Source organism: Juglans microcarpa x Juglans regia, chromosome 1S (assembly GCF_004785595.1).
Source record: "Juglans microcarpa x Juglans regia isolate MS1-56 chromosome 1S, Jm3101_v1.0, whole genome shotgun sequence".
NCBI classification, from domain to species: Eukaryota; Viridiplantae; Streptophyta; class Magnoliopsida; order Fagales; family Juglandaceae; genus Juglans; species Juglans microcarpa x Juglans regia.
The window spans coordinates 21,930,460-22,002,548 of NC_054595.1; the positions used below are offsets into that span (position 1 = coordinate 21,930,460).

Genomic DNA, 72,089 nt, shown 5'->3' on the forward strand with positions numbered 1-72,089 from the left:
TACTTCTCCTTCTGCCAACCAGATACAGTCTATTTTCAAACCATCTTCGACATCTAATTTATCTGGTATTCCCTTTTGGTTATCCACTTACACACACAAATCACTGCAACCCAGTGACACGATCATTGATACAGAGGCAACAGACCATATGGTTTGTTGCACCTCTTTTCTCACTACCATCGCAACACATGTTTCTTACTATGTCAAAGTACCCAATGGGAACCAGGTTCTTCTGACACACACTGGTCATGTTCAACTCACACAATCCATCCTACTCAGAGATGTTCTATGTGTTCCATCTTTCCATTTTAACCTTCTTTCAGCAATAAAACTTGCTAACTCAATCACTTGTTTCCTGGTTTTCTTCTCTAATTACTGTTTTATCAAGGACCTTTCAACTTGGACAACGATTGGGAAGGGTGAAGTGAGACATGGCTTATATCATTTACTAAGGACTGCAGTTTCCCCCTTATCTCTACCTATTGCTCTCTTGAATTTCTCTCATGCTAATGTTCCTATTTCAGCTTCTGTTATACACAATGTTACTATTTCTGACCTTTGGCATTCTCGCCTAGGTCATCTTTCACTTTCTCGTTTATTTTTAATTACAGATCCTATTGTTAAGCACAATATTTCCTCTATTAATGAAAATCCTTGCTGCATTTGTCTTCTTACCAAGCTTCATCGACTCCCTTTTCCTGACAACATTCATAAAACTGTTAGACCTTTTGAATTAATACACTGTGATCTCTGGGGACCATGTTCCACTGCTGCATATGATGTATCTAAATACTTTCTCATCATAGTAGATGACTTCACAAGAACCACATGGCTATATTTGCTTCAAAATAAAAATGAAACTAGAAAATGCCTTAAGGCTTTCTCAAATCTGATTGACCCACAATTTAATCTCAAGAAGTGACAATGGAAGTGAATTTCACATGAAAGAGTTTTTTAACACTAAGGGCATCATTCATAAAGATCTTGTGTTGAAACCCCTCAACAAAAAGGAATAGTCGAATGAAAACACCAACACTTACTTAATGTTGCTCGGGCTTTAAAATTTCAAGCTGGACTTCCCTTAGAATTTTGGAATGACTGTGTGTTAATTGCCACTTACATCATTAATAGGATTCCTAGTCCTATATTGACAATAAAACTCCTTTTGAGCTTCTTTTTATATCAAAACCCACTTATGCTCACATGTGAATTTTTGGATCTCTATGTTTTGCAACTACCCTCATCCATGGTAGAAAGAAATTTGATCCCCGAGGTTGCAAGTGCATTTTTCTCGAATATCCTTTTGGCATTAAAGGATATAAACTCCTTGACCTCACTACAAACACCACCTTTGTTTCTCGGGATGTCCAATTCCATGAATCAATTTTTCCATTTCATTCCTCCCATTCCAGCTCTTCACATACTGACCATCCTAATTTTGTGTTCACTAAACCTCTACCAAATATTCTTGACTTCCTTTCCTTTAATTTTCAAACCAACCCCACATCTCCACCTGCTTCTAATTTCCCTTCTATTCATGTTGTCACCAATACTCCCTCTCCTCCTTCTAACCCTTCTCCATCTATCCAACCTACATCTCAACCCCCATACATTCCTCTCATTCGCAGGTCAACTAGAAGAGGGCACCTCAGTACTTACTTGACTTTCACTATCAACAGGCCTCACTTCCAGCTACAACCCAATCTTTGGCCAAGACACCTCCAACAGCTGCAGGTACAGCTTGTTCTCTGCATAATTTTTTATCTTATCAGAATTTTGCCCCTTCTTTCCGTGCATTCTCCTCTTCTATCTCCACTTCTTTTGAACCGACCACTTACAAACAAGCAGTAAAAGACCCTGGTTGGTGTTAGGCAATGGACACTGAATTACAAGCTTTAGAACAGAACAAACCTTGGCTTATCACTGACCTTCCTCCAGGTAAAGAAGTTGTTGCTTGTAAATATGTGTACAAAATCAAATATAATTCTGATGGCACCATTGAGAGGTTAAAAGCCAGGGTTGTAGCAAAGGGTTTTACACAGCAGGAAGGGATTGACTACACAGAGACATTTTCTCCAGTTGTAAAGTTTGTAACAGTTCGGGTTTTACTCTCCCTAGCAGCAGTACATGGTTGGCTTCTTCACCAGTTTGACGTCAACAACGCTTTCCTACATGGGGATTTATCTGAAGAAATTTATATGCACAAACCACCTGGTTATACAAAAGGAGGCCCTCACCAAGTTTGCAAGCTACTTAAGAGTATCTATGGCCTTAAGCAGGCCTCTAGACAATGGTTCTCTAAATTCTCTACATCTCTCATTGAATTTGGTTTTGAACAATCCAAAGTCGACCATAGTCTTTTCACCAAACTTGATGGAGACTCTTTTCTTGCTTTACTAGTCTATGTAGATGATATCATCGTAGCTAGTAACTCTCAAGTTTACATTGATTCTCTTAAATCTTTTCTGAACCACAAGCTCAAGATCAAAGATCTTGGTTGTTTACGCTACTTTCTTGGCTTGGAAGTTGCTTGATCTTCCCAAGGTATTCATTTATGCCAACGAAAGTACGCTTTGGACATTTTAGCTGATTCAGGTACCCCTGGCAGCAAGCCTATTAAATTGCCTTTAGAGCAGAATTTCAAAATCAGCAAGGAATCTAGTGCACTTATTTCAGATCCTAGTATTTATTGTCGACTCATTGGTCGTTTGTTATACCTTACTCTTACAAGACCTGACATTTGCTATGTTGTCCAACTTTTAAGCCAATTTATGGATCGACCTACTGATACACACTTAGCCACTGCCTATAAAGTTCTCAGGTATATCAAATCTGCCCCTGGACAAGGCTTCCTCCTCTCCTCCACATCACAATTGCAGCTAAAGGCTTATTGTGATTCTGATTGGGCATCTTGTCCCGATACCCGTCGATCTGTTACTGGCTATTGTATTTTCCTTGGCCACTCACTTGTCTCTTGGAAGTCTAAAAAGCAATCTGTGGTATCTCGTTCCTCAGCTGAAGCTGAGTATTGGTCAATGGCAGCCACCTGTTTAGAGCTCACATGGCTGCGATATCTCCTTCATAATCTATAAATCTCACATCCTCAAGCTGCCTTTCTCTACTGTGACAATCAAGCAGCCCTCCACATCGTTGCTAACCCTGTTTTCCACGAGTGCACCAAGCATATCGAGCTCGATTGTCACTTGATCCGAGACAAAATCCAAGAGGGCAACATTACAACAGCCCATGTTGCCACACAGTCACGACTAGCCGACATATTTACAAAAGCCTTGCCCTCTTACCTCCTCTACTCTCATTTATCCAAGATGGGAATAGTTAACCTCTATTCTCCATCTTGCGAGGGGCTATTACAGAATAAAGATGCAACCAATTTACAAGCTACAAGTCGTATACCACCTGGTGCAACTACAAGTCGCACAGCACCACTTCCACATGCAAGACGACATGATGAAAAAGGATGATCTCTTTATTTTGTCTTTATCTGCATTACTCATTGTTTTATTCTTTTTGTATTATTCATTTTATTATCTGGCAGTTATATTTAGTAGGAGAAATCTGTTAGTTTGTTAGAGATGGCAGTATATAGCAGGCCCTCCCCACTACATTGTATCTACGTCTTCTCAATAAATCTGAGTGTGGAATATTCATCTTCTCCATGCATTGTGCTCCTTGATTCTCTGGTTCTTTTTCTCAGTTTTACCTTTACTTACACAGAACGCCAGTAATAATATCTAGAATATTGCCAAAAGTGATGGTTAGAAAACGTGTGTTTCTCTTTCTCTCTGCATGTGTCACACAGAGAGAGGGAGAGAGAGAGAGAGAGTATTTACATGTACCCATGTCTTCACAGTCGAAAAGGCTAGCCAGACCATTTCGGCTGCCGACCGGAGCAATGATTAATGTTCATGTTTGCTCAATGCCTTGTGAGAGTAGTAGTGCAACTGCAGATTATGATCAGGATTCTTCTAGGATTTATTTCACACTTCCTGGCCACCATTTATTTATTTTATATACATGCTCGATCGCTATCTTAATTTTGGTACATCCGCTGAATAAATTATAAATATTAATTGTCTTATCTTAATTTAATAATTATGCAGCTTGAATTTCTACTAGTAAGTACACAACAGATCGAGAAAATCTAGAGCAGAGTACACCGAGAAAGGGACAAGGAAAAACATTAAAAGAATACCATCATCTTCTAACAAATATAGGATTAATGCCAACGTCTGCCAAGTGGTTTGATCATCATAAGTTTCTTCTTAAATATATATTTGCCGTGCCGATACAACATTGCTATTTTTATTCATTCATTTACACTACAATTAGGCAGCTTCTAATTTAAATTAATCAGGATACGCATGCATGCAGCTCATCATCATGATGTTAAGAAAAGACAACACTGCCAGCTTACCTCTTTTTTCAAAGAAAATTCTTTTACTACTACCATTGTTCTATTACTATAGAGAAATCCAAGTACTGCCCTAAAAAATTTCCAGATTTATATATATATATATATATATATATATATATATATATATATATATATATATATATTAGAGATGTGGATGTGGCACTCTAGAAGCTTGTATCAACCAATTGCTTAATTTGTTTGGGTATTCAATATTTTATTATTACTTTCCATCTACTTTTTATTATTATTCACTACTATTCAATATTTAATCATTAATTTTTATCACTTTTTCATTATTATTCACATATTATCTGATGTCAATTCACTACCAAAACATAAACTTAAGGCAATTAATGCTCCACCGACTCAAAGAATTAGCTGAAAGCAGAGAGACCATGCCAATCGCCCATGGGTTCACTTCGATCGGGCAGGCAATGGGATAAGTGTGAGCAAGCTAAGCAATGAGCTATTTGGTCACAAGACCTTCATTAAACCAAATGGTTCAGACTTCTCCCCCAACCATCCAATATCAACTTCTTCGGTTTTTAATTAAAAAATGATATTTATAGTTTTAGAGTGTGCTATTGTAAAATGTTGTGCAAAACACACACATTAACGATGACAAATAAATTAAAAGCAACACAATCTAGAACACGACGCACAATATACGTGGTTCGGCAAATTGCCTACGTCCACAGAGCTGTAAAAATCTTATTAACCAGAGGAGATTACAATCAATCAATCACAACTCACACTCTCTAAGGCTTTTTGCTCTCTCACACAATATACACTCACTAGAAAATTGTTCTCTCTCAAAATATGCTTAAGGCGGTCTAAGACATGTCTAATATGATATATTTATAGCAAACGATGCTGGAAACCCTAATTGGCAAAATTTGCGTTCTTCACTTGAGCGCGCCTCGAGAGAATGGCCAAATCAACATTGTGTCAAGCGGGGTGTCGAGCGAACACTAGGGTTTATGTCTCATTTGAGCAGGACTCAAGCGAACTCTCGGACTTGCCTCCGTTCGAGCTCACTGTCGAGCAGTCTTGAGCGAACTCTCTGACTTGCCTCTGCTCGAGTGGTGTGGACCAGAGTCCACAGTACTCAACAATTCTCCCACTTGGAGAATCGTACACCCACTGTACCGCCCTCTGCCTCAAACATGATATCCTCCACATGCCAGCCACTGTTTCCAGCCAAGCCCTATCATCTCTGTAGCTCACAACTCCTGTGTTCAAGCTAGAAGACGTACTGAAGTCAAATCCAATTTTAGTCTTCCACATACATTGTTCTTAGTCAGCACATCCACTAGGCAGCTCACAACTCCCACTGCACTAGGAGTATCCGGTCTCAAACTGATTTTGGCAACCTTAGCCAACTTTCCCAGGCTTTCATGAGGAACAACAAAGCTGACTCCCTTTGGGTTCCTCACATGTTTCGCACGATCAAGTCTGTCTTTTTGCACTCTTGTATTTCCATGCACATCACTGGATCCTGATGTTAAATACAAAGAGTTAGATCTCTTACCATGTGCTAAGACCATCGCACCCTTAGTGATCTTCCATGCTCCTCTAGAGAATGCTACTGTAAAATCGTTGTCATCAAGCTGTCCCACAGAGATCAGGTTTTTCTTCAGACTTGAAATATGTCTAACTTGTTGTAAAGTCCACACGCTCCTGTTTGGAAGTGTGATGTGCACATCATCCACTCTCACTATATCCAGTGCCTCTCCATCAGCCGCATACATCTTCCCAAAATCACCAACAATATAATTCTGCATGATTTCTCGATGTGAGGTGCTATGGAACAAAGACCCTGAATCTAACACCCAATCATCATTCAAACTGTACACTGCAAGAAGTAAGGCATCATGAATTTCTTCTGCCACTACGTTTAGAGCATCATCCTGCTGCCCAGATCTCTTCTTGCTCTTCCATCCGCTCTTGGAGTTTAACCTGTCATGTCCTATGCCCTTATTGTCAACAATCAGGGCCGATCCAGAACCCTAGGACTCACTCGAGTCTTTCCTACATACCTCTTCAGCAAATACCATGTCACATATGTCGTTGTAGTTCAGTTTAGTTTTGCCGGCTAAACTACTCACAACCATCCTTAAGGCCTCTCAACTATTTGTAATGATGCCAACAGAATCAACGCTCTGATCTCATCATCAAACTCAATCTCTACAGAAGACAGTTGGTTTGTGATCGTATTGAATTCATTCAAGTGTTGGGCTACAAACATACATTCTAACATCTTGAAATTGAATAATTTCTTCATTAAGTACACTTTATTGTTCACAAACAACTTTTCACACATACTTGACAAAGTCACCATGAGATCTACTGTGGTTCTCTCCTTACTGACATTGTGTGCCACTATCCTGGACAAGGTCTGCCGAACAAGCCCTAGAACCAGTTGATCTAACAATGTCCACTCAGCATCATCCATACTCTCCGGCTTCTTTCCCAATAGTGGAAGATGGAGCCTCTTCCCATAGAGATAGTCCTCGATCTGCATCTTCTAGTATCCAAAATCAGTGCCGTCGAACTACTCGATCCCAGGTGCGATCATTTTATCTCCAGCCATCATTCTCCTTCAGATCCGACATTGGCTCTTGATACCAGTTGTTGTAAAATGTTGTGCAAAACACACACACCAACGATGGCAAATAAAGTAAAAGCAACACAATCTAAAACACGATGCACAATATACATGGTTCGACAAATTGCCTACATCCACAGAGCTGCAGAAATCTTATCAACTATAAAAGATTACAATCAATCAATCTCAACTCACACTCCTAGGACTTTTTGCTCTCTCACATAATATACACTCACTAGAATATTGTTCTCTCTCAAAATATGCTTAAGGTCCTGCAAGACATATGATATATTTATAGCAAACGGCGTTGGAAACCCTAATTGGCAAAATCTGCGTTCTTCGCTAGAGCGGCCTATCGAGCACACCTCGAGCGAACGGCCAAATCAACATTGGCTCAAGCGGGTGTCAAGCGAACACTAAAATTTGTGTCTCGCTCGAGCTCACTGTCGAGCAAGACTTAAGCGAACATTCAGACTTGCCTCCTCTCAAGCTCACTATCAAGCAGTCTTGAGCGAACTCTCTGACTTGTCTCCGCTCGAGCGGTGTGGACCAGACTCCACAGTACTCAACATGTGCAAGTTTTGTGCACTTTTTCTGAAAAATGTTGAGTTCACCATTAAAAAATAATTTTTTTATATAGATACTAGATTTATCTATTTTTTTCAAAAGAAGTATGTGGGGCTTGCACACCTTAATTAGGACTGTATCTAATATTACTTTGTTTTTAATTCTTTTACTTATAATTAATTTAGCGGAAAGATTCACTATCCACGTCACTAATACAAAAATTGATTTATAATTAAAAAATATTTAAAAATTTAAAATTTTTTATAACATTGACTTGGAAAACAAATTTAAACTGAGTACCACATGATGTCATAAATATCAAGAATTGATAGAAAATAATGAACTCAATCACCTACACATTACTCCTAACAATATCGGAGCAAACAAATGTTATAAATTTTTGAGACATGAAATAAATAATTACAATCCCACTACGTACAGGCGTACGAATGCGAAGTCCCTGTGCACCGTGTTGACGTGGCGCATTTTATTAAAAAAGAACAAAAAAGTTGAAGAGGGAAAATGGTGACCGTATAGGATTCCTAAATTCCAAAGAAAATGAAGAAGACACTTGGCTCGCAATCTCAGTCTCCCCAAGAACTAGATAGTCTCTTCTCTCACCTAAGTAAGCTCATTTCTTTCTTGGTAAAGGTTGCCGATTATTTCTTTATTATTTCCTTGCTTTTGGTGAAGCCTCCCAAATGTGTTATGTACCATATGTGATTGCATTCTTACTTGTTAACTCCTCTAGAAGTGGAGCTCCCATGCAGACTCCTTGTTTAAGCGTTATCATTATCATCATCATCATTGCACTGTGCTTAATTTGCGTATTGATATAGTGCTGCTCAATAATCATTTAATCAATTAGAATTTTATTATTTTCCAAAATTAAATCAAAGATTAATAAATATTACCACATTTTGGTGATGATAATTAAGGTAGGATATTTAACATTTTCCCCTTTCAAATGGCTTTGTGGTGCAGTTTTTGACAAAACGTATTTTAGAGGACATCTTTGTTTATAAAATGTGAAAAAAAATGTGAGACTCTAGAGGTGGCCATCGGGCCTCTACTAAAACTAAAAACACTACACTTTAAAGATTATTGTAGCTAAATATATATGTATGTGTGTGAGTGTGGGGGACTTCAAGTCAAAGATCCAATACCAAAATGTCAAAAAAATAATAAGCTAGGGGCCCGCTTTGGAGAGTGGGGAGCAAAGCGTGGGAGTGGGTGGAGAAAGCAATTGAAAGGGTTTAGGAAGTGGGTTCAAGTTTCTTGGATACCAAAAATCAGATTTTTGAAGTTGTTGGATGTATTTGACTCCCAACTTTGGAAGCTCATAATAATGTTAGCGCATTCTACTTTATGTTGTATCTGACATTTTTTTTTCTCTTATATAGCTTGAAATACTGTCAAACTTTTTTTCTATATATATTTTAGATTGACTATCTTTTTCAAATGTAATTGAGATGATTTTTTTTCTTAAGAGACATGACAGTAGATATTTCACACATTTTAGTATATATTTTAGCTTCTATTTGGAATTGTGAAGATGAAAAAAGAGAAAGAAGATGCATCCTCCATAACAACTCATCTCACTAATCTATCAACCTAGGTATTCTATACAACACACACAATTGACGTGTGTTTATTATATATGTAGTCGCTGCCGATCTGGGTTGATTAACATTATGCTCCTATATGTTAGGACGGGTCAAGACCACTTTATCCAGACTTTTCAAACTACATGCCAAGTTACTACAGTCCAATGCCTCCTGCGTGGTTACCACCTTTTGTGCCTCCTCCAAGTGCCAACCCACACCCATGTAACTTTACTTTTGCTGCCACGTCAAGTACTGCTGCTTTGAGTAGTTCTGCGACCTTTTATAGTTTTGTTATACCAAAGATGAGACATCCTCCAATTGCATACCCATATCCATGGAGTTACTAGGAAATTGTTGGATGGTAAAGTAGTTCATGTGCTTTAATTTTATGAACTTAAATATTTGGTCTAATTATTTATTTTTAATTTTTAATTTTTTGAAAATTGCAACAACACCCATGACACTGTACTTCCTTTGCTATGTCAAGCACTGCTGCCTTGAGTAGTTCTACTACTTTGTATAGTTCCGCCATACCAATGATGGGACCTCCTCCAACTGCATACCCATATCTACTGAGCAACTAGGTAATCGTTGGATGGTAAAGTAGTTCATGTGTTTTAATTTTATGAAGTTGAATATTTGGTCTAATTATTTATTTTTAAATTTTTGTTTTTGAAAAACTGCAGCAACACCCATACTCTACTTTTGCTGCAATGGATACTTCTGCTGCCATGTCTACTTCCTCTCCCATCTGTAGATGGCCAAAATGGAAGTATTTCTTTCTCTGTCATAAAAATGACAGGCAGGCATGCAGCGTGTCTGCCTGCCATCACAATGCTGGAAAGTTTAGAATCTAATTCCATAAACCTGTAATTTATTGGCAATCCAAAAACCTGTAATTTTTTGACAATCCATAAATCTGCAATTTATTGGAAAGTTCATTTCACGCAGATACATACTGTGTTAAAAAGAAGTGGCACATTAAAGCACAAGAAAGTCTCCTGACTGAAGATCACTAATCGCAAATAAAGTCTCCAGTAACAACAACAAAGTCTCGACTTACAAACTCTAAGTTCCTATCAAACATAAAAACAAAGTCGTCTTCACTTCGTGCGTATCAAATACAATTAAATAACTATGGATATTAGAAAATAGGCACGAAGAAGTGTGCATGCATTCTGCATGTCGGCTTCTTGACTACAACGCTAGGCTTGATCGTTGTGGAGTGCCAACTCCCTCTTCCCAATCTCTTCTTCTCTCTTTTGAAGTTCTTCCTCCCTCCTTAATGACATTGTAAATCTGGGAATGAAGCCGAGATAAACTGCCTTAAGAATGTGCTATTGTATACAAAGCTAAGAAGGAATGATGTAGCTCTGTCACGTAGCTCCTACAGGTCCTACTAACTATAACATATTTTTCTAGGAGCACACCGAGATAAACCACTTGCAGAGCATTATATAAAAAAGAATTTAGCTTTCTTCACCAATCACAAAAAACAATTGTTACAATACCCTACATTCTTGTAACATAAATTGAAATAGTTGCTCCTCAAATTTGGAGAAAACATGAAGCTATAAGCACTCATAAGTAAATAAATAAAAATAAGAGAACAAAATAATTAGCATTTTTTGGCTCCGCCCAGCTCACAGTTGGGTCATTATCACCTAACTTAAATTATGGGTTCATCATCTTTTTCCTTGAATACTCAGCACATGCATGATTATAATAGTCAACAAAAGTAAAGACTTTGTTATTACTGGTGTTTTTTATATCATGTGACAGAGTTTAATAACATCAGCACATGATGCTTGTAACACAAATAAATTCAAACCTCAGGCTGTTTTTAAACATAATGCTTTCCAAAGCAAGCAGAATTCAGATAATAAACAAACAACAAGAAACAAAAATTAAAAAATAAATTAAAAAGAAAACAGATAACACCAACAATTAATGAAAATTACCATAATTACTCATAACTACTACATACTGACCTTAACCAGTTCCACAACAGTAACTCTGGATCCAATCTCAGTGACAACTTTCCTCAGATCCTCCTCTCCCCAGCTTCTAGGAGCATTACTTCAACATACGTAAGTACTAGCAAACGGCCATAATAAGATGTTTGCACCAAAAAACAAAACAAAACAACAAACAATAAAAAGGGTTTAAGAAAGACTTTACTTAATATTTTAACAACCAATTATAATTGAAATTAAGTTCAAAATCCAACTTTTCACCAAGTCATTCATTGCCATCTCATTTTTATCCACTCTACTAAATGATTTCTACTTTGCAGTACTGACTCCCCAAATCAAACCATCAAGTATTCTTCATACATGCATATCAAATATTGCTTGTGTATCCCGTGCACAAAAACATTTAACCAAGCAAGCATCTTATAATGCCTGTGTACTGGGGCTATAAGTTTTTCTATGATTCAACAAAATTTGAGTTTTACTCATTAATAAAACAAACACAAACGCACTCCATAACAGAACAAAAATGAAAACATAGGGTTTCATTGCAAATCCGAAATGTAAATCATGGAGAACATATGGTACTAGAGGCCCCGGCCATTGCGATGGAGCATGGTCTTATTATTTTGGTTGATATCAATAAAAATATTTGTCTAATATCTCCATTTCCTTTCAGTGAGAAGGAAACCCATGGAAAAAATCCTCAAACACAACAAAATCTATGCAAAAATGGACTGAGATGGAGTAGCGAGTTACCTAGGATGAAATCAGAATCGACGCGTTGCGGAAGCTCCCGCACCTTGCAGAAGATTCAGCACGTCTATGCACCGTCGGGTTTCGTATTGTAGACCAACTGAGACAGCAATGAATTTTGTATTGCAAACCAGGAGAAGGAGAAATTGAAGGGGAGAAGGGAAATCGCGTATCTAGCATAGGAAGAAGAAGTTCAAAATGTACCATTTTATTTTTTCTAAATAGTACGTTTTGAATCCACGTATGAAGTAGTGTACAGGGAGCTCCAGATGACGCTGCATCCAGACTTTTTCAAATAATTAAAATGGGTACGGAAATCAGGTAAAAAAAAAAGTTACGGAAATGATAACCACAGGTAGAAGTAGTAATGGGCGAAATATTAATCAATGATATTGATTAGTTATCGAACTCGGGCATATATCTGAGCTTGGGCTGCTTTCTTTTAAGTGGGCTCATATTGATCACCTGGGTGGCCCAAGTTAATTGAAATGACTACATCCATGTTTCAACTGCAATTATCGTTCGACAGAGAAACTGTGTTTCCAATGCAAGTGCCCGCATCTTGACTGTTTTGGAATAACAATTATGTTGTCAGCGAACAGATTTGGATCCCTCATGGAGTATATAGTCTGAGAGATATAGACTGATCATATACATATGAAATAGAATTTATAAAATTTATAATTATCCTAATGGATTTTTCAAGCAGCATCAAATGTTTAATAAATGTTATAAGATCCACTTAATGTATTTATCTATCTTCTATTCTAAACTATTAATTAGAATTCTAAAAAATTTAAATTTTTCTTGAATGACTGATATTTTTATTTTATTCACATAATGATGTACTACTAAAAAATTATTTTATATTAACATTTTAAATAATATGATATCCAATAACAGAAGAGAAATAATATATATATATATATATTTTCATACTTTTTCATGGCAGGATCCACTTTTTTATAAAGGACTTACGTGAAATTTGTACATTTAAAATTTTAATACTAATAGATAAATTGAAGTACTACGTACGCTAGACTCTAGTCCCAGATCACTAATCGTAAAATGTGGCATCTGCTGAACAATTATTTATATTGTCCTCTTAACGACAATCTTCATATATATACTCATTTGGACACCATACAATTTATTAATGATCGTTTTATTTATTTATTATTATTTTTTTATATAAACGTTTCCAATGAGTGAACTGTGAATACGAAAAAGCCACCTACCCATTTGTCTCCAGTTCACAAAGATCAGGCATCACATACATGCATGATGCATGCATGTCGGCTACTAATTTGACAAGAACTTTTCTTGTCGTTAACTAAATCCAATAACATCACGTTCAGATATTTGATGGCCGTCAAAATCAATCTAATGGTAGGATCGGGCTTGCTTCAGTACTACGTACGAACATTTTCTTGATTGTGAAGAGTAATATAGATATCACTTTGCACTTTGCAGGACAAATTTAGAGATCACAAAAAGACCCAGCTACCCTGCCCTATGCAGTACGTATATATATGCCTAGCTACGACTATTAAAATCCATCTTGCATTTTTGCCCTGTCGACGGACGTTTCACTTGCAATAGTAGTACTTGAGAAGCAATTAGGAAGATCAATAAGCTGAGAGGATTATATATATATATAAAAGGTGCGAGGTAAGTTAGAAAGAAAAGAGGAAGAAAGTTATTAAAAGGGATCGAAAGAGAGATGAGAACTCAGAAGACAGTCCATGAAATTAATAAAGGGAAAGATATTTCTCAAAAATTCTCATTCATCAAATCTGTAAACTTTGGATCAGTACATGTGGCCCTTATTATATATATGCATGTATCTCTATCTATAGAGTACTAGAAATAAAATCCTATTAGAAAACTAAAGTGTAATGCTAATTAATTCTTGCACATTTCATAAGCTTGCATGGTTATGTAAATACTGGAAGGTTATAATTAATTTGGATGGTATAATTGTTGTTCAATTTGGATAAATATAGACAATTTGTCTTTTCATATCTCTCCGAGTTATGAAAAGAGTTTTAGTTTGAAATTAAATTGTAGGAAATTCTGGTCCAGTACTTCAGAGAGAGAGAGATATATATATATATATATATATATATATATATTTACGAACTCAATGATATTAAGTCGGCTCGGGTTGACACATGATCGTTGTATCAAATAAATAAACATGAAGCTACAATAATGCAAGCCAATTAGTCACGTTATTAATTGCAAAAAAGAAATAAAATCCATTATTGTAGAGAAGTTGTACTACCTGATGACTGATGTTTGATACCACGTACGTGTAAAAGAGAACACAAGCATGCATTACCGCGTAGTTCTTTAAAAAATATTGTGCATTTCATATCCAATTTATTATCCCGTTGACCTTTTGACATGGATTAGCATGATACATTTGTCAAGGAATTAACTAATTTCCTTGATCCACTGATCTTATTTCTAATTGAGTGCTTACACTGTATAAGTCTGTAATGGGTGTTTCAGTGTATTACACATATCATGATAATTATGTCGACGTCGCTGAATAGGATTGGCTAGTCATGCATGCATAATTTCCTAGTGACATTAGTCAGATTTTGAACATAATATATATTGGTTGAGCTTTTGAAATCATGGACTGATGCAAAGCTAGCTTTTGCATTTTTTATTCAATGAATCTGAGAGCAGAAGTACATGATGGCCGATTGCTTTGTACAAGTTGGGTTAGGTTTTGAGAAGGTTGCCACCACCAAAAAGAATGGTCAAAAGAACTAGATCTGTTACACCCATTATTTCTCATTCCTGATCATGATTTGCTTTATTATTTCAGTGGTATTGTCTTTTTCATGTTTTTTATCCTCCTCCAAAAATAATACTGAGTGGATCTTGGCCGTGTTTCCATGTTAACCATAGCAGATTAGTGCACTTCAACGTTTCCCACTAAAATCTGACTGATGTTTAGTGCACTTCCGAGATGTTGTTTGCGAAGGAATGGAGGACTAGGACTGTGTGTTGTTACGCACCGATGCCGTCATGCATCCACAGGATGGAGAACTTCGTGTAATTTGTACGTACAAGCTGGATCGAGACAATTAATATTGTGGTTCAGAAAAGATCACATATATTATATATATATATATATATATATATATGTATTGAACAAAGAGAAATGCATTCCTAGTCCTCCATTCCTTCGCAAGCAACATCATCTCGGAAGAATTTCCATTCATCTCTATTTCTCATGACTTTATCTCGAAACGACAATTGATGAGATCTACCTGAATCTTATAAATCAATCCTTGATCAATTTATGTTGGTATATATTGCTTTTCAAATCTTACTTGCCCAAAAGAAGAAAGAAATAACTGCACTCTTAATTAACAATGAGATGTTTAGATAGTGAGTTGAATTGAGTTGAGATGAGATAAGATGAGAGTTGAAAGTTGAAAGTTGAATCAAATATTATTAGAATAAAATATTTTAATATTATTTTGTTTTGAAATTTGAAAAAACTGAATTAATATTTATTATATTTTGTTTGAACGTTTGAGAAAATTGTTATGATTAGATAAGATGAATTAAGATTGTTTTTTAATCCAAACAAGGCCTAAGACAAGCCAGATACTTGGTAACGTGACACCATCACATTAATTGGTTGGTTATAAAATGACTAATAAAATAATTATATGACTATATATAATTATTCATCATGTAACGCGCGTCCGCACAATAGCTTGGGATCACTTCGATCTCAACTTGTGCACTAGTCAAACTAGGGTTTTAGCAAGACCAAGTTAAATGAAGTATAGTTTAAATAATATATATATAGGCCGTACTGGCATGGTTGTCTTTTGTTACTTATAGGGAGTACTAGATCACATGCATTAATCCAAGTTTTTGTTCATGTGAAATCGTTATTCGTAGAATTTTCAGATATTAGCCAGTCGTGATCTTCGTGCAACATATAACACATGATCGATCAGCTTTGTCCTGAACATGAAGTGGAATTCAATTGACATGAATGTAGATATGCAATTAATTTAATTTGGTATTAAATTCTTCATCATATTTGGTACAAGATAACTAAAAATGCGCGCTAATGATCCATCTAATTATATATCCGACGCACTAGGTTCACGTGCTACGTAGCACCAGGTTCAAGCACTGCTACCAGGACGTGCATTATTATTCAAAGACTGACAAAATTAAGTAGACTGAGCTGGTTTGGATACTGAGATGAGATAATTTTAGATAAATTGAATAAAATATTATTATAATATTATTTTTTTAATATTATTATTGCTTTAAAATTTGAAAAAATTGAATTATTTATTATATTTTATGTAGAAATTTAAAAAAATTGTAATGATAAGATGATAAAATAAGATGAGATGAAACTATCTCTAAATCCAAACATAGCCTAATCTGCCATATATATGTGTTCGTGGGATTTGGTTGTCAGCCAGAGAGGGAGAGGCGGAGTTGATATCCAAAACGATGATGCATTACACGTACCATGAGTGATTCACTTTTTTTTTTTCTCCAAATCATGAATAGTACCGAACCAAGGATTAAATTAATAAAACCCCAAAAATTTAGAGGAATAATTAATAATAGTGAAAAGAACAAAGAATATATATATATAGTTGTAATTGTGAGTGTGTAAGTATTGTGTAATTACTTTAAAAAAAATAAATAAATATAGAATCTACATAAAAAATAATTAATTTTTTAATATTAAATATTACTTTTTTTTAAAATAACTGCATAACACTTATACACTCTATAATTATACGTAGTATTATTTATATATATATATACACATCTCCTTAAAGGGGAATAAAAAAGAAAGAAAAAAAAATGGAGACAAAAGTAATTAATTTAGTGGTAGATGGATCATATAAAATTTTTAGGTCACATTAGTGGCACATTAATTAACATGGAAAAGTTACCTGCAGAACGGCCTAGCTAGCTAGCTTCTCATGATGCTTACACATGAAAATGTGCACTGATCGGATCTTAACCCTCCTTCGGTGGAAACTGAACGCTTCTGACCATTATATATAGGAAAGATGCACATAGAAAATGAACTAATTATGCAGGTTTAATCACAAATAGTAGCATTTGTGGGGCCGGGGGCTCGCTTGTCTTAGTGGGGGAACACAAAAAGGGCAGATCCAATATTCCAACGCGCGTCATCATGCACACTCAGAAATATAAAGTGCATTGCATGTTGGATAAATTTGCTCCATCCACTTCCATTATGATCAGCAAATCGCACTAAAACCAGTGTTTCTGTCCCTTCCTCTGTAGGAAACAACTTTCCTACAGTCCCTGCTGATCATCGATCGTCTACATCAGCCCGTAATTAATTAAGAGTCTATACACGACGCTTGCATCCACGCACCGAAATACTGGCATTAATATTTTTTTACATGTGAGAGATGGGTATTTGCAGCATATATATATAATAAAATCCTGATAATGCTTAATTAATCAGCTATCAACACTTTATCTAATAAACTACGCGTGGCTGCCACTATATATGCAAACTTTATTATAAATGGACCATGCATGCTAATTTGTATCATTTGTACAAGCTAAACATATATGGAAGGTCGTACGTAATATATATATATAATATTGATTGCAGTACCGATGTTCATGAGGGCGGGGGAAAAAAAGAAGAAAACAGAAGAAAAAATTGCACGTTTTCAATAAAGATGCAAAGAAGTTTGTGGTTCCCACTTGTCTCAAGCTGGCTAGCCATGCATAATCACCTGGTGCAAAACCCGCGCGTCGTAGATCCTAAAGAACACGAATGTGATCATATACATACTCGGCCCATGTATGGCAAAGTGATTAGATAAATTAAACCCATGAGTACTCTCACAAAATATGATGTGTCTGGCCGAGAGCTGCGGCCTGCTGTGGCTTGTGGAAGATGAGCTAGCGATCGAACACTACTGCAGCACAGCAGTAATGTGGGCACCAAGCTAGCTTCCATGCAAATTAGTTTCTGATATAAACTGGTTTAAGCTAGCTGATGTTAATTTGTACGTAAGAGCTTTTCCCTATAGTACTGAAGCATCATGATCTCTTTATATATTTAATTTGGAATATTCCATATATACTGAAGCATTATCCCTCTGCTTGGATCTCCACTGACAAAGTAAATTAAGAAAGAAGAATATTATAGCTGGATTCAATCTAGAATATGCTTCCAGTGGTACCATTCCCATCATCAGAAACGTAAGTGGTGGCTCCATTTTTTCTGAATCAATTACATTTATATAAATTAGTATAAACTTTTCTTACAGGCGCAATTAATTATTTGTTTTTAATTACCAATTATGTGATCTTGACAATCAAATTAACGATAACAAAACGCATGCTTCAAGTACTACTCGATATGTACGTATTTCCTAGCTATATATATATATATATATATATATATATATATTATATATAGACACACACACACATACATACATACACATATTCGTTTGCAGAAGTTTTCATATTATTTTGAGCGTTGGGGCTACATTAATTAAGTACTGGTAATAACATCCTGATCAGTCTTTCTAATGACTTTAATTTTCATATTATTTTCCTTTGAATAATTCTATTCGATCGAAGGTATTTACAATATATGATATAATTTGATTTAGAAGATAAATTTTAAAATTTGAGAATCTTACATATCAAATTATGTCGTGTACACAGATGGTGTGTGGTGTAAGACTTTCAAATAACACTAGTACTATTTTTCTTTATATATGTTCTAAATATTTACTTAAAAAAATCACCTTGCCTAAAAACGATTGAGCATGATCATATATGCAGCTAGCTAGCACATAGATATATATATATATATATATATATATATATATATGATTTTGCTGGTCTGGTCATTGGTTTGGTTGCTTGATGTTTGTCTCTTTAGTCGAAGATTTTTAAAAGTGCTAGTTCTATTCTTCATTTAAAAAAAAAAAGAACTTATTTACCCTCTTGATCTAATTAAGCAATTTAAGCTCGGTGATCATCATCACCACCAGCTAGAAATGCATGTCCTTCCATTGTGTATTTTAGAATGTATAAATTAATCTATATGAATTCAAATTAATCTAATGCAATTGATTTTGTGGGAGTTCAGTGGAATATGGTCCCATATATAAATATATATATATATATTTATGAGAAATAATATTTACAATCTTAGAGTATGAGCCCAGCCAGGGGCGAACCTACATTAATTGATGGATATACCCTCCCCCCAAAAAAAAAAAATTAAAAACTTGTTTTAGTATATGGTTTTTTAAAGGTGCCCTAATATAAAGATAATGTCCCCCCAAAACATTTTCAAAAATCCTACTTAGTACTTAGTTGTCTAGGTTTCTTTTAGTTTTTCAACAATTTTTCATACTCACACTTATTTTTTTGTCATTAATAAAATCTCACATTCTCATTTTTTTTCACATCTCATAAAAGGCAAGAAAATATCTCATAAATCTACAACCTCATTTTTCTTATTTATTTACACTTTTATTTTCAAGTCTTCCACTTGCTAATTTATTAATTTGGATTAGTTTTGTTAATAAGTACATATGTGCTACATCGAATTAACAATTAGGAGTGAAAGCAAAGATAAAACCACATAACTAATTTTTATCGTTTGTTTCAACAAGTCCCACATACCTATTTTTATCTTAATTTTTATCATTCATTTAAGTCCAATGAAGCTCAAGTGGGAGGTTTAGATTGGTGGTTTGAATAATTTAGTTGCCCCTATATAACTACCTTATATAATTAATATTAAATGTTGGTGACACATGACTTTAGTACTTTAAATGTTGGTTACTGTTCACCCATAGTACATACGATACACTTTGCTAATCACACCCCCCCACACACCAAATTTTAATTCCCTCCTGAGCCCCACACACTTCATTTAAAAAAAGTGAATAAATATTAGATCTAAAAAATAATTTTTTAATAGTCGACTGTACTATTTTTAAAAAAGAGCGGAGCTTGCACACCGTAAGACTTTACCTAGCCGCACACACACACACATATATATATATATATATATATATATATAATATAATCTCTAGCTAGCTTAAGTGTGATCCAACCTAGCAGACATTATTTATATATATATACACACACGCGGACTGCTGTCAACGAGACTCTATGGGGTTAGAATCATTTGCGTATCACGTGAGACGCCACTGCCGCTTTTGAGCAAAGTCCACGTACTTAAATGCTTATTTGACAATTAATTAAACATGAGAATTAGCTACTTTGTACGACGTAGAACTGTTGGGAATTAATTATAACTACGTACAGACGACATAATATATAGTTCTTTTTATAATAATTATTCGAGGAATAATTAATTGCTTTATTAAGATCATGTAATTAATGTAAGCATTTTAATTAATTAGAAACATTGACCTATATATATATAATCCTTTATATATATGTACTTAATTAATTGGTTGTTTGTCGAGTTATTGCAGTCTCATGAGCTTCACTGCGAAAAATACAAAACTAGTTATTAATGTATCTCTACCCTGTTTTCTATTTTTCTGAGGAAAAAAATTTAATGAGCTCTACAACATTTATGGCCTTTTCCCACGGGTCAAAGTTGTCGAATTAGGTACATACCACCTTGGTGGGAAAAATTTTTTACTCACTCAATTCTTCCGTGGGAGCTTGATGGCATAAAATTGGTGAGATAAGGTACTATTTGTTCCCACTAAAGTACTAACTCATCTAAAATACTCATTTTTCCCCACCACATCACTTGCGGAGAAACGCCATGGATTTCGTGGGAAATGAGCAATGAAATCGGAAGATTAATGGTGAGAAATTAATGCAACATTTTCCATGAACAAGCTTGGTGGAATTTTGTTCTAAAAAGACCAAAGAAAAGTTTTATTATAATTCTTCTTCTTTTTTAAAAAATAAAAAAAGGATGGGAATCAAACTTTTGTATTAGTTAAGAATTAAGTTGTGGGTTGGAGTCTTCTTCTTCCTTTATGATCCGACAATAAATGAGCGGTACTGATCTCTTGCATGCATCCACGGACAAACAAACATGAATCAGGAATAATTAAGTATATGGACGTTCACGCTAATTCCATTCCGAGAGAGAATACAAAATCAAGGAAAAAAGATTGTAGGGACAATTTGGTTTTTACTTCAGCATTTAAAATTTAGGTTTTAAAACCCCTAAATCCATATAGATTCATGTTTGGATCATATATATATATATATATATATATATATAGATTGTAGGGACAATTTGGTTTTTACTTCAGGATTTAAAATTTAGGTTTTAAAACCCCTAAATCCATATAGATTCATGTTTGGATCATATATATATATATATATATATATTAAGATTTAGATTTGGATTTGCAGTACCAAATTAAGACAAATAAATTTTTAAACTTTTCAAAATTTTGGGGTTTGAAATCTAAATTTAAATTCAAATCTTAAATTTAAATTCCTTTCTCCAAACGCAATATGTACTTCCAAACGCAATATATTAATATTATATATACTTGAAAGGGAAATTAGAAAATATAAAAGTACTACACCATTAATATTTACAATATTGAAAGTATATAATTAGTGTATATAAGAAATATTCTTAGGATGAATGTTGCAATGAATTCGGGAAATATGTAAGCTAGCTCTTTTAATTAATCAGATCAAAAGAGTACTAAGTATTGATTTATTCTCTAACTATAAGATACAAGATCATTTTTATATATACGAATATAGTATTATGCTCTGAAGAAAAATTATGAGGATAATTTATATCGTTATCATAAACACATACGAGAGACATAGCAAAAACGAAAAGGTGAAAAAAAAAAAAAAAAAAAAAAAGAAGCTTTTTCTTCAATGGTCAAAGACTCAAATGACAATTGATCATAATATCCCCCTAACTTATAATATATCATGTTATTCAAAATAAAGTATATATGATATGCCTTATGTTCGTTTATGATTTGCATTTATTCAAATATGAAATTTTTGTCAATAGCAAGCTAGACTAGAATTTGCAAGAATGGTTTGAGCAGCTAGCCACAAAGCTGGATTAATAATAGTGAATCTGTTTATTTACATGAAAGAAATGAGATATCTCGTGCATGTTCATTCTTTCTTTTTTGTTTTTTATTTTTTGTTCCTGTAATGTACACTATTTTTTTTTTTTATCAATTTTTAATCTTATCTATTCATTTTTTAACGGTATGTATCAACTAAAATCTTAATAGGATGTAAGTCATACTCATCATATGTATGTATCGAGGGGATATAGGTATCGTCAATCAATATAGATAAATGTTTTAGGTACAAATTAGAGATTTCATAAAAATAAATTCATGAACTGATATGATTTGATGTAGTACGTTAGATTGTAAATCTATTTTTATTATAAAATATATCTAATATATTATATGAAATCATGTCAGTTTATAAATATATTTTTATAAGATCTTTATAATATTTCTCATCAATATAGTCAATAGTGCTGTAAAAGAAATAGAATTTGGTACCACCTACCCTTTTTATAACTTTCTAAATTCACATATGAAAGGCTCCACAAAATGACTAGCATCCACTTTATTTTTAATTATTTTTAATAAAAATGGTCACAAACCTTTTAAAAAACACTTAAAAAGAAAATGATAAAAAAAATAAAAAATTTCACAAATGGGTAGTAAGAAGGTGATAAGCCTACACTATCCTTCTTAATAACCATGCATCACCATCTCTGGTTAAAAAGAAAAAACCAGTAACGTAAAGAAATTGAAATTTTCCACGTCTTAGTGGCAGAATATGTATTTCATTTTTTTTCTCCACGGCTCTCCCTCTGCCTATCTCTCATCTATATATGTAAACCTCTTAATTACATTCTTACCTCTTAAGCTCTTCTTTTATACTTCACAGCTCGATCTTCCTCCTCCGTACACCTGCGGATCAAGAACAGAAAAATGGTGAAGTTCTCAAAAGAGCTCGAAGCTCAACTTATACCTGAATGGAGTGATGCTTTTGTGAAGTACCGGGAGTTGAAGAAACAAATAAAGAAGATCAAGCTTTCTAGATTACCCAAACAACCCCAAGACATGATGGGCGGCGATTTTGGTCTGTCCATTTTCGACCCCGTTCGATTCTTCGCCATGAAAATCTGTAACAAGTTCCGCAATCCCGGTAACGAAACGGATATAATTCAGGTACATTACGCATGCACACAAACATGTAAAGCCATATGTATGCATGTATTTTTGTGTAAAAAACTATTTAAAATCGTTCCAATTGATCTTGAATGATAACGTGAATCCCTGGATTCCGAAAAACTTTTTTTTTTTTTTTTTTTTTTTGGAGTTTTTCACGGTAGTTTCTGAACTTAATTAGTTATTCTGATTTTTCCGGTGAGTGTCAACAGTTTCCGGCGAGACATAATAATTATAAGGCATACGAAACTTGAAAACTTATTTAGTTATACTTGTATATTTATTTTCGTACCCGCAACTAATTTGTGTGGTTCTGACTTTTGTCTGATTGTATATTCGGAATACTATTTTAAGAAAGTTAAGTGACGTCATTTTCAGGCTGATCAAGAATTCACTGAGCTTTTCCGATACACTGATAGCTAGCTAAGCTGATTCTCCGATACCACCCGGCCTTGAACTTTGGGTTTCTGGGATTTCGTTAATTGATCCTTGTCCTCTTGGCTTATTTACTAGCTAGCTAGCTACAGCTAGGACTGATCTCTCACTGTTGAGAAGATTAATTTTCGAGAAGGAAAATAATTTATACATAACATAACATGATTTTTTACGATATTTTATACAATTATATTTTAGAAGAAGAATATTTTTATCAAATATCTTATAAAAATAATATTATTTTATAAAAATATTCTTATTTTATAATATTATTATATAATGTGTTATGTAATGTATTATATATATATCATTACTCTTAAAACCGTCGTGAGTGCATGTAAATTAATAAGCTTAATTGATTGATGCATGTAGAAGTGTTTGTCGAATACTGGAACACCAAAATAAATAGTAAATATATATATATATATATATATATATATATATATATATATATATTGCAATGAGATCGATCGGTAGATGCAGGATGCATATTTTTAGAACCTTTTTTGGTGTCTTCTGCTTTTTTTTTTGGAGAGTATGTCATTCTGTCACGAAAGCAAAAGAAACGGTTGCAGGCACATACAATCATATCACGAAACAATCGTGAGTATATATAACTACGTACGTACGCGTAGCGAAAAAGAGACAAATTAATTGAAACAAAGAAAAAGACATCATCATCATCATGTACAGTGCAGGAATCAAGAAACTTGTCCCATGTATATCATCCACTTTCTGTTGCAGGTCAGGAGTAAAAGCATGGAGGAAGGTGAAGATGACCAGGTGTATCAAACCGAGCTTTCCCAGCTGTTTTCCCAAGAAGATGAGGTATTAATGCTTCATGTATAATATTGCCACATATATGGATTTTATTTATTTACTGCTTTTAATTATTTCTTTTTCTTGTTTTTTTTTTTCCCTTTTTTGAGGCAAATTATTAATTGTTTCAATTTTCATGCATTTTAGTCATAATTTTATTAATGGGTGATTGCTGCATGGATGTTACTTATTAGGTTAGAATATTTTTTGAGAAATTGGATGAAGAACTTAATGAGGTCAACCAATTTTACAAGAAGAAAGAGAGTGACATTGTTGAGAGAGCAGAGATTTTAAACAAGCAGCTGGAGATTTTGCTCGAGCTTAAGCAAGTTCTCAACCACCGTATCATGAGGAAGAACTCTACGTCGAGTCCAAGCCTCGGAAGTTCCCCTTTTTCTTGGTCATCTCCGATCCGGCCTTCCAACTATTCCGGTGTGTTTTTTTCTTTTTCAAATTTTTTTTTTTTTTTTTTGTATTACAATATATACTGATCATAGTATATATAAAGGAGATAATTATTCAATATCGAATCTTGCTACTCATGTATAACATCTCAAATATAACACCTATATATATATATATATATATATATATATATATATAACATGACCGACATGACAAATATTGACATATATATCACATGAATTATAATTACAAATAATTAGGCCTTGTTTGGTTATATAAACCATGATGTCATCTCTTTATTACAATTTTTTCAAACTTTCACATAAAATATAATAAACAATTCAATTTTTTTAAATATCAAAATAAAAAAAAATTAAATTATATTTTAACAATATTTTATTTAATTTTTATCTCATCTCATCTATATAACCAAACGAGAACTTAAGACTGAGTACTACTGTTAACATATGTTTTATATACGCCGTGTTGCACCTTGCTAATTAAGCTATATATATATATTACTTCAACATGATCTGTTGACTTTTGTGGAAAATTATGGCACAGCATATGGAGGGATGTGATTGGTCTTAACATAATGAGCAGCTACTGTATGTTTTCCCGGCGGCCGGAAATTCTTTCGTCAAAACATTACTTCTTCGCCGCTTGTAGTCGAAAGAATTTCTCTGTAAAGTCCAAGTTTAAATACGGAACAATGTCATGCGCACGCTGACACGTTGCATGTCAAATACATGACTTAAATCTATCCAAAAAAACGTGATTAATTTAGAGGGCATACGAAATGATAAAATCACAGGAAACACGTACGTACGTACAACCTTGTGTTTTTTACTCACTTTTTTTTTTTTTCCCCATGATTTGACCAACTTTGCTGTCATGTATATATGGTGGTGAATTATGCAGAAAGCTCGATTGAATTAGTTGAAAGCCCAACAGATCAGGCATCGGAGACAGAGGATGTAATAATTCCATTAGAAAGGGATCATGTGGATTTTGCTAACTCCGCCGGAGCAAGGCCGACAAAAACAAAGAAATTAGGGAAGCGGCCTTATAATAAGATGGGCATGAAGATTGATATTCCGGCTGCAACCCCAACACGTACGATCGTGGCCTTTACCTCGCTTCTGTGGGAAGATTTGGTTAAGAATCCCAAGAAAGAAGGTGGTCTTGGTGAATCCATTAATCGAAAGAAAGTTCAGTGTGCTGAGAAGATGATTCGAGGAGCCTTTGTGGAGCTCTACAGGGGCCTTGGCCTGCTCAAAACTTTCAGGTTTTTGTTTTGTTTTGTTTTTTATTTTTATTTTTTTGCTACTGCTTTTGTCGTATCATTGATCGATGAGAAAATTAGTACGTTGTTTTTTTATCAACTTAAATTTTGTTATTTTATACCAATTAATTTAAAATTTATCGTATGATCAGTACCTATATATGATTGGATATGACAAAATCTAAGAAGGATTTTTCAAAGTTATATATATATATATGCAAATTATGTATGCCTGCTTCACTACAAGAAATTTTTTTTTTTTTCCAGTTATTTTCTATAAAAATGACTATTTTTTATTAAAATAGTCTATTTTCATCGCAACTAATCATTATCATCACAAATACTCGTTTTTCTTATAATGCTTAGTATTGGCGCTGGAGCTAATTAATGGTTAATATTCGGATTACATGATCATGTAATATGGCACTTCCAAATTAAAGGCCAATTAAGAAAGGTACCTGCATGTAATAGAATAAGGTTGGTGTTGCTAATAATGCGCTTGTACCTGCATGTAACAAAAGGCAAGCGCAGATAATTCGAATTCGTCTAGTCTTGATCAATAATTAATTAGCTAGCTAGCTCCATCAACTTAATTTTAAACGATATGTAGCCTTATTAAGTGACTTTACCAGATATTGATGAATAATTAATTAATTGTGGGTTAGCTGTGACTTTATTTATTTATTTATTTTTAACGTCCGCTATTTCTCTAAAATAATTACGCATGTTCTAATTATGTAATTAACCATTTTTGGCAGCTCACTAAACATGGTAGCATTTACAAAGATACTCAAGAAATTTGACAAGGTACGTACGGCCTCATGTGGTTTGTGCGTGTGTGTGTATATACTGTATTGGAACACATGATCACTTTAGCAAATTAGAGAAGTCCTGCTAATAGATACAAACAGATTATACAAAAATAAATTTATAAATTGACATGACTTCATGTGATCCGTTAAATTTACTTTATAATAAAAGTAACTGATGTATTATATATATCAAACAACATCAGTTTGTAAATTTATTTTGTATAATCTTTTTGTGGTTAAACTAAATATATATATATATATATATATATATACACAAGAAAGGGATTGACAAAAGTAATTGTTAAGATACTTTAGTGAGTGGTCCTTTACATTTACCGTAAGTAAGGGGTACTGTTGATCTAGATATGATGATCTGCTTTTAGTTGGAATTTTTAGTTTCACATTCAATGGCATTAAATGTGATCGTTTTTATATAAAATTAAAGGAGATGGGAATATTAAACCTTTCAAGGAATTAACACACACACACACATTATATATAATCTCTTATGCCATGCATGCCTTGGGTAAGTACTGGTTTAATTTGGGGAAAATGATGTCTAAGCACTTCACATGAAGAGTGTGAGACTCCTGAAAATTATTTCTTCCTACACCCCACCTACTAATTTTCCTGACCATCCATGAGTCATCATGTCCACATTGCCTAAATGGAATTATTGGAGCACCTTTATAACTTTGCTCGATCTATCGGCCTTTTCTTTAATTTATCATACCCCAAAAGCTATTAAAAATTATGATCTTTACATGACCATATGGCATGGGCATATCCAAATAGTGTTGTAAACATTATATAGTCATTCATGAACAATTCGGATTCAATTCGAGTTTGGTTCGTTAAATTATAAGGACTTGAGCAAAATTTTAAGTTAATTAATTAAACAAACTAAAATTTTAAAAGTGATCAGCCCAAGTACTCTTACGTACAACTTCATATTCATTATTATTATTATTTTATAGAATTACTTATATCATTACAATAAGAATATCTTAAATACATTAAAAGATAAGGAAATTATTTGTACATAATTTAGTAACTATTTGTTAATATGAATTTATTAATACAGTGTTATATATATATATAAGATTTCACTAATAAAAATTTTTGTTAGATAAAATAATAATAAATTAATCAAGGAGCTAGTGATCAAAGTCAAACTAGTTTGAAAAATAGATGAACCAGTTGGTAAGTAAATAAAATGTAGCTCGGTGATAAATTTGAATTCAGCTAATGTACGAACAAAGTATGGTCATTCAATACTTAGCTTAAACTCATGAGTAATTACAACTCTATTTGTGTCGTTATTAAAAGTATAATATATCCAATTAAGTTACTAGCTAATTTTATTTAAATTTAAATAATAAATTTAAAATCAATAGATCCATTTAATTAGTACTTAAGTCTTTTTTTTACTTTGGCGCACTACATAAATAGAATGCTTTAAGCTGCATTTGGATGTTGATGTGATCTCAAATAATCTGAATTTATCTGTAGTATTTTGTACGTAGGTATCATTGAGATGTGTTTACATCATGATAAACTCCAGTTGCTGTTATTAATTTAAAGTATTATTTCATGAACAGGTATCCAACCAGCATGCTTCTGCAAATTATCTACAAGCTGTGAAGGCATCTCATTTTATTAGCTCCGATAAGGTAAATTATTATTATTATTATTTTCATGAAACCGATGTCTCTAGCTAGTTTTATTATTATTGTGGTTATAATATATATATATATATATATATATATATATATTGTAATTTTTTGTTTCTCCAAGTCGATTTGGAGATGGAATCTGCATATTCTAATAGGAATTATTGGTATTGTAATTATATTTGTTCTGAAAGGTTGTAAGACTGATGGACGAAGTGGAGTCCATATTCATAAAGCACTTCGCCAATAATGACAGGAAAAGGGCGATGAAATTCCTGCGTCCACAACAGCAAAAAGCTTCTCACATGGTCAGCTTCTTTGTTGGTACGTAATCTTTAATTCCCCCCCAAATTAGCCACATCGATCATCCACATCCTAATTAATTAATTATTCATATATATGATGATCTCCATTAACATGAGTACTATATATATATAAATATAGTAGTACTACTATTTGAAACCCCCGCTGGCCACTAATTCATGCCTACCTAGTGGCCTGGGTATTCACTCCTGATCATGATCAGTGACTCACTACCATGCATGATATATGAACATTCATTTTTCAGCATGCAGGGCCCCGCCTGCCAGGAAGTGCAGCTGCTTGTTTTTCAGAAAGAATATTTGCCACTTTGAATTATAATAGAAAAATAAATTATTTGTAACGAAAATAAACTCATTTAATCAGCATAAAATAGTTATTTTGATAAAAAATAATTGATAGTAAATAAACATGAATTTTTTATATTGTGAATAATCCTCAAATAAGAACAAAGAATATAATGTAATTCGTTGTTTTGCCATTTTTTTTTTTTTTTTGCAGGATTGTTCACTGGTTGTTTTGTTTCACTGTTTACTGTGTATGCAATCTTAGCGCACTTGTCGGGTATATTCTCCAGTGGAACAGAGAGAGATTATATGGAAATAGTATATCCCATTTTCAGGTGGGTCTTTGATATCTCCCCATGAGTACCTGATCTCTTTAGTTTTCACCCACAATTAATACATAAACTATTGCTGATATATTTGTGGAAATGAAAGATATATTTTTCAGATGGGCATCCTCTACAATTCAAGGACTTAAATAAATATGGTATAAAATATTTTGGTCATTAACCTATCATATATATATATGAAATTATGTCAATTTATAAATTTATTTTTGTGAGATTTTTTTATTACTGTAACACTTTTCTTTCCGATTAAATATCTTGTAATTTACACGAAAACTTAATTCCACAATTTTCTAGCAGGAAAAAAAAAAAAAAAAAAATCGACTGAACTGAACTAAGCCTTCATTTCACAAGGGGAAAACAAAAATATATCACTTGTTAAACTAATGAGGTTGGTGTGGATTTTGCAGCATGTTTGCGTTGCTAAGCTTGCACCTGTTCATGTATGGGTGCAATTTGTTCATGTGGAAGAGTAAGAGGATAAACTGCAACTTCATCTTTGAATTCTCACCCAACACAGCCCTTACGTACAGAGATGCTTTCCTCATCTGTACCACCTTCATGACCATAGTTATCGGGGCAATGGTCGTCCACCTCCTTTTACGGGCCAGTGGCTTCTCACCTAGCCAAGTTGATGCCATTCCTGGAATTCTTCTTTTGGTTAGTGCCAATTTTGTATGTCCATGTTAATTTTCTATTCCTGTTCTGGAACAAAATACATCTTCAGCTTAGATATTTTCATCCTTAATCATATCTATAGAATCATAGACGTAACATATTTTAAATGGTTTTATATCTCAATTTACTTAAAATATGTTAAGCGAAATGACAAGATTTAGAAAGAAATGTTTTTTTTTTTTTTTTTTTCCAAAAAAAATAGAGCTTCTACATTTTCTTGTTGGTACCATTGCGGTGTCTAGCCCCTACAGAATTTGACGAGAGATCCCTGTCTATTAGTTGAAATGTTCAGAAAAAGTTTTTTAAGGTCCCGTTGGGAACTTGGACGTTTAGTTTAATTTTAAGTTGAATCTAACATCTAAATATTTAACTCATAAATTATTAAATTCATCTTAAATCAAAACATCTTTATACGTGGGACCTATAATTTTTTTGAACTCAACACCTCTTTACACAACCCACAACTTTTTTCAACTTCTCATAAATATATTTAAATTAATATTAGATAGATTTTATAAAACTCACTTTACTATATTAACTCTATTTATAAAAACTCAACTCTACCCAATATTCAAACGGGGCTAAATGGCCAAATTAATCATGATGTGATCACGTTGATAACAGTTTTTAGGTACTTCCCTCGGTCATGTGTGAGAACTTATAATGACAGTCTAAAAAACCATAGCCAGAAAAAAAAAGGCTCAGTTAAGACAGTTTTTTTCAGGCCTTCATCTCCCACGTATAGATACTGAATCAGAGTTTTTTTCTTTTTCTTTTTTTTCTTTTTTTAAAAAAAAAAAAAAAAAAAAAAAAAAAAAAAAAAAAAAAAAAAAAAAAAAGCAATCTCATTTTAGGTCTAAGACTAAAATTCTCCGGAGTTTCACAAACTCAACATGATCCTCTGGCTGTCTCCAGGATAACCCTGGTTTGATTATTAAGAAGTATACAATTTCGTGTTTGTGAAGATAGATATTGATTATTGAATCTGCTTTTCAGTGTTTCCTTGCTCTGCTCATATGCCCATTGGACATCTTCTATCGTCCAACACGCTACTGCTTCATCCGTGTAATACGTAATATAGTCTGCTCTCCATTTTATAAGGTACAATTGTTTCTTTTCTCATTTCATTTCGAGATTTCTATTCATGCTTTACAATATATCTGGGTGATTTCTTTTGTATGCAGGTTATTTTGGTAGACTTTTTCATGGCTGACCAGCTTACAAGCCAGGTAATCCCCACTCTTATAAGCTACACCCTACACGCTTTGGTCCATTTTTTTTCTCCCCATAATGATTAATTAATCTCCAATTAATTCATTTCTTTCTTTAGATTCCATTGCTGAGGCACATGGAATCCACAGCCTGCTACTTTCTAGCAGGAACTTTCAGAACCCACCGTTATGAAACCTGCAGATCGGGAAGGCTATTCATGGAGCTTGCTTATGTAATTTCGTTTCTGCCATATTATTGGCGTGCAATGCAGGTATCACTCCAGAAATTATAATTCTTTCATGGTAGTATAATCAGGTGTTTTCATCTTTCGTGATTGTGGCTTCATTTCTTTCCTCAATACCATGTTTCTTGTGGAGACGAGAACATTTTTTCCAAGTCTTGGGAATTTGCTTATGATCCCAATTTACTACAATAAATACTAATCAATAACGTTAAGTTTTAAGGGCATTAAAAGAACCATTTGGGTTTTTGGAACACTTAAATAGTCTTTTGCCTATGAATCTGTTCAGCTAACACCTTGCTTTTCAATGTGACCACTAGTGTGCAAGAAGATGGTTTGATGAATGTGACGTTGTTCATTTGGCTAACATGGGCAAGTATGTTTCGGCCATGGTGGCAGCTGGCGCAAGGCTAACATATCACAGGCAGCATGACCACCTATGGCTTGCCATTTTCTTGGTGACTTCTGTGGTGGCTACTGTATATCAGTGTTACTGGGATTTTGTTATGGACTGGGGGCTTTTCAACCGAAACTCGAAAAACTTGTGGCTTAGAGATAGTATAATTCTGAAGAACAAAAGCATCTACTACATATCCATCGTGAGTTATCCCTACTCCATAGAATTTTTGGTTTTCCTTTTCTAACAATCACAGAGGATCTGAAGATATAATAATTTGAACTGCAGGCCTTAAATGCAGTTCTAAGACTTGCATGGCTGGAATCTGTATTGCGGTTGAAAATTGACAAAGTTGTTGATGGTCATTTGCTAGATTTTTTCTTGGCTTCATTAGAAGTAATTCGTCGCGGGCATTGGAACTTTTATAGGTACTTTCTGTCTCACACTTAAAATTTAAGATCATAGTTTGTTTTCTTGTATTAGCAGATAATTCAATAATGGGAACATAGGACTAGCATTTCAAGTCTTCTGGGTCCAAAAGAGACAACCACATAATAGCAGATATGTTAATGATCCTGCTTGTAAATTGATGGAAACAACTTCAATCAACTACAATTCTTACTGAAATATGGTCATAAGCTTGTTTATGGGGTCTGTGTGGTTGATGCAAAGTGAGTCGCTTTCTGAGCTATGGAAAATGGGACTTCAATTTTCTGATGTTTGGTAAGTTATCCTTGAATAGGTTGGAGAATGAGCATCTAAACAATGTTGGGAAGTACAGGGCAGTGAAGGAAGTTCCACTACCATTCCACGAGATGGATTCTGATGGCTGAATGCTTTCAAAGACTCATGTACAGACGTCCACGATGAGCTGGTAGCAGAAGCGATCCACATTATATATATATATAGCAAAATGTGAGATCCCCATGACTCATTACATATCCAACTCGAGAAGTGAATTCCTAGGTGCCAATTGTACATTTAGGCATTCCAAACCGGACATGAAATTGTAAGTGTGGCTCAATTTCAAGCAATAAGGTTCATAATTGGCCAAGTCCAAACTGAGAGCAATCAATGGAAACTCTTCTGTTGAGTTTGAAAGAGGAACTTCCTAATTTTGGGCAACCAATTCTATAACTGATCAGGAATTATTATGTCCATTTTATTTACAGACGATTTTCACTTCTTAAAACCTTCAAAAAATAGAATCTGTTTGTCTTGTATAAGTTAATTTGGCCAGGTATTATAAGTATATTTTCTTTCCAAGACAATCAATCTGGTTCAGAGTAGAGAGCCTGATTGTAGAGAGTAGAATCGGCTCCGGTTTCAAAATGCAGAAATTGGACAAAGACAAATGGAAACTTTAGTCTAAAGAACCCGAGTTAGAAAATACAATTCAATATATAAATCGAGTTATTGACATACATGTGAAGTTGAACAACACATTGCATTCTAAACCTAAACAACAGCTCATTATTTAATAGATAGCAGGACGCGATCTATAACAGCTTTACAATGTGGATAATTGTACTTTGTGTAAGCGTACAAATGCAGATATGGGCATAGTATAATAGAACAATAAGAGGAATCAAGAAGCTTTAGAGAAGGGTACTTTTTGTAAGGACTAGATCGGCTATTATCTTTGAGAGGCAGTAGGCAGTTGACTGGATGGTGATCATGGGATTGACACCAACAGCAGTTGGAAGAACACTAGCATCACAAACAAAAAGGCCTTCTGCTTCCCAACTTTCCCCATTCAAGTCAACCGCGCCAGCTTGGTCATCAATCCCCATCCTACAGCTACCCATCTGATGGGCAGAGGTAAATCCTATCCAATTCTCTGTCAATGACATTGGTCCCCCACCACATTGACTGTGTCCAAAAATTCCTCCAGTTCCTTCTCGTTAATCCCCTTACATTTGAGTCTCTGGCCATCACTGCGATGGTGCCCACCTCGACTGCGCCTGCTGCTACCAGGATTCTTAATGCCTGCCTTAACCCAACCCTGAGATTTTCTCTGTCAGATGCATCTAATTCGTAGCTTATCCTTCTTTCCGACTTAACCTCTCCAGAACCCCAGTCTTTAACTAGCACTATCAAATGCGCAGTTCTTGCATACTTCACCATTCTTTTCTTTATGTCGAGTCCAGATTCCCAAGGGCATATGCCAGAAAATGATGCTGGACCTAATGCTGGAGTTTCTATGATGGCTCTTACATCTGAATCCGTCCCTTCTACGTCATGGATCGATGTCATTATCCCACCCTCGTAGATTTTACCCTTGATCTCTGTGTTTGGTTCTGGAAAGTATCCCCAGGCCATAACAACAGGATGGAGATGAAGGTTGCGGCCAATGTTATGGTTTTTCAAGCCGCTAGAGATCATTAAAGGGGGTGTTGAAAGAGCCCCACATGCAGAGATAGTTACTTTGGCCTCGATCTGCAGCATCTGTGTGATGTTGTTGCTCGAAGTTTTTGCTATTACTCCTCGGCATTTCTTTGCTCTCAGGCTTCCTCTCTTGTTCTTTTCCAGTATGAATCTCTCGGCTTTACATCCTGTTAAGATCACTGCACCATGATCCACAGCATCCACAAGCCATGTACGATCCGTCCCTTTTTTGTCTCCTTTTCTGCAACCATAACCACAATCCCCGCAGTAATGATTCTCCGAGGAATTTCGGGGCACATAATCAACTTTAAGACCTAATGTCTGACACCCTTTTCGCAGTACTTGATTCTGGAACCCTTCCTCAGCACAACTGTCTGTAACACCAATTCTCTCACACACAGTATCCATAGCAGAAAGATAATCAGGGCTCCCAAACAGTGGAATCTTGTAATCCTCTGCCCATTCCCGAAGCATGCTTTTTGGTGTTTTGATGGATGCAGACCAGTTAATAGCAGAGCCACCACCAACAGTTGAACCTGCTAGAATAAACACTCCCCCATCAGTGGAGGAAAGGAGACCTCCTGCCTCATATAGTTGCTCCGTTGAGGGGCCTTCCAAAGAAGAATAATCAGCAGCAGTGAAATAGCCGCCTTTCTCAAGAACAATGACTTTCTGGCCAGAACATGCAAGCACAGCTGCTGCAACTCCTCCTCCACACCCAGAGCCGACGACAAGAACATCACATTCCATTTTTAAGAGATTCTGCGTGGAGTCTAGAGTCGCTCTTATACCTTTGTTTGCAAGGGAATGCACAAGGGAAGAGTCAGTTTCGCGTATAGTTTCCAGCACTCCTTTTTCAAGAGGTCTGTTTCTAGGGACTTGAGACAGGTCCTCGTCATTGTGTACGTGATATCCAATGGCTTCCCATGTTGGATTCTCACCATTTTCATTGACCTGCAGAATGAAATTAACTCCACGATGATCGAACAAAGTTGATGATAAATCAATTTCTTTGTCCGGTACTGCGGCTGTACGTTCTTCACTCCCGATTATAACTACAAAATTAGGATCACTACAAGAAAACTACTTATATACGACCAGTTAATTCTAGCGAAATGACTATTTACAATTAAAATTAGTTGCGAATAATCTTTTAGTCGCAATAAATTAGTCACAAAAGCCTATTTTTCTTGTAGTGAATATTCCTATACTGAACTTATGATGTTTTTCATCCAATATGCTTTATATCATCATTCGTGACCTCTCGGATGAATTTTTTTTTATCAATAACTACTTTCCCTCTTAAAAATGAAAAAAATTATTTTCAAAATTGGTGTGCAAAGCACATATAGTAAAAGTACTTGTATGGTATAATATAATTTAATTTAAAAGATAAAATTTAAAATTTAAATCTTACACCTGTTAAAAAAAATTAAATCTTACAAATCAAATATTTATTTAATAAATTATGTGCTCTACATTCCAAATAATTTTTAAAAAAGAATTCATAAAAATAATCAATGCCAATAAGTTTTAGCCTAAAGTACTCATCAATGAAAACTGAAAAGTAGGAGTACGTTTAGGGGGTCGGTTCAAAAATATAACAATTTTTAAGTATTTTTGAATATTTTTTCGGATATTTCTGTTTGATTTAAATACAAATATTTTTCAATTTTTAATTTTTAATTTTTTTATCTAATCATTATAATTTTTTTAAACTCTCAAATTAAATACAAAAAAAAGTACATGAATTATTTCAAATTTCAAAATAAACTAATATTAGAAAATTATATTCATTATATTCAATCATTTTTTAACTTTATAATATCTTTATTTAATTTTATTTCTTTCATTTTCTAAAACTCAAAAAAATATTATAACTCAAACAATTTCACTACCATTCATAAATATAATAAAATATTATAAACATCAAACGGGTCTAAAATTAAGCTAGGGTGCGAATAGAAAAGAATAATCAGGAAAATTAAAAAAGAAACATGATAATTGAATCATGATTAACCGTAAAGATAGAAGGATTCCAATATTTTGTTGAAAAAATTAAAATTCGCAAAAAATTGAATAAATGGTGAGAAAGAACATAACCAACAGTACTGGCGAAATTAAAACTAGGAAAATGGTACTAGTCCTACCGAGAATATCCACCGAGAGTACTGGATATCGATTATACATTTTTTTTTTATTTAAAAAATTAAGAGAGAATTTTTTAATGACTTTGTAAATTTTTTTAAAATGTTTTAAGTGGTTTAAAAACACAAGTTACACAGTAAGAATTCTCGGTGGACGCAGCAATCCCCTTATAACTAACTAATTCGTTGTTACATCGTTATCTCGCTTAAGGGTGGTGCTAAAGCCACTGATATATAGTCGGCATCGAATTGGGTACCGACAGTGTAATTTTTTTTCCTTTTTTATTGCATTTTTTTATGTATTTTCTTTTAAATAAAAAAAATATAAACACAATACTAAAATATAAACAAACAGAAATCTTTAAAAAAGAAAAAAAAAAGAAAAAGAAAAGAAAATGGGTACACTTTGGAGATAGAAATTGTGATGGGATAGTATCATTTCCTCTCGCTTTATTAACTTGTAGGATTTGATTTAATTCGATCCGATCTCGCTATCCCAAGGGAAACATTGCTGTGCCTGCATCCTCAATATCTACGAAAAATTTATATAAAAGCACAATGTTTTTAAATTCTGATATATATATATATATATATAACTAGTAATACTAGATACAATCATTATGCAAGTATCACGTACTCTTTTTAAAAGAAAAATATAATTTATTATTAAAAAAATAAATTTTTTTATGTGAATTCTATATTTATTCATTTTTTTTTAAAAAAATATCTGCTGCTTACACAATCTATAACTATAAATATCATATCTCATTTCTAACATTATCCTAAATATTAATATTCTTCTATTCACTAAGAACTTGTTATATGATATTGATGTGCACACCTTGTTAGCTAGGTTGGTCCCATTAATTATTTCGGTGTAATAAACGAACTTGGGTCCAACTCTTTATAGAATGGGACCGAATACCACTGGCCTTCTCCATCAATAATGCGTTTGGGAATTAAAAGTAAATAAAATTGGAGCTTAAAGTAATTAAAAACTAATTTTTCTTTTTCAGCTAAATATCAAAATTTCCTTCATTTGGTTCCAATAATGCCCACCTGGTTAAGTTATTATATATATATATATATTATATACCTACTAATTTCATTATTATTTTTCTCTCGGAGCCAAATATAAACGTTTTAATTAAAAGAATATTTGAAATATTTTTCGAAACCAAATGATATTGTATATCTGTATCTCTTTGAATTAAAAAAAAAAAAATTATTTAGGTAAAAAAAAATTGAAATTAAGATCTTAATCCGCATGCAGTACTACTAATTAAGAAGAATGATTTCCGATTATATATATAGCCCATATATATATATATATATAAAAGAAAGGAAAGATATATAGAATTTTTCATAGAACAGTAATTAAATAATTTAGACAGAATATTATAAATTATATTACCTGAGAGAAGACGACGTAGAGGCACAAGACCTTGATGTAAAGAAATGCAAGCCTGACGGGTGTCACGTATCTATTCTTAAACCACATCTGCAGCATTCTCTCTCTTTTCTCCAAGGATAGGCAAGAGAAGTTGGAGATGAAGGGCCATTTCTGAGATACACAGAGAGACCCACAAAGCAACAAGGTCCCCAACCTAGTTGACAGCAACAACAATATCACTCTCACCAATATCTTCCCTTCTGTCACCGCCCTCTTCACCAGAAGCTCTGCAACCTGCCGTTACCGTTCGTTCCAATCATGTCAAAAAAAGATCCAAGATGATATATAATTCTATTTGATTCATTGAAAAAAAAAGTGCAATTTGCAGAGAGAGAATGTTTGTAAGTACCTGATCAGGTATTGGGGTTTGAGACCCAGAAATTTTGGAGAACGAGTTCACAGCCTTGGTAGGGCGATCATAATCCTTAGCATCCAAAGAATCCGATGGCAAAGGAGGTAAAATTGCCTCACAAACGCTAGCCAGTGAATGCATCTCAGCTGCGGTAAGCCCATGACTGTATTTGCTGATCTTATCTCCTTCTGATCTCCCTGATCCCCTCAACAAAGGATGGCCCCTGTTTTTCATCATCATCATCATGCTCTTATCAACACTCTGATCTCTTAATAATTTCCCTCTCTTCACAATTCTCTCTCTCGCTCTCTCGCTCTCTATATATATATATAGAATTAAGGGAGCTCTTGACTCTTCTTACCTTTTACAGAGTATTTTTTGGACTAGAAGCTGGAAGAATGAAAGTATTTCAAGTCTAATCGATCTTGTTATCTCTTCCTTTGTACGAAGTCTTTAATTTTTTGTTTTTTATTTTTAATCTTCAACTACACATCATGATCAGTATCCAGAACATGCATACGTGCTATGCATAAGAACCACAAGTACACTGCCTTTCTATTTATGGGAAAAAAAAGGGGAGATCAAGAATAAATTTAATTAAGTTCCCAACCATATAGTTGAAGAAATTAATAGGTTTAACCGATCTCATAACATTGATTTTATAAGATAAGATTCATCATTCTTTATAAAATATCCAAAATCTTATCCATAAATAATATGAAATTATTTCTTGATACACTCTTTTACATGCAGGTCAATATTTTTTTCTAATCTTTATCACGGGATAAATAGTATAGACCCCTATTTATTCTGTGGTAGATTTTGATATTACAAAGAATTTATAGATTTAACTCATCTCATAAAATCAATTCTATACTGATTTATTTTCAGGGATGAGATAAGATTAAAGTTAAAAAGTTGAATAAAATATTGTTAGAATATATTTTTTAATATTATTTTTATTTTAAAATTTGAAAAAGTTGAATTGTTTATTTTATTTTTTATATAAATTTAAAAAATTATAATGATGAGACAAAATGATATAAAATGAAATGAAATGTTTTCTGAAAAGAAACAAAATCATGAGATCAGATATGTTTTAAATAATTCATGAACTTCTCGTCATTAAAGTAACGAAAGTACTTTGAAGTAAAGTTGTCAGTGTGATATTTTTTTTCTGTAGCTTCGACAGCATATAATAAAGTACTAAGATACGTACATTTTCTATCTCATATATTATATTAATTTATTAAATTCAGTATCGGGGAGTATATATCCATTGCATGCCAAATATTATTTTAGAAACTGTACGTCTGTTTGTGAATACAGTTATTTTAAGGTATTTTTAAACTACTTTATTATTATTTTATTATTATTAACAGATGATATAAGTTTTTTTTTTTTTTTTTGAAAAAAGGATATAATATGTCGTTAACCTTCAAACTAAACTCTGATTTTATGATAAAATATTAACATGTCAATTCATGAACTTGCTGTGCGTTTTAAGCGCGTAGATGTGGATTATAAATGCATTCTTTACGCACCAGAAAATCAATTATAAAATAAATAGTTCCTAATAAAACAGTATTTGATTGGTTAGAATTTGTTGTTAAGTTTTCGTTTTCGTATTATTTCAGCGTCAGACGATATATTATATATTTTATTATTTTACGCTAAAGTTAATTTGAGATTGATTGAATTTTATTTTTTACACGTTAATTCTCAATAAGAAACTTGCTAATTAATGCTACGTGATGTATTTTAATTATGACGACAAGAAGTTTCCCAAAAATTCACGTCCTTTTCAAGAATTAATGGCCCTGTTTGGTTGAAATTTCTCTCAAATAATTTTAAAAGAAATATTAACAATTTTGACAACTTCAATCCAAGCATTTCGTTGAGTTTTTACCATATATATATATATATATATATATTGAACACTAGTTCCATGAAAATAAACACGACAACTACTTAAAATCATATTTTTATGGAATTCATCGATCCTTTCACGTACAAGAAAATGCCATTTATATATATATATATATATATATATATATATATATATGGTATCTATCTCAATTAATATGGACACATGCATCCAACCAATGTTGAGGGGTCAAGATACCTCACGGGTCACACTACTACATAAAGAAACTACATCATAACTAAATATACTAACGAGTGCTGCTACAGGCAAGCACGGCGTTGTGCCTGCGCGCGGACGCCACTGACGTGGCATTTTTGCCACGTCAGCAATTAATTTAAAAAAAAAAAAAAACAAAAAACAAAATACAAAACAGGACAGAAGAAAGCGGAAGAACAGAAACGAAAGGAAGAGAAGCCAATATGCGAAGAGGAAGGCAGAACTGAAAATTTTTCATAGAGAAGTCGAGATTTCGAACAGAACAAGTGGGAGAAACTGAGAAAAAAAATAGAGAAGCCGAGATTTCATTGTCAAAGTAAGAACCCCTTCTTTTGATTTTTTTTCATCTTGCTTCGAATTTTTGTTGCCGAGATTTCATCTTCTTTTGCTGAGATTTCATCTTGCTTTGCTATCTGTCAGTAGTTGACATTTTTTCTGTGAGTTTTATTTTTTTGAACCCCTGTATTTGGAGAAAATTTCTTCTATGAGTTTTTAAAAAATTTAGCATTGCTCTTTCAGACAAACAGAATAAATGTGCTAAGTCCCATGTTGTAGATAAGTTCATCTCAGCACTTAGAATTTGCTCTCACTGAAATTGGAACCCAATTGGCTTGTTGTCGAGACAAATTGCCCCTGAACCATGAAACACAAGATAACCTTGTTCTTGATATATTATATATGGTCCACACCATCTTTGGGAGCGAGATCGGGTAGGGACTCGTTAGGGGAAGAAAGGGGAAACGAAGAATAAGAAAGGGGAAGAAAATTTGAGAAACGAAGAGGAGATTCGATGAGTATGGGAAACGAAAGGAAGAGGGATTCGAAATCGCCCTGGGAGAGCAGAGAGTTCGTGGGAGGGAGGGAGGGAGACGGATCGTAAAAGAAATCCAAAACGCCGCGTTTTGGTTCACGCAGGCAGCCATAAGAGTGGAAACAAAACACACCGTTTTGTTTCCACGTAGGATGTCATCCGCGGGGAGGCCTAACTCGTGCCTGCGTTTAGACATTTTCTATACTAATTATTCTGTCAACGGGTGCCCTTTGGAAGGGGACCATCTAGTCCCATCTCGTTGAAAATGGGAAAAGGTAACGTCTTTTTACTCTTTAGTAGCGGATTTGCAAATTGGAAAATGATATAGCTACACGTGAATTTCACCGACAATTCAAATCTATCGAAATATGTATTTTTTTTAGTATTGTGTTTGTTTTTTTTTATTATATCTAAATACACAAAAAATGCTGTAAAAAAAAAAATACTTTGCCACAGTCGACATTAATATTATTTCGTTTAGAAACACAATTCATTTCAACTCATTTAAACTCATCATTATAATTTTTTTAAATTTTAACATAAAATATAATAAACAATTCAAATTTTTTAAATTTTAAAATAATAATAATAAATAATATTCTAATAATATTTTATCAACTCAACTCAACTCATTTTAATATTTAAATACACTCTAAAACCCGATAGCTTTTATGACATAGCAGCGTCCTTTCAAATTATCAAAAATATCTATTTCCTTCTTTTCATTTCTCACGATGTCAATTCTCATGTCTTGTTATATTTCTTTTTAAAAATATATATATACTTAAAGTCGTGTGAAGAACACACATTTTATACAATTGATATGACAATATTTAATTTATAAACAAGTGTAAAGGAAGAATCGTCCATATCGAATTGCAAGTAGAATAACTATTTTCTTTTGGTCCCTTTATTTTTTTACTTTCTCGTTTTTTGGTTGACGGTTTTGGTTCCTCATCCCGTCAACCAAAATTTTTAAGAGAATTGCCACCATCCTGCCCAGCGGTGACTGCACGGCATGCCCCATAAGCCAAATGTCAGTCTTCTATTTTTTTTTTCTTTTTCATATTTTTTAAATATTTTTAAATATTCTTAAAAAATAAAAAAATACATCAATACAAGAATAGTCACTCATTTAATCATTAACCAAAAAATAATTAAATATATGAGCGGTCAAAATAAAAGAGTAAAATCATAGAGCATATTATCATTTTCCAATTTTTAAAGTTCAAATGGGACAAGAACTTAAATCACAAAGTAAGGTTATATTATTTTGTTTGTTATATACTACATTGTTTTTAATAATTATTGAAACATGAAACATCGGTTTCTTTATATAAAGCATACTTCATATTTGATCCAATTTGTTGAATAAGTCATTACGAAGAATTCATCTCTTTAATTGATAAAGCAAAACTGATCAAAAAGCACTCCGTATTTTTGAAAACGCTCCATATTTTTTGGTATTCCTTTTTTTGAAAATTCTACTCGCCTAGGGTTAGCCCATGGCGGCGCCCATCGCCTCTCCATTGTTGGAGGGAGTGCTAGAGGGGACAGCGGGACCTTGTCTTACGTCCAAATGGTAGCGAAGGCTATGGCGTCTTCTTCGTTTAAGGCGCAGATGAGATACTTAGTGGATGTGGATGGGGAGCCTGGATTCATCTTCATAGAGCTAGAGATGTCAAAAGCTGCAGAGGATTTCCGATTTGCACTTGTTTTGAAATTTGTGCGTATTAGGCCAACAATTGATGATATTCAATTGTCTATCATTAAATCATACGGTTTACTAAAGATCCCAACGGTTAGCATGATGGATGATTATCACGTTTTGGTGAAGATACAATCCGAACGGGATTTTGTACATGGATGGGCAAGAGAAGGCTGTTTGATTGCTGGTGTTGTGTTTAGACTCTTCCGGTGGACAAAGGATTTTGATCTTCGAAAAGAATCAACGTTAGCGCTTCAGTGGATTTTTCTACCAGGTTTGCCTCTTTATATGTATCGAATGGATGTGTTGCAGATTCTTACGACAAGGTTTGGATTGTTTTTGGGAATTAATAATGCAACGCTTCATAGAACTCAAGCTTTGGGGGCTTGTATGTGTGTGGAAATTGATTTAACAAAGGAGCTGGTGCATAGTTTTCCAATAATGGTGGCTAATAAAAAGTTTTGGCAAGAGGCTCGGTATGAACGGCCGGGGTTCTACGGTAAAAAATGCAATCAACAGGGGCATCCTTCCGTTGTATGTAGGGCTGGTGAGGGTCCCTTGTGTAAGTAAAGAGATGTGGCCAAATGGAGGGTCAAGAAGTTATGGCAAGTGAATCCAAAAAAAGAAAATTCTGCATGAGGAAAATGCAGATGAGGGGGTGGCTGTCGAAGGAAAAGAGGTTTTGAATCCTAGGGAGGATGAAGGAAAGTTTTCAAGTGATGATCTTGAAAGTTCATCGAGACAGTTGGTGGAGGGACCAAGACATGAAGAGACAGGAAATAAGGAGGAAAACACAGTGGAGGTGGTGAGTCCTAGGGAAGATGCAGGGAAGGTTTCAAGGGAGGATCCTGAGAGTTTAACGAGGTATCTGGAGGTGGGGCCAAGAAATGCTGAGACAATGGTAGAGCATCCTTCAATCCAAATAGTTGATATGGTTAACACTAGTAATATGTTGCCTACGAATGAAAATGGGAGGGATTTTTGTCCTGCTATGGATCTTTTACTGGATGATGTTTTCAAGTCTCCATGTTGTGGGGATCGCGAACATGCTGCAATGGTTTCTGAAGTGCTTGATATGATATGTTGTCTGAAACCAGTCTCACGAGAAGAGCCACTGGATCCTGTCTCTAATAGTATTGATGGGGAAAGGGAGGAGAATGTCTTTGGGTTGGCCAAACAGAAGGGTTATGAGTCTGATAATGTGTAGGCCTCAAGCTCAAACATCAAAAGGAAAAATTTTATTGTTCGTCAATCTTAGCGGGTGTCAACCCGCGCAACTAAACTTAATCTATGACAGAGTCCATCATTGCATGGAATATAAGGGGGTTTGGTAGTTCTCGTCACGTTTTGCGTAGTATGATTCAGAAAAATAATGGTTCCAATGTGGCTCTCATGGAGCCTTTTGCAAGAGAGGATAAGCTTCCAAGGTAGCCAATTCTTTCGGCTTTGATGGTTTTCATTGTAATGAGGAAGTAGGGGGAAAATCTGGATCTTGTGGTGAGCTTTGTATGAGTTTGAGGTGGTTAGTCTTCAAATCAAATGGTGACGGGATGGTTCCTGCTAGAGGGTACACGTATGCTCGTATCCTTCACCTATGCGAAGTGTGATATGCTGGATCGAAGAAGTCTATAGGAGAGTCTGGTGGCTTGTCGGTCTAATGGGCATCTGTAGATTGTTATAGGCGACTTCAACATTATTCGAGAGGATCGAGAATATGTGGGTGGATGTCCCCGAAATGTCCAAGCTATGGATGACTTTAATGAGTGTATTGAAGTCTGCGGTCTAGTTGAACTCAGTTACCATGGCAATCCTCTGTCTTGGTGCAATGGGTAGGAGGGGAATGTTAGAAAGTGGGTGTGACTCGAATATGGCTTTTTCAGAACAGTTAAATATGGCAAAATTTGAGTATTTTAAAAGGAAATCTTCGAATCACAGTCCAATGGTGGTGAGATTATCACGTATTAATATAAGGTATGGCTTATATCCTTTTCGATTCCAACAAATGCAGTGCTCTCATGAATCATTTTATAGTTTGGTAAATGAGATATGGAGGCGGCCTACGTCGAGATCGGGTTTGATTAAATTGGCGGCAAAATTGAAGAACCTTAAGTTGGAGTTGCGTAGGTGGAATAAAAATGTATTCGGATGTATTGATACCAACTTACAGGAGCTTGAAGCGACGTTTGATGTACTGGAAGCCCAACTTCAATCTGCATATTCAAAAGACACGAAAGCAGATTACCCAATTACTAAATTGGAGATTGATGTTGGGAAAAAAGAAAGGAGAACTGCATAGCTCAGTTAGCCAAGAAGAAATGGCTGAAGGAGGAAGATCAGAAATCCAAGTTCTTTCATACAGTTGTTTCACAGTGGAGGCATGGAGTGATCATTTCTCAAATGCGGATGGAGGATGGTATGATACTGGATTCCCCGGAGCAGGTGCACCTGGGGGCAGTGAATCACTTCACAAAATTCCTTACCGAGATGCTGATTATAGAGCCTGCAGATTTGTCTCAAATTCTGCATATAGAGATATCAGCGGATGATAATTCAGAATTATGTCATTTACCATCGGAAGAAGAAGTGAAGAACACGATTTTTTCGATTCCACAGCACAACAGTCCAGGTCCGAATGGATATGGATCCTCTTTCTATATTTCTTGCTAGCATATTGTAAAGGACGAGGTAGTGGAGGTAGCAAGGGATCTTTTTTCAGGTCTATGTTACCAAGATTCTATACTTCATCGTACATTGTGTTAATTTAGGCCAATCAGCCTATGTTCAGTGTCGTATAAGGTATTTTTCAAAGATTCTTGTGAATCGTTTGATAAGCCTTTTGCCAAGATTGATCTCGGTGAAACAAGGGACTTTCATTCCAGGACATAGTATTTTTTAGAACATCTCTCTGGCTCAAGAGATGGTTCATGCTTTGAATAAAAAAACAGTGGGGGGCAATGTTATGGTAAAGCTTGATATGGCAAAGGCATATGATAGGGTGAATTGATATTTTTTACTTAAGGTCCTTGGCAGTTTTGGTTTCTCGCAACAATTTTATAACTTGGTTAAAGAATGTATTGTGTCCCCTTGGTATTCGGTAATGATGAATGGGTCATATAAGGGTTTTTTTCAGCCTAAGAGAGGCCTCCGACAAGGGGACCTGCTCTCGCCATATTTATTTATTTTAATGCAAGAAGTTCTTTCGCGGCTCCTTTGGAAAGAGTTTGAAGAGAGTCGTATTGGGAGGTATTATCATCCTATGGGGCCCCTCTGGTGTCGCATTTGTTATATACGGATGATATTTTAATTTTCCTTAATGGTGAAAAGAGATCGTTGCGAAGGCTGGGAGCATTTTATCCCGTTATGAAAACTGGTCTGACCAGTAGGTTAGTAGGGAGAAGTCATCTATTTTTATCTCGCCTAGGATCAGTGCAACACGACAGTGTGGGCTGGTGAGATTAACGGGATTTGCACAAGGGCTATTTTCAGTTACGCATTTTGGGGTCCCGTTCGTATGTGGTCATTTGAAGGCAACTCATATGGACCAATTGATAGTGAAATTTTGGGCCAAGATTGCAGGGTGAAAAGCAAGATTGTTGTCCCAAGGGGGGACGGTTGATATTGCTCAAGCATGTGTTATCCGGTATGGCTTCACATTTATTGGTTGTGATGAATATTCCAAATATTGTTCTCAAAAAGATTAATTCCATCCTATCCACTTTCTTTTGGGGAGAGAAAAATGGGAAAGCAAAAATAAAATGGTGTGCTTGGTCTCAGATCAATAAGCCAATAAAAAAGGGTGGTTTGGGTTTGAAGGATTTCTCGAAAATATAGAAAGCGATGCACATGAAATTGGCATGACATTTTATTGATGGACTCGTTGTGGTCTCAATTTATGGTGTTGAAGTATGGTAGAGGCCAACATGCCTCTCTGTTTGTAGCTAGACCGAATAGTTTGAGACTTTGGAAATCAATTGTGTCAGTGCTACCGGATGTTTGTGAGGCCACCAAAGTCAGAATTAAGGAGGGTAGAGCATCTTTTTGGTTTGATAGTTGGTTATCGCATGGACCTTTATGTAATATGGTGGATGTGGTTGGCAGCCCTTCTTTGTAAATCAAATAGGTCTAGGTCAATGAGATATGGAATTTTGACATACTTGAGCAATTAGTTGATATGGACAGTGCGAATGACATGATATGAGAGATTGGGGCAAGCAAGCCTGGGAGTGATGTGTTAATATGGAAGCCCACACAAGATGGACACTTTACTAGAGCCAGTGCCTGGAATTTAATTAGAGTGAAGGAAAGCAACCATGCTTGGATAGACTGGATATGAAGCAATTACTTATCAAAGAAAATTTCAGTGTGCATGTGGCGAGCTCAGTTTAATTATTTAGCTATATATACAAGGGTGCAATCACGTCGAGTAGCTATGGCATCCATGTGTGATTATTGTACATCGCCATAGGTGAAATCACTGGATCACGTTCTTGCTACTAGACAGGTTGCAGAATAGGTATGGCGCAAAGCTTCCTTGGCCTTAGGCATTTCTTGTTTGCACTCTAGAACTTGGTGGCACCGAGTTGTAGCCTAGATGGTGTGTGCGAAAAAAGGAACCAAAAGAGGTATTTTAATTGGTTTATTGTCGAGCATCCTAGTGCTTATGGAGAAGATGACGTCAATCTCGAATGGAGGGTGCTCAGTTTATGTAGTGGATGTTTGGAGATCAATTTGGTCTTGGTTGGGAAAATTGGTTAATGACATGGATGATAAGAAGTTGACTCAGATAGATAAGCAAATTTTGTATGCACTGGACATTAGAACCAACGTTCTTGCAGAGTGTAAACCGCAGCAAGTAGCATGGATGAACCCTCTTAGTGGTTGGTGGAAATTAAATGTGGACGGCAGTTGTCGTGGAAATCTAGGGAATTGTGGTGGGGGTGGAGTATTGCAAGATCATCGAGGCCGGATTATGGCGGGTTTTTCTATACCGTATAGTTTCAACACCAACAATGAGGCTGAATTGAGAACTTTACTTCAAGGGGTACTGTTATGTAAAGAAATGGCCTATCAACATGTCATTTTGGAATGTAATTCCAAAGTAGTGGTTGATTGGGTGAAAAACAGGCGCTGTAACTTATGGTACCTTTGGAATTATTGTGATTCATTACTTCAGGATTTTAAGGCAGTTAGTTTCCAAGTGGTGCGAGAAGGTAACCAAGCTGTGGATTATTTGGCAAGGAAAGGCAAAGAGGGGCTAAACTGGAGTTTTGTTTCAAAAAATTATCTACCGAAGTTGTTGAGGGGTATTTTGAGATTAGATGCGCTGGGTCTTCCGTCTATTTGGAGATAACCTTTTATTTGTTACTCATTTTTTATTAGGACGGTGTTGGTTGATTTTTTTATTTTTTTCATATAAGGTGGTTTTGGTTTATGGCTTTGCGCCGAGTTAGTTTTATTGCCTAAGTGTATATCCCTTGACTGTTTTTGTTAATACAATTTTCTTCCTCCATAAGTGAGGGTTTTAATAAATTGGGAAGAGATCATTCGTGAACATGTGATCTCATCTCTTTTTTTTAAAAAAATAATAATAATCTCTTTAATTTTATAGCTTGATTGATGTCTACATTTATTTGTTAGTGTCTAATTTATTTACATCTCATGATCAACTTTGTTCTATATTTTGAATGTTTATACTTCATTAAATTTTTAGTTTCAACCCATCTAATAAATGTTCCAAATTTGTTTGTTTATGTTCTTAATCTTCGGCTGACCTTGCTATTAAAGATGTTGAACAAATACAATAATACAACAAAATGTTGGAAACACATAAGAGTTCTTTGAGAATATTGTCACTGTTGGAAGACCAGACACATAGAGCTCAAACACCTTATGCTTTCGAATAATTTCAAGAGATTGACAAGATCAAACAGCATCCTGTATTTCACAAAAATAATTATAAATTTGATTTTGTGCAAAAAATGAAAACTATACCGTATTTATGAGCTTTGATGAAAGTCAATTGTAATAAAACTTTTTTTTAATGACTGTTGAATATTCATCCATCAAGTTTCCCTCGAAATAAAATAACAGCAGTGGGTATATGACCACAAGCTATAAATAAATGGGGTCATCTCACGATTTACCATCCAAGTCTACATCATGCAGCCACCAACCTACCACTAATTAATATTTCATAATCAAGTAAGCAATGTGGTCATTTTTGGGTGAAAGAAATTTTTGGAAACAACAGTGAGTGAAGAAAGAAAAGAGGGAAATGAAACAAAAAACATTTTAGGAATTATAAAAATATATGAATAATTTCAAAGAGTGTTAAGAACGAGGGGCCAAATGTTATCATTTTCAACGAAATGGGGCTAGCCGCCCGCCTAAATGAAACGGATATTGTAAATCCCTTGAGCATCCTACATGACAAGACATACAACTAAACACAAATAACAGTACATTCTTTTCCTTGACAAAACATGCTCACAGGTTTCAAGCAAGGCATCATACCTCCGGTAAGTGCCTCCACACAGCTGGGCGATCTCTTGATATAAGGAGGGCACGAGATTGTAAGTAATCGAAGGAAGGGGAATACATGTCATCTGGACCAATGACTTCCCTCGATTTCTGAGCGTTTCCAGAATCAGTGGGGAAAGACAGCAATGAATCATCCCTCAGGCCATCGAACACAAATAGCCCCAATCCGCAAACACCCATTACAAGGTTTGAATTCCCCCATACTTGTGTTATTGATGTGTAATGGGAGTGTGCATTGGATTCTGGCAAAGCGTAAGTGCTAAATAGCCTTTGTTTCCGCAACGAGAATTGTTGCACCTGGGAAGAAAGTTGATTTTTCCCACCTGATCTTACAACAGAACAGCCAAGAAAGATAGAATCTCCACGAGAGAAAATTGACTGTGCACTGACACCCAGTTTTTGGATCTTAAGTCCTACACCAGAAGGGTGGCGGAAATCCAAAATATTAATAGAATCTGGGGTGCAGAAAACACCATCATTCCCTTCTGCTTCCGACGAACTTACTCTGCATTCCGATGCTTTAAATACGTTAGAACTGGTTAAAAGCAAATAATATAATGACCTGAGAAAGCACTAACTACATCCGCGCTATAATTCTAGATTGACTTATCTTTTTGAGTTATAAGGCAAACATGACTAGCACTTCCTTAAATTTCTACAAATTTAATAAAAGGTCTTTGCACACAATTGCTACTATAAACATGACTTCCTTAAACATGACTATAAGAGACTTATGACGTTCATGTATTCATGTGCTGCTAACGCTTCCTGTCAACACATTCTGCATCATTTCTCCCGGAGAAACAAGGAATATTCAAAAGCAGAAGATTCTCGAATTTAGAACAGTTCAAGAAATATATATTTGTAATAACAGGCTGATCTGGGGAAAAAAACCAACAACAAAATACAGTCCACATTGAGAAACAAATTGACCGAGCAACAACTGGCGAGCCAGAAAAATGTCTGAACCAGAAAATATGGAATAGAACAAGTGACAGTGAACAAAGCAAAAGGAAAGGGATGACACTCACCTTTGACGAACCCCACCACCTAATTCAGCATCAGTATTGTTGACATGAAGAGCAGAAATTTTTCGACCAGATGAAGACACGGATAATAGTGCTTGAGGACTCAGAGAGTTCACATCCCACACAGAAATTGTTTCTGCTTCAGCTATAACTACCTTTCCCCTGTTTCTCCATTGTAATGGGCTTGAATAATCCATTGTTAACACAGGCTTCTCCACCTCCCATTTCAAAACTTGCTCCCCATCACGGATGTCAAAAACTCTCACACCCTTCTGACAGCTGGCAGTTGAAATGATAAGAGGTCCACAGGGTTTATACCACCATTGTCGATTTTCCGGGGCCAGAATATTAGAAAGAGCAGTTCTTCTATGCACAATATTACTGGGTACGGGGCCAAGTACTGTTCTTGAAGTGGTTGTCCCACTTTCAATTTGAAAAGCTCGCACATCTTTAGTATAGAAATCCCAAGAACAGAAACCTGAATCCATAGCATTCCCAGCAGATGCAGCCACGACATATCTTCCCGAGCAACCATCTGCACCAGGGGCGCGAATTATCCAACAATCCCTCCATATATCAGGTGAGACTCCAGGGGGTGGTTTGTACTCAGCCTTCTCCTGAACACCGGTGGACCATCAGTTGACAAAATCTATCATGAATATAGTGCTGCCTCTTTGTTTATATCCATGCATGCAACAATCTCTCTATACCACTATTAAAACATGTAACATAGTCCGTTCAAAAATGCATGCTTCAGGTTTTGTGAACTATAGTGAAGATAAATTATAGAAACCAAGATTTCAAACAAGAAAATCAATTGGAAGTGTTTTACATTTACATATCATTTTTCAACTGCATGTAGAATTGATCCAAACTAGTTGTATACCCATTTTTCAACTGGAAATGGAGAGCATGACTTCAAAGGAAAAAGAAATCGGCAAACCAAATATTAGTATACTCCAATCAGATAAGAAAATAGATTTCCCAACCTCGGAATTAGTAATATCATAAAAGGAGCAAGAACCATCATCGTGGGCAAGAAGAACTGCCTCCCCCTCAGAAACAAACCATCCTCCTGTTGAGGTCTTACGACCAATTTCATTCACCTGATATATGCAAGTATCATCTGTCCCCTCACCAAGTACCACACCCTGCCTATTCTCTTGATCATCAAACTCATCAAGTGTCTCGTCAGTTGTGAGAATTAGCTCAACATCACGCTTTACATTGAACATATTTGAAGAATCTTGTCCTACCGTAGATGTAGCATCATCCATTTCTTGAACTTCACAGCATTCCATATCAGCCTGCCCAACCCTTCCGGTGACTTCATTTTGCTCCTCATTCAGGGAAGCTAAGAACTCAATTGCTATAGAGTTCTCATCAATAGAGCTAAACGACTTCCCATCAACTTTTGACTCACAATTCGGTCCTACAACAAGGGGTTCATGACTTTGAGAGCTTTCTGATGTCGCTTTCAGAGGGATCCGATTTTTTAGCAACTTATGATGAGGAAAGAGCCTTGCTTCCAGTTCCTCGCTACTCAATCCTTTAACAGAGGTTTTAGCATTATGTGGTTCCTTACTCTTTCCCTTATCAGCTATCTCATTCTGATCGTCACCAATTCCTTTTGACAATCCGGTTTTACCATCAGATTTGCCTCCAACATTATCCATTGCCTTCTGAATCCCGGAAATCTTGTTCTGAATATCCGAAAGTATCACTTTTGATGCATCCGGGTTATTCATATCCAGCATCTCCTTCGTCTTCTTAATGTCTGATGCAATTCTCTTCACCTTGCCTTCCAAAAAAGCAAGCTTCTCATGTAGCTTGCTTGGATACTTGTTACCAAACCGACTGACTACCCCTTCTTCACTTAACTCCTCTTTAGGAATCTCTAAAACCATTTCGTTAACCGAAGACTTCTCACCAACCTCATCCGCACATTCATCAACACTATTTCCAACCTTGACAACTACCTCTTTCGACTTCAAACCAGCATCAACCCCAAACTCATCTCTAAAATTTTCATCGAAATTGAAACTGGCGTCACTCGATCGTATCAAAGTGGAGCTTCGATTAACTTTACCAATACAGTTGTCCAAAGCCCCAATTTTATTCAAACTCTTATCAGTTCTCTCGCTTTTCGTTTCCGATTCCTCACAAGCCGCACCCTTTTTGTCCAAATTGACTCCAATTCTAGAACTCTCATTACGATCCCTGAGAACTCTATGCCCGTTCTCATTCCCCTCGCTCCCTTTCACACTCGAACACTTAAACTCCTTCCGCTTCCCACTGTCTACGCCCTTACCACCACTCACACCCACCGAGACCCTCCGATCGGAGAAAACCCTAATAAACTCAGGACTAGGGGCCCTACCTCTCTGGGACGACGTGGACGACCGGACACGTGTATCTCTGTCTTTACTGGGAACGATCGACCCGGCGGCGGCCTTGTCGACGCGCGGCACTGGCCGGATCACGGGCTTCTGGGAAGCAGCACGAGGCCGAGAAGCGGGCCTGGGTTTCTCCTTACCGGTAGATGAAGATTTGTGTAAAGTGCTGATGGCGTTCTTGCTGGAGATGGAGATTGGGGTTAGGGGTTTAGAAGGCTTGACGGCGGCGGCGCCACTGTCTTTCAGACGGCAAGCCGATGAAACGGACATTGGAGGGGGTGGGGGGGATTTGAAATAAATTAGATAAGTTAAACCGGATGAGAGAGTATAAGGGGTTTTAGGAGAGGAAGAAGATACGATGAAAATGAAGCTGTTTCAACTGTGATACGATGTTAAAAGAGAAGAGGAAGATCGGGACTGTTTGGGCGGGAGATCTGTTTTATTTTGAGTTTGAACGTTTTTGGAGGGTTGTGCCCTTTCTTTCTTAAAAACTATTTTATTTATTATTTTATTTTTCGTGACGCAAAGCAATCGTACTAAAAATCTATAATTATACAAAAAAGCTACAGACCCGCATACATTTCCATCCACGAATAAAAATAAAACGAGATGTTTCATTTTTCGTTTGCTTTCGCATGATACTGATCGGTTGATTTCGTTTGAGAAATCAAATCACGGCTTCGACTTGGTGGTGGTGGTGATGGGAATAGGAGAAGAAAGCCCATTAAGAAACTAATGGTGAAGGAAAAGTTGATGGATTTATGGTAAAAAATAATTTTTTTTCATGTCAGGCGTGTTTGGATTGTTGTTTCGGTATAGTCTCTTCTAGGAGTGTAATCGATTCGGTCCAGTCTGGTATTAGACAAAATCTAAGACTGAACTAGTATGTACCGGTTTTATATTTTTCAAAACTGATTACGCACCGATTACTTTCCTAAACCTGTACTTTCGGTTTTATCGGTTTCCAGTCTGATTTTTCAATTTTTTTAAAAATGTAAATTCCACAATTTGTCATTAAAAATTTGTTTATAAAAAAGATGATTTAAAAAAATATTTATACTTTTATTAATATATTAGACTATATAATAGTATTAATATTAGACTATTTGTATAGTTATAAGTTATATATTAGTATTAGTTATAAATTTTTAGTGATTTAGTATTAACATTTTATGTAATAATTTATAAATTATAATAAAATCTTATTTCATATATGAATATATATAATTATATATATTATATATAAAAATTTCACATAAAAATTTATAATTATACATAATATATAAAACTTATATATATTAATATATATATAATATTTTGTATAAAACTTATATATACAATAATACAAATATTATTTTTTATACATATTTTTTATCAACCGGTCCGATCTTGTCCGAAAAATCTTAAAACTGGAATCGGCCGGTTTTTACATTCTAAGAACCTGGTCCGGACCGGTTTTCCGGTTTGAATTTACACCCCTAATCTCTTCTTCTCCTTTTTGTTTCCTTCCCTTTTCTGATTGTAACCAAATTGTATCATCAAAAATCGTAGCATCAATACCATGAAATTATGACAAGTTTCTTCCCAATTCATCTGTTTTTTTCTTTATTAAATTTTTCTCAAAGTGTCAATACAGTTCCTGAAGATTGATCTTTTTTTTGCTTATGTTTCTGGTCTTGGAAAATAGAGCCCAGTACACAAGCTTTTTGTCTTGGTTCTTCTCCTTTTTCTGAGTGCTAAAAGTGTATACTCCTCCTCTTTGTTAACATCTTTCCCCTTCTTCTTCTCCTTCTCCTTCCTCTACTTATGTTTAACAGTAAGAAAAATAGAATTTATCATATGGCTATGAATTTTTCTTCGATGAGAGTAACCTTTTGCTTTCTTTATAAGCTTATAATCAATGGTTTAAGAGAAAAATCTCAAATGACGACATTCGCTCCATACCAATGGAACCTATCATGCTCCCACTTTCTTCTTCTTATTCATGTTGAAATCAATCTCACCCACACAAGTTGGACATGAAAAATTACAATTTTTTTTTAATAATGTTTTTTGTCCATCTTTTTTCATCCTACCTATTTTTCTAAAAGATTTTTTTGCTTTGTTTCAAGTTCCCATTGAATAGAATTATAGATATTCTTTGATGTTACTATTTTTTTTCATGTTAAATCATACAAAAAAGCTACTCGCACCCAGGGTTTGATTTTGGCGTTGGGATGGATTTGACTTCTTAAGCCGATTTTGGCGCTGAGTTTGATTTCCAACTGAGATCGATTTTGGCTCTGGGAGATGGGTTTGTAACCAATATTTTGAATACCGTACCGGATGTCGTACCAGTCAAGGCACTGGAACGAAATATTTCGATACCGGTACCGTTTCGTGTACCGTTTTAGGATAGTTGATATATGAATAAATTATATTCTAAAATAATAGTATATATATGAATAAATTATATATAAATACATATATATAAATTATAAATAGCCTAGTCTAAATTGAGGATCAAAAAATAAGCTTGTAATTTGAAAAAATGAAAAAAAAAATTAAAGGCCGAAATACAGGTTGGTACAGGCCAAAATATAGGCCAGTACCGCTGGTATTTGGGCCGGTATGAAATATATATGATACCTGTACCGGCCTAGTGGCCAGTACGGCAAATACCAGCCGTATCGGCCGGTACAGTACGAGATTAAAAACAATCTTTGCAGTGAGATTGATTTTGGCGCTAGGATGGGTTTGATTTGCTCCGAATTTGTTTTTTATTTTTTATTTTAAATAATATTGACTGAAGTGGCTAATGCCACTTAGCAATTCCGCTAAAGGTACCCAACACAGGTACCTATAGCAAAATTCTTTATTATATTTTATGTGGGAGTTTGAAAAAGTTGTAATGATTATATGAGATAAGATGAAATGAGATAGTTTTTTTTTTTTTAACAAGAATACCTTATCTTTATTGAAGTCCCTCACTTTTGGAGGAGGAAAACCATTATAACAAAAACAAATACCTAGAGTTACATATATTCATAAAACCAAAACCCAAGCATAAAGACTGTAACCTCTAGACACTTTATAGTATACCAAGAAAACCATCTGAAGATGAGTATTAAGCAAAAAGAAACGATAACAGACCATAATAAACCTAAACTAGACAAATATTAGGTAGACCCACCTTTTCTATTGGCAAAATTCCTTTTAGTTGAGAAGGAACATCCACTGGAGACCACCATTGATAGCTACACCCTTCTGCTCCCATCCTTGCCAAAAAATCTGTCGAAGCATTACCTTCCATGTATATATGTGATACTTGAACCCATAAATTCTTAGCAACATCCATGACTTCCTCCCAATAATCCTCAAAGTACCAGCTTTCACACCTCTGCTCCTTAAACCATTTAACCACCAACAAGGAATCTAGCTCAACATCAAGCTGTTCAATGCCCATGTTTTTTGCCATACAAAGACCATGTAGTAAGCCCAACAATTCTGCATAATTATTAGTTCCTATACCTAAATGAGCTGAGACGTATGCGCTACACTATTGGATGGATTTCTTCCATCTTCTAGTAGATCGACATCTAGAGAGGTTGATGGCTGGGAGCGTGCCAGTCATAGATCGCCGAAAAGCGACAGATCGGCATGTTTTGGTGCTAACAAGTTAAAACTAAAAGGTAAAACGAGAAGAAACAAAGCTAAATGAAAGTTGGCGAGGGGAGGAGGTGGTTGGAGCCAAAGCTCCAAACCACCCCCCCCTTCCCCGGTGAACGGAGGAGGCTCTTGGGTGAGGCGATGTAAGAGCTTTCGACTGGAGAGAGAGCTTTCAACTAGAGAGAGGATGATGGATATTCAAAGTGTTCAATCACATCTTAGTAATATTATACATCCTAATCAATCATTTCCATCTCTTTCCTATTAAAATCCTTTTTTATTTCAATCAACTTCAGTTTTAGGCCTGATTTGGTTACACAGTTCAAACTATCTCATATCATCTCATCATTAAAATTTTCTTAAATTTCTACACAAAATATAATAAACAATTCAACTTTTTTAAATCTCAAAAAAAAATTATATTAAAAAAGTATATTCTATCAATATTTTATTCAACTTTCAACTTTTATCTCATCTCATTTCATCTGTGTAACCAAACAATGCCTTAATTTTTACCATTTTACCGGCGGGTGGCATTTCGTATTTTTTGAATTGTGTCAAGTTATAGACATTCAACTATATACATCAACTTCAATACGACCCGTTAAACTCTAACACGATCCATTTAAATAACGGGTTATGTCGTGTCACCTGTTTTAATCCGTTTAATAATTAATTAGAAATTAGTTAACATAACAACATTCATTTCAACCCATTTCATATAAATGGGTTGAACTAACCCATATAACATATTTGACTTGATTAATATAATTTGACATAAAATTTAAAATCTATACTTATTAGTAGCCACAAAATATAAAAAATAATAAGACTACCTAATCTAAAAAAGTATTTTTCAGATTTTAACCTATATTAAACTAATATTACAAATCCAACAATGACAAATATGAGCATAGGTGAAGAATTACAATTCCAAAAAAAATATAAGCATATTGAGAAATATCAATATTGCAATCCAACAATACTAAAATTGTAATTTTGAAATAAAATTTTAAGGGTTATTACGGGTTGATTTTGGATTAAGAGGGTTGACCTGTTTATTAATTGTATCTTAATGGATCAATCCGTTTTAGTCCGAACTTATTTATTTCAAACTCAAACCCACTAATTTCATATCATATTCGTATTGAACTCACGAGTTGTGTCACATGTTATCACCCCTAATTTGACCCACTAGAATAACGCTCATCTCAAGTAAGGAAGGACCACCACCAAATACGATTATCCTTTATTTTAAGAAAAATTATATTTATAAAACGGTGTGGATAATGCATTTAATAAAGTGTCTATACGATATAATTTGATATGGAAGATAAATTTTATAATTTAAATCTTATAAATAAATTCTTATCAGTGATATGGGTAGTGTACTCTATACATCGCTTGAGAATGGAATAACTCTTATTTCAATGATGCTTGTAATTAATTAACACCATAAAAGTGTGTTTTTTTTTTTAGAGAAAAGTATCAAACTTCATTGATATCAAGAAACAAATGAGGAAAATATATTACAAAACTGGACAATCTACCAGTTCAATCACATCCTCAGCTAGCTCAAGGGAATCCTTAGCTAGATCGTGAGCAACCTGGTTGTCACTTCTTCTTACAAAAACTACCTGCCATTTCTTAAAGCTAGACAACATTACTCTAGTATCATGTAAGACCAACCCCACACTATCTCAACGATCAGTATGCTTATGAAGGCCTTGAATTACAATCTGAAAATCACCTTCCAAATGCTTGCAACCCAATTTCCTTTGCCATTCTAGCTGCATAAAGGCCACCAAGAGTTTCAGCTAATAGGGATCCAATACACCAGATTTTGACAGTTTTTTCGTAGCCAAAATGGAGCCCTCATGGTCACGAGCCACCAAGCCAATCCCAATTCTGTTCTTAGTAACACTTAGGGCTGCATCCTAGTTAATTTTAATGAAATTCACTAGAGGAGGAACCCATATAGAAAGATGGTCTTGTGGCTGCTGGATCACTTGCTTTGAGCCAAACTACACAGCCTTAAAATCTGCCAAAATAATGGCTGCCTGTCTTGCAACATGCGTGGGATGCACAAAGGAATTCTCAAAAATCATCTTATTCATTCCCAACCAAATGCATCTAGTTGTCATAGAAAAAAGCTCCATCAAGAACTGATTAGAAGTAGAAATAAACTATTCCACCAAATCTTTAAAATTGCCTGCAAAGTTAGATCCTTTCTGAAGAACTTTAGGCCCTTGGCTCCAAACATCCATGGCTGATGAGTAGCTCCATAAAGCATGAGTGGCTGACTCATCTTCTCCACAACAAATGGGACACAAAGGGGAATCAACAATTTTTTTCTTATAAAGGTTCAGTCGAGTAAGGAGTGACTCAAGGCAAGCTCTCCACATGAAAACTTTAGTAACATTTGGAATTTGAAACTTCCAACAACAGGTCCAATCCTTAAAACTTTTAGCTCGATGAGAAGTCTGACCCTTGTGCAATTCCCACAGCTCATTCTGCTTGTGATATGCACTCTTCACTGTAAACTGCCCATCCTTTGTCCCTAACCATATGAGTCTATCCCTGGCCCCAGTAACACTTATGGGAATCTTATGAACAACTTCAGCAACCTCATTCACAAGAACAGATACTACCAAGCCTCGGTTCTATTATTGAGTCTCCTCATTAATTAGTTCAGGAACTTGAGCTTCTACAATCAAGACCTGGACAGGAGTTTGGACCATATAGCTTGAGGGTCAAGGCAGCCACCTGCAGTTCTAGATCTTAGTATCCGAACCATTACCTATCCTTCATATAGAACCCTTCTCAATAAGATCTCTTGCAGCACAAAGACTTCTCCATATAAAAGATGGCTTAGCTCCCACTTTGGCCTGAAGAAAATCATTGTTGGAAAAATACTTCACTTTAAGAACCTTGGCAGCTAGTGAATCAGGAAATTGGATAAGTTTCCAACCTTGCTTTGCTAGCAAAGTCATATTGAAACTCTCAAAGTCCCTAAACCCCAAACCACCTGCCCCCTTAGCTTTCCCCATTTGTCCCCAAGAAACCCAATGCACCTTCTTCTCATTATGCATATGGCCCCACCAAAATTGATGCATTACTCTATTAATTTCATGAAGCGACTTGGGTAATTTGAAAAACCCCATGCAGTAAGTAGGCAGGGCTTGAATGACAGCTTTCAATAAGATTTCCTTCCTTGCATGTGATAGGAACTTTGTTTTCCAATTGCTAATCCTGTTTCTCATCCTGTCCAAGATTCCTTTAAAAGCAACATGCCTGGATCTACCTATGAGAGCAGGTAAGCCAAGGTAGGTTTCATAGTAGGATGTGGATCAAGTTCCTGCAATGCTTAGGATATAATCTCTGGGAGCTTTTCTTGTATTGGCACTAAAGAATATTGAAGTCTTGGACTTATTGAGTTGTTGTCCTGATGCATTTTCATAGAGGCCCAGCAACCTGTTAAGAGCAGCCCACTCCATTACATTAGCTCTACAAAATAGCAAACTATCATCTGCAAATAAAAGATGATTAATGCTTAGTTTGCCTCTACAAATAGGAAAGTCATGAATATCCTTGACAGCTTCAGCATGATTAATCAATAAGCTGCTTAGGACCTCAGAAACAAGTATAAACAGATATGGGGAGAGAGGATCCCCTGTCGAATCCCTCTAGATGGAGCAAAGCTTGCTTGAGGAACCCCATTTATAAGGATTGAGTAAGAAACTGAGGATATACACTTCACAATCAGAGAGATCCACCTCGGATTGAAACCCATCTTCACCATAGCCTTTTCCAAAAAAACTCATTCCACTCTATCATATGTCTTGCTCATATCCAACTTGACAGCCATGTAGCCTTGTTGCCCTTTCCCTTTAGTAGACATTGAGTGCAAAGCCTCAAAAGCAACAATTACATTGTCTAGAATCATTCTACCAGGAACAAAAGTACTCTGTGTGGTTGAAATGATCTGGGGAAGAATGCTCTTAAGTCTGCTGGACAGCACTTTAGAAACAATCTTATAGAGCACATTGCAGAGAGAGATGGGTCTAAAATCCAGTACAGTTTGGGGACTTTTCAGTTTGGGGATTAAAACAATGAAAGTGTCATTGATGGACCCTATATCCTCTCCATGGTTCAGGACCTCTAACACAACTTTTGTGACATCACCTCCTATCACACCCCAATGAGATTGGTAGAAGATAGCTGAAAAACCATCAGGGCTTGGAAAGCCCAGAGGGTTCATTTGGAACAATGCTTCCTTGACTTCCTCAAGTGTGAAAGGGCTCGAGAGATTATTATTCATGGCCTCAGTTACTCTAGGTTGAATATGACTTAGGCATGCTTCAAGATCAGAAGGATTCAAATAAGAGAAAAAGGCTAGGTAATGCTGACAGAAAGCCTCAGCAATACCTTCCATTTCATTGATCATTCTGCCATCATCAAGAACCAATTTAGTAATCTCATTGGTCTTCCTTCTTTGGTTAGCACACCTATGGAAAAACTTTGAATTCCTGTCTCCATCTCTCAACCAATTCTGCTTGGCCCTTTGCTGCCATTTGACATTTTCCTCTTCCAATAATCTATCAATATCCTTTTGAAGGTTCTTGATTTCCACATTATCAGATCCCTTGTTAGAGTTCTACAGAGAAGATAGCTGGTTCAGCTTAGATTGTGTGGCCTTTCTTTGTTTATGAAGAGAAATTTTACTCCACGCAACTAGAGAGTCCTTGCACTTACTGAGGTTTCTCTGAATTGAGCTCAAAGAAAAGCCCTGCTGAGAAGACTGGGCTGACCAACTTGATTGGATTAGGCTGCTACACTCCTCTTGTAAATTTCAGCTGGCTTCAAATCTGAAGAGCTTCTCCCTACCCCTTCCCTCATGATGCACACCCATCCCCCCACTCTGTAGAGACATCAAAATAGGGCTATGGTCTGAAGTTTGGGCTACAAGGGCCTGAATACTACAGTGAACAAACAATTTAGTCCTTAAGAGATTCCCAAAAACACGGTCAAGTCTCTCCTTGGTGAATTGGGCTCCCTCTCTGTTGTTACACCAGGTGAACTTAGGCCCAAGAAAACCTAAGTCACTTAAGCCACAAAAATCCACCGTTTCTCTAAACAGTTCCATTTGTTGATAAGGTCGACAGGCTGCCCCATACTTCTCATGATGATGTAAGATTTCATTAAAATCTCCAAAACAAAACCATGCCTGCTCAGTCTTAGGTCTCATAATCTTCAATAACTTCCAACTATCTGGCCTGCTAGCAGTAATTGGAGAGCCATAAAAACTAGAAAACAACACCTCTTTTGTTGAGCTTTCATGTTTCAAGCTCATAGAAATATGGTGTTGAGAAAAAGACTCAAGTGTGAAATCAATAGTACTATTCCATAAGAACGCAAGACCACCACTAAAACCTTTACTATCAACTACAAGCTGGAGTCAAATCCCAGTTTATTCCTTACTACTTCCACCCTTCTCCTTCCACATTTTGTTTCCATCAAGAAAACAAACTAGGGCCATTTAGTCTTCATTAAAAAGTGAAGTTCTCTAACTGTACGTGGGTTCCCAAGCCCCCTACAGTTTCAAGTTCCAACTAAGGCCTATTGTTGTTGGTGGAGCAGCATCCACCAACTCAGATTCAAATCTGTTTGCATAACATTAGTAACAACTCTTTTCCTCTTTTCGGGTTCAACTACATTCACTTGAGTATTAACCCCTCTTTTCCTTCTATCTCGAGTTGCCATCCCCAGACTAACTGGCCCATTTTGATTCAACTCCCTAGCCCTTCTTTCCCACGTGACCCTCTTCGTTTGGGGCTTTTCAGTTTTTATTAACGCCAGCTCAGAGACAGAAGTCCCATTCTGCTCTTGGGGTGAAACCCTTAAGGGAGGGGTGATATGATTAGAAACACTTACCAAATCAGATTTAAGTGGCTCACATCCCGCTTTGAATTGAAAACCCTGCTCAGGAGCCACCTTAGATTCAAAAAATGAAAAATATGTTTGCATATCACATGTTGAAAAAGCTCCCTCTAATGGCGCAGCCAAATCCCCCCTTTAGGAAATTACCATCCTTAGAGCAATCAGAGTTTCCTTTTGACTTATTCACCTCAGCATCTACCTTAGCTGGGAGGTCCGTGAAATGCTCCTGATCATGTTTCTTTCCAAAATTAGGTTCCTCATGAAGGGTCTCTCCAGGGGCCTCAGCCTGCTGCCGCCTTGGATGGTGTTTATCCCTTGTTGCACTACTGTACTTTCCAACTTCGAAGACCTTTGAGTTCATCGGTTGAGCCCTCAGCCATGGTCCAAACTGCATTGGTTTGGATTCTCCATCATGATCAGCATCTCTCTGTGATTGACGCACTTTTGCTTTGTGAGGTAAGATACCACAATGAAAACAAAAGGATTGCAATCGTTCATACTTTATTGAGACCCAAAACTTCTGGTTCTCCAACTGCAACCATTTTTCATGTAACAAAGGTTTGTTCAAATCAACTGCCACACGTACCCTCATGCATTTGCCCCATGCCATGCCATCCAAGTTAGAATCAACACGAATCACATGGCCAAACGATGCAACAAACTTCTTACCAAAATCTACATTCATAACAGTCAGAGGTAGTCCATGCAGTTGAATCCAAAAAGGTTCAAACTGGAATTTCCCCATGTTCAATAGGATAGATTCACCAAGCTCTTGAAAGGAGACTAGATTCCTATCAAAAAACCACAGACGCGCACCAAGGACTCTATCCTTATCTGCAAGGAACTGGAATTCAATTAAGAAACGATGATCACCCAAGTCCTTGAATTTCACCCATCCCTCCAATCTCCATATTTGTGACATGGTCACTCAGAAGGCTTCACTATTCAAACCCTTCTCAGCCATCACCCCCCCTACAACGCAAAATTTTCCACGTAAAACACCCTCCTTCACTTCATCAGGAGGAACTAGAAAAATTGCATTTTCCTCCGTTGACAGAGTACGGTTCTCCCATCTCCTTGCTAACTCCTCTCCCTCCATTACTATGCACTCAAAGAAAAACACTCAGGTCTCTCACAAGAAGAGACTAATACCCTCACATAGGCAAGGATACTCAAACCTCACTCGTTCTCTAGAGCGAGAGAAGGACCCATAAAAGTGTGGTTAGAACTTAGAAGAGGGCCATGCTACTTACATGAAGATCCATGTTCATTAATTTTGTTAGAAAAGGATTGAATTTAAAATAAAGTGTGAGATAATTTATTTGAATAAATAGTAATTTAAAATAAACCACATTAATAAATATAATTAAGAATGATAAAATAAAAATAATAAATGATTGTATTTCTAAAAAATTACAACTACAAGTAATTAATAAAGAATTTGAGATATGATTTATGAAATATAAATTCAACAAATTAATCAAGCTCAATGGCCTTTTCGAGAAGAATTTATATTCCATTAGAAGCTCGTGTACATAAGATCTTGTGTACCCTTAAATCAAAAGATTCTTAAAAAAAAAAAAAAAGCCTTCCAATCCAAAGTTAAGACATCAACTATTTTACTAATGACTAAAAAAACTCATTCACACTTAATCAAATCTATAAACACATAAATTACAAAATACATGGGTTTCATATAAAAAATGCTAAATACAGTTTTAATATGTGTAAGCCTTATGCAACTATTTGAAAAAAGCAGGGTCTGTCATTAATTTTTTCATATGGGTCCTAGACTTAAACCTCTTTTTCAAAATCAATATGTAAGACTTGCAAACCTTATGATTACAAATATCATTTCCTTAATATATATATATATATATATATATATATATATATATATATATATATATATACATGGATAGTTCTATTCATGGATAGTTCTATTCATCCCACATGAGATGGTCTTCAACGTGCCTCAACAACTCTAGGCTAGGGTGACCAGAGATCAACCCCAATGGGCCAACACCTCTAAGGTGACCAAATTTAGCCTAGTTTGGATAGTGACTTGAGATAAAATGAATTGAGATGATTTGTAATGACTGATTTGATTATACAAAATCAAACTATCTCATATCATTTCATCTCTTATAATCATTACAACTTTTTCAAACTCTTATACAAAATATAATAGATAATTCATTTCAAATCTCAAAACAAAAGTTGAATTGTTTTTTAGTTTTGTTTGGAAGTTTGTGAAAATTATAATAATTAAGTAATGATTATATGAAAAATTTGAAAAGTTAAAATTGAAGAGTGTTTATGTTTGTAGTGTTTGGATATTGAAATAAGATGAAATGAGATTGAATCATCTCTCTATCCAAACCAAGTCTAAGGGTAGTGTTAGACTGTTAGATCAGATGTTGGATTTGGGCCTTGCAATTGATACGTACATGTTTTGGGCCTATTTTAGTGGGCTCTATTTTAACCCCAATTTTTGGATTGATGTAATGGTCAAGTCTATATTTTGGGCCCAACCATTAAAAATACCTTAAATATTTAAAGCCTACATAGCTTTTAAGCTTCTTACTCATGCAATGGGCTCTATATAAAGCCCATGTGACTTAAGTTTATAATTTGTTTAAACATTAAAGTTAATTGTTAGTATTAATTATTAGCAATTATTAATTTATTAGTATCTAATTATATATTATTATACTATACTATTACATACCTATTTCTAATTATTATATGTTATTATATTAGAATATTACATATTATTCACTATTAACTAGTCAGGTATATTATTTCTATTTTGACTATATACGATAATAATACTATGATGTGTACATATATTAGACTATTAGTCTATTTATATTATAATACAAGTATATTATTTTATAATAATTAACTCATACTACTATAATATTGAATTTCACTATATAAGTTATAGACTTTTTATATGAGTATATATGATAAATATATAAATAATACATATTTTATAACCTGTGTACTAATATCGGAGCCGAAGGTTTAAGTCAGAGGTGGATGTCAGATGATAGAGTTGAAGGTCGGAGTTGAAGTTGGTCAGACAACAGATCCAACTTCGACCCCAACTAAACTAACAAAAAAACCTTCAACTCTAACTCATTTTTATTGGAGCTCCGACTCCGATGTTGCGGAGTTAGTACCAAATTGAATTTTCAAATTTTTGCATAATCCTATTATATTGTTTGATTTTTAGTTTAAAAAATTTAAATAAATCAAAATATTATGTTACTTTTAGATTTCAAAATATTGTTGAATCTTCACGTGGTAATTTTTTCTTTTTTAAAAAGGAAAATTCTATTCTTAAGTAGTGTGTAAAACACACCATAAACATAAGTTAAATAGTAATATTTTATTTGTAAAACTCAAATTATAAAATTTATCTCTCAAATCAAATTATGTCAAATAAATACTACTTAAGTGATGTGAATAGTATACTCTACATACCAACTTGTGAATAAAATAAATCTTTTAATAAATTTTCATAATAATTTATGATTGAACCTAAGAATTTAAAATATTTATTAAACATTCTTAGAATATTTACACGTGGTATTATCGTCGTATCTCAATATGCTATGTTAATTAAAATGATTACTTATGCAGACAATTTTAATTATATATTATGTTGTGATAAGACCAAAATCATTACCCACTAATTTTCAAGGGATAATAACAGGCTTATTAATTCCTGCTGTCCATTTGTTACAATATAATGTATTTGAAATTTTTATTTTTTTAAATATTTTTTTAACATTTTTAATCATTAAGAGAAAATTATAAAAATATACAACTTTACTAATAATCTCTTCTTTAATCATTAAATAAAAATAATATTAAATAAATTAATAAAATTAATAAAATAATAAATAAATTGTAGGATGTTGTAAACTATCATTATCCATTTTCAAGACTCGATTCTCTTGCTGGAATAGTGATCTTCCACGAGTACTGTGATGCCAAAAAAAAAAAAAAAAAAAAAAAAAAAGAATAGACGTTAGGAAGTAACGGCTAGATTTTGGTTTAAACTTCAAAAACTCGTTTCAGATTCCTACCACTCTCTTTCTCTCTCTGCTCTCAAGAATTCCCAAATCGAGCTTGTTCTCTCTATCGAGTCTGGGTTCTCTTTCATATGGCTCCTACGCCATCTTCTAAAGCAAACCAAACCCACCAGACCCATATGAAGACTCCACAATCGAAGCTTCGCATTCATTTCAATGCCACAAAAACAAATCGTTCTCCGAATCTGAACGCAGCGCCCAAAGAAACCCCACAAGACCACCCGGTCGAAGTAATTGGCCGGATCCGCGACCACCCGGATCGAAAAGACAAAGCCGCTTCGGTTTTGCACATCAATTCCAACAACCACTCTATCCGGGTTCGGGCTGATTTTGGCTACCGGGACTTTTGCTTCGATGGGGTTTCTTTGTCAGAAGAAGAGGACCTTGATGTCTTTTACAAGAAGTTCGTGGAGTCCAGGATTAGCAGTGTGAAGTTAGGGGACAAATGTACGATAATGATGTACGGGCCGACTGGTTCGGGCAAGAGTCACACAATGTTTGGGTGCTTGAAGCAGCCGGGGATTGTGTACCGGTCTTTGAGGGATATTCTTGGGGATGCGGAGGAAGAAGTTGATTCCAACGGCGCGCTTGGAACGTTTGTGCAAGTTACGGTCTTGGAGATTTATAACGAAGAAATTTATGATCTTTTGTCGAGCAATGGTGGGGGAGGATTAGGCCTTGGATGGCCGAAGGGCAGTGCATCCAAGGTAATATTCTCTCAGCTTCTTTGATTTTTTTGGTGCTAATTGTATTCTTGTCGATTGGACTTGAGACATGCTTTGTTGTGTTTAAATCTGCAGTTGCTTGCTGATTCTTGAAAGCATCATTTCTTGAATTTTGGTTTTGGATTTCCTTTGTTGGGATTACATTAGGTGGATATTTTAATCTATATTATCTTTTTTTCCTTAATAGATACTCAACTACTGTTATTTGAGGTTTTTATTAATATTGTAGGTCTTACGGCTGTTAATTATTCGGTATAATGAATCAGGAGAATAAAGTGTGTGTACGACACTAGGTCCGTGTATCAATTGTATTTTTGTTTCTTTAAAATCTTACATTGGATTAAATAACTAGGTCAGCTCTGTTGAGTTATTTTATTTTATTTTATTTTATTTTTCGCTTCTCATTGGTAAGTTATTCATGCATCCACTGGCTAGTCTTGAATGAAGAGCATACCTTCTATCCCATTCTCTCTCTCTCTCTCTCCCACACACACACACGCAGCTCCTTGATTATTGGAGTAAACCATGAAAGACGATGCTAATTCAATACAAGAATGCAGGTATATTCATTAAGATTCTGAGTGGCTTCGTTTATTTGAATGATCCAATAATCAAGGAGCATGCTGACGTCAGCGGGTCAAGTTTTTACTGTAGGAACACAGAGACCCTTATAGGAGTGGCTCATCTTCTAGTGATATATTTGAAATGATGAAATCTAAGTGACTCGATGTGGATCTTTGTCGGGAAATATGTAATTCTTTATTTGTAGGTGAAACTTGAAGTAATGGGAAAGAAGGCAAAGAATGCAGCGTATATTTCAGGAAATGATGCCGGAAAGATTTCGAAAGAGATACAAAAAGTGGAGAAGCGAAGGATTGTTAGAAGTACCCTCTGTAATGATAGAAGTTCTCGAAGCCACTGCATGGTAATAGTTCCTTTAGATTTTGCTTATCTTATAAGTGGTTGGAATTCACATGCTTTGCAAATCTGTACAGATAATCCTTGATGTCCCAACAGTGGGAGGACGCCTGATGCTTGTAGACATGGCGGGATCTGAAAATATTGAGCAGGCTGGTCAAATTGGATTCGAGGCAAAAATGCAGGTAAGATTCATCAAAACTGTGTTTATATATCTTCACTGTTCGCTGTTCTTTTTCTATATTTTCTTTAGTAATGATCTCAGAGGTGCAAAACGATGATTTCTGTATTTCCATTGAAATCTCAGACAGCAAAAATCAACCAAGGAAACATAGCATTGAAAAGAGTGGTTGAATCCATTGCAAATGGTGATTCTCATGTGCCATTTAGAGATAGCAAATTGACCATGCTTCTGCAGGTAACTACTCTTCATATTAGTTTCACTCATGGTTGTTTAGATGGTTTATATGAAGTTTTATTAATTAGGTTTTATGCTCTTTCTGTCTAGGATTCTTTTGAGGATGACAAATCAAAAATTTTAATGATACTCTGTGCAAGCCCAGATCCGAAGGAGATACATAAGACGATCTCCACCCTTGAATATGGAGCAAAAGCAAAATGTATTGTCCGTGGCCCTCATATGGCAATTAAGAATAAAATTGGCACTGAAGATTCTTCATCTGCAGTCATTTTGGGATCAAGGATTGCTGCCATGGATGAATTTATCTTGAAGCTACAACGGGAGAACAAACTAAGAGAGAAAGAGCGAAATGAAGCACACAAAGAGCTCTTGAAGAAAGAAGAAGAAGTTGCTGCACTGAGAGCTAGACTTGAGCAATCTGGAGCAAGTGAGGAGGAGATCAACTTAAAGGTGAATGAGAGGACTCAGATTCTGAAACATGAGCTAGAAAAGAAATTGGAGGAGTGCCAACGAATGACCAATGAGTTCGTTGAATTAGAAAGGAGAAGAATGGAAGAAAGGATATTGCAGCAACAAAAGGAAGTTGAAATCCTGAGACAGAGGTTGGAGGAGATTGAGTCTGAGCTATGCCATTCAAGGGATGCAAGTGGTGATGAAAGTGCATCAAAGGACATGGATGGAAGTGGATTTGCCAAAAGATTATTGCGGATATATACCAATGAGGACCCAGGAATGGTAAAATCAATGGATTTGGACATGGATGACCAAGAACCAGTTATTCATGAGGTGAAACATGTTGGCGGATTTGTTTGTAAACCTGCTGGAATCCAAGGTATTTTGGATCATTCTCACCCAGTGGATCATGCTATTTTTGCAACAAAATTGGGGGACAAGGTATGTTTAAGCACGGTATTCGAGGAAGAAGAAGGGGAGGAAGAACAGGAGGAGAGAGTGTTAGATGAAGAAGTGGACAAAGAAATCATAGAGGAAAAGGTATGTACCGTCGATCAGTGTAGCTCTGCAATCAGATTTGAGCGGACACAAACTCAGCGGAGCAGAAGTCCAAGGATAAAAGACTATCTGAAGGATGCATTAGAGGATAGGTTTATGGGGTCAGAATCAATAAGCGAACCAGAAAATGCTAAGGAATCTGCCTCTTCTAGACGATTGAGAATCCAAAACATATTCACGCTTTGTGGTAATCACAGAGAGCTGTCTCAACACATCAGAAACCCAGTACCCAAAAGGAGCGCTGGAACCTCCGATCCTCAATCATCTCCAGTAATGAAAAATGGGGAGGATTCTGTAGTGAATTTAAGTAAGGAAAATTTGGAGGTCCAGAAAAGCGTGCCCATTCCAGGATTTGTAGCAACAAGTCAGGTACCTACTGTAGAGCCACTTACATCAGTTAAAGAAGTGAATGAGCAGAAGTTGGCAGAATCACAGTTGAACAAACCAGTATTTAATGATATGGCTTTGGCTTCAAAGGAGAACTACAACCCCTCATATGATGGCAACAATGCACAGATTGACGTCCATGTGAAATGGGAGGCTTCCAGGGAAAATCCAGGAAAGTTCATTACCACACTGAAGGTGGTAAAGGACGCAAGCCTTGCTGACTTGAGGAAGTTGATTGAAATCCATCTTGGTTCAGACAATCAAGCATTCACTTTTCTTGTGCTCGGTGTATGTTACATTAAAGTTGGCTCTATTTTTTAGCATTCTAAACTTGTTCAAAAAATGCAGAAACCCGTATACACAACAAGTCCTTTTCTTAAAACTATTTTCAATTAGATTGCTTAGAAGATATTGTCATTGAGTAATTTTTCAACCTGTTTTCTTTCTTTCCCTACAATATCCAATAAATCAAACAGAGCATAAGGACTTCTAGATTAATTGTACTCTGTATTGGGTGTGCATATACAGGACCAGACTGGAGCTCCAGTTCCAAGGGAGAAGGAAGGACTGATACAGGCCATCAAACTTCCCCTTTGCAACAAGAAGGTGAATGGCCACTTAGCTTGCTTGAGATCAGCAAAGGGAGTACAATGCCCTAGTCATCTTTCACAAAGTCCGCTCCCATTGAGGCCACTAGAGAACAAATTGCCACTCACCCCAAACTCCCGCTGCTGGCAGCCAGGTGACAGTTTATCACCAAACTACAGTTCCACCCCCTATATTACTGATCGAAGGCATCCGTTTGAGCAACTTTAGTCACGTGTGAACTTTCAAACAGGGTTGTGACGCGCATACCTTTGTATTATAGTAGGCTAACATTGTACCTTAGTGTGTTAATAGTTAAATGTTCTTTCTCAGATCTCCTTTCTGCCACTACCTATGAACTGTTTCTCTGAGTTTGGATATGAATCTGATGATTCCACGTCCTAGTAAAATCTGACTTTTATTTTTGAGAAATTCTAAATGAAAATCTTACACCACACACCTCTACCTAATCAATACGTGATTTGTTATTTTTATCATTCTTTCTTAATGTTTAAATATGTGTATGTTTAAATATAAGGACAAAAATATCAAATCACATGGTAGTTAGGTAGAGGTGTGTGATATCACATAAGGTTTCCTTGTAGAATAACTCTTTATTTTTATCTAGTTTTTGAGGTGTTGAGTGTTAGAAAGGGACTATGCAAATCCGGTGGTTTTTTTCCCAACTATTTTAACATAATTAGTAAAGAAATTCTCACCCTTCTCTAACTATCTGCTGGATACAACAGGTGTTAAAAGTTTAAAATACCAGCGACATTGGTGTCCGTTTCATCCTTTTGAGCTCTATAGTGTATGAGTTTGATTTTTCAGTCAGGGCATGATCCCATACCATATACAGGTTTTTTGGGTTATAAAATACTTGTACAAAAAGATTATGGTAATAATAATGATAATAACTACTGGCCAATAATGCATATACATCTGCATATACAAGTTTCTTTAGCTTTTATAGTCTTGGGTGCATTTTCTAGATTACTGATATCTAGAATATATAAGAGAAGCGCTACAGATATAAAAAGATTATACAAAAGTAAATCATGTAACACTCCATATTTTAGTATATTTTTACTGAAGAATTATTTTTGATTGTTCAAAAATTTATTTTCTTATTTTAAAATTGGTTGGATTTTTTTTTAGTGAGTTTATTTCTATGATTTTAATTTGGTGAAAATTATTTTTATGTGCTTTCCTAATATGTATTTATTGTTATGCATTTAAATTGCTTTTAATATTTAAATTAAT

At 35.1% G+C, this 72,089-nt stretch overlaps 4 protein-coding genes and 1 long non-coding RNA gene across 7 annotated transcripts; 2 read left to right on the plus strand and 3 right to left on the minus strand.

Annotated features, from left to right (window-relative positions):
- Window positions 1-10,267: 10,267 nt before the first annotated feature.
- Window positions 10,268-12,083, minus strand: LOC121246559. The gene is made up of 3 exons (XR_005937134.1): window positions 11,950-12,083; window positions 11,209-11,284; window positions 10,268-10,516 (listed from the first exon to the last, which is right to left on the minus strand). It is a non-coding gene; the product is annotated as an uncharacterized LOC121246559 (long non-coding RNA).
- A 10,768-nt stretch (window positions 12,084-22,851) lies between these two features.
- LOC121246557 (phosphate transporter PHO1-like) lies at window positions 22,852-33,220 on the plus strand. Its single transcript, XM_041144733.1, has 15 exons — window positions 22,852-23,210; window positions 24,390-24,473; window positions 24,659-24,896; window positions 25,791-26,157; window positions 26,913-26,961; window positions 28,568-28,639; window positions 28,834-28,963; window positions 29,462-29,582; window positions 30,002-30,251; window positions 31,266-31,370; window positions 31,454-31,498; window positions 31,600-31,752; window positions 32,043-32,321; window positions 32,408-32,547; window positions 32,862-33,220. Exons 1-15 carry the CDS (start codon window positions 22,971-22,973, stop codon window positions 32,950-32,952), a joined length of 2,364 nt encoding a protein of 787 aa, XP_041000667.1. The 5' UTR covers window positions 22,852-22,970; the 3' UTR covers window positions 32,953-33,220.
- A 281-nt stretch (window positions 33,221-33,501) lies between these two features.
- On the minus strand, window positions 33,502-38,936 carry LOC121246558 (long-chain-alcohol oxidase FAO1-like). Its single transcript, XM_041144734.1, is given in 5 exon segments — window positions 33,502-33,983; window positions 33,986-34,063; window positions 34,066-35,461; window positions 38,069-38,341; window positions 38,457-38,936. Coding segments are annotated over 5 exon segments (2,262 nt in total). The 5' UTR covers window positions 38,706-38,936; the 3' UTR covers window positions 33,502-33,717.
- A 10,482-nt stretch (window positions 38,937-49,418) lies between these two features.
- Window positions 49,419-53,486, minus strand: LOC121247679 (KIN14B-interacting protein At4g14310-like). Its single transcript, XM_041146083.1, has 4 exons — window positions 51,679-53,486; window positions 50,693-51,306; window positions 49,564-50,166; window positions 49,419-49,529 (listed from the first exon to the last, which is right to left on the minus strand). Exons 1-3 carry the CDS (start codon window positions 53,353-53,355, stop codon window positions 49,629-49,631), a joined length of 2,829 nt encoding a protein of 942 aa, XP_041002017.1. The 5' UTR covers window positions 53,356-53,486; the 3' UTR covers window positions 49,419-49,529; window positions 49,564-49,628.
- Window positions 53,487-66,652: 13,166 nt separating this feature from the next.
- LOC121247539 (kinesin-like protein KIN-10A) lies at window positions 66,653-71,158 on the plus strand. Of its 3 annotated transcripts, XM_041145895.1 has the most exons (7): window positions 66,653-67,486; window positions 68,274-68,429; window positions 68,500-68,607; window positions 68,730-68,840; window positions 68,931-69,344; window positions 69,453-70,529; window positions 70,770-71,158. In XM_041145895.1, the coding sequence occupies exons 1-7, from the start codon at window positions 66,851-66,853 to the stop codon at window positions 71,055-71,057; spliced, it is 2,790 nt and encodes a 929-aa protein (XP_041001829.1). In that variant the 5' UTR covers window positions 66,653-66,850; the 3' UTR covers window positions 71,058-71,158. The 3 variants fall into 3 exon arrangements, with proteins under 3 accessions (XP_041001829.1, XP_041001828.1, XP_041001827.1); XM_041145894.1 differs by having other exon boundaries at window positions 68,730-68,790; window positions 68,986-70,529; XM_041145893.1 differs by having other exon boundaries at window positions 66,654-67,486; window positions 68,931-70,529.
- The last annotated feature ends 931 nt before the right edge of the window (window positions 71,159-72,089 follow it).

What these genes read in the sequence shown, in the direction of transcription:
- LOC121246557 (XM_041144733.1), top strand. Translation starts at nt 22,971, where the DNA reads ATGGTGAAGTTCTCAAAAGAGCTCGAAGCTCAACTTATACCTGAATGG. An exon ending in TACTCAAGAAATTTGACAAG is followed by an intron (nt 26,962 to 28,567) that starts GTACGTACGGCC and finishes TTTCATGAACAG; the next exon opens with GTATCCAACCAGCATGCTTC. An exon ending in ATTTTATTAGCTCCGATAAG is followed by an intron (nt 28,640 to 28,833) that starts GTAAATTATTAT and finishes TTGTTCTGAAAG; the next exon opens with GTTGTAAGACTGATGGACGA.
- LOC121247679 (XM_041146083.1), bottom strand. Translation starts at nt 53,355, where the DNA reads ATGTCCGTTTCATCGGCTTGCCGTCTGAAAGACAGTGGCGCCGCCGCC. An exon ending in ATGATATTACTAATTCCGAG is followed by an intron (nt 51,307 to 51,678) that starts GTTGGGAAATCT and finishes ACCGGTGTTCAG; the next exon opens with GAGAAGGCTGAGTACAAACC. An exon ending in GGTGGTGGGGTTCGTCAAAG is followed by an intron (nt 50,167 to 50,692) that starts GTGAGTGTCATC and finishes ATCGGAATGCAG; the next exon opens with AGTAAGTTCGTCGGAAGCAG.
- LOC121247539 (XM_041145893.1), top strand. Translation starts at nt 66,851, where the DNA reads ATGGCTCCTACGCCATCTTCTAAAGCAAACCAAACCCACCAGACCCAT. An exon ending in GTTCTCGAAGCCACTGCATG is followed by an intron (nt 68,430 to 68,499) that starts GTAATAGTTCCT and finishes AAATCTGTACAG; the next exon opens with ATAATCCTTGATGTCCCAAC. An exon ending in TCACTTTTCTTGTGCTCGGT is followed by an intron (nt 70,530 to 70,769) that starts GTATGTTACATT and finishes GTGCATATACAG; the next exon opens with GACCAGACTGGAGCTCCAGT.